General features: G+C 36.7%; 1 protein-coding gene across 1 annotated transcript; it reads right to left on the bottom strand.

Annotated features, from left to right (window-relative positions):
* Positions 1-16,332: 16,332 nt before the first annotated feature.
* On the bottom strand, positions 16,333-67,172 carry CCDC102B (coiled-coil domain containing 102B; the record flags this gene model as incomplete). Its single annotated transcript, XM_081996609.1, is given in 7 exon segments — positions 16,333-16,556; positions 21,394-21,456; positions 21,458-21,466; positions 29,370-29,474; positions 58,985-59,093; positions 64,566-64,780; positions 66,579-67,172. Coding segments are annotated over 7 exon segments (1,185 nt in total). The 3' UTR covers positions 16,333-16,466.
* Between the last annotated feature and the right edge of the window lie 4,917 nt (positions 67,173-72,089).

Below are 72,089 nucleotides of genomic sequence, written 5' to 3'. Positions count from 1 at the left end.
TGGATGAACTTCCTGAATTAATACCACCACCATATGCAGCTCCTAAGTTCAGGTTATCCTCATTATGAAATCTTTTTTTTTCTGTTTTCTTTCTTTGTCTTATTCTGATACAACTACCACTCCACAACATTCATCAATCACTCCAAAAGAAACAGAAATAAATTAGGGACAAGTTCAAAATTCATTATGTGCAAAATAACACCAACAAACTGTGATTTACTCACAATACTGAAGTCCAAATCTTAAACAGAGTAACAATTAATTTTCACTGAATATAACATATTATTTAATTAATTGTTTCTTCACTAGTGTCTGTGCCACTACACCAGTAAAACAAAAACCAAATAAACAAAAAAAAAAGGAGCAGCATTCTGAAGAGACTACATTTTTTTTTTCTTGGATTTTTTTATTTCCTCTAACAGGACAAGTATTCTCTAGATCCTGGAGCACCTGAATGTTATCTAGACACATACTAATAATTGTTAGTACCTAATCTATTGCTTACTGACAGAATTAAAAGTAAAAAACCACCAGCAGTAACATTCTTTACTTTGTTTCTACTCCCTCAGTAACAGAGAAAAAACAGAGAAGCTAGAAGGATTCCTATGCAACAGTTATTGCTGTGGATCAAGAAGCAAATGGAGTTTAAAAATAAGTGTCCTTATTGGTTTTAATAAAAATGTCCATTTATAGTGCACAAGAAAAAAACTTTTTTTTTTTTTTACTTTGGATGGATATTCTGTTTATTAAGCTAGTAATCTGACAAACTGACAGACATGGCAGACCTACTCAGATGTTTTCTGCTTTATTCCAGTCGTCTTATTTTGGTGTGAAGGAGAACTTTGCACACCTATAGAAAAAGTGCGTTGCATGACAACTGCATGTCCCTCAGAGAACAGAAAGAGATGGGATTTAATGCCTTTCCAGAGATCAACTGGTAAAAAAACCCAAGCTGCTAAGTATTCTGAATGCTGTTGATACATAATGAAGTAGCAACTGAAATAACAGAGCTGAACTCTAATCACTGCTATTTTATATGATCTTTTTATATTGATGGTACACAGGCAAAGAAGTAAAAAGATTTTAAAGAACAGTCTAAAACACTGCAAGGGGACGGTAATTGGCAGTGGTTTTCTTTTTCTGTCCTTAATCCTGCCAACAGAAGAGACAGTCTTAAGAAGTAGGTGCCTGTAATGAAATGCTGACATTGCAGCTAAGATTGAACTATGGCAAACAAAAAAGGAATTATCTTGTAAAAGTGAATCTTCAAATATGGTGAGGTAGAGACAATAATTATTTTAAAAAGATAAATTTTATGACAGAAGCATTGCTAAATAGGAAAGGACGCCAATTCAGATCTAAACAAGCAGCTCATTTTAACTTGTATTTTAAACTCCATCTTTACCACTCCAAGGCTGTTTTGTTAGACTTTCAAAAAACAAATTTAGAGAGAAAAATTTTTACTGATAGTCAAGTAAAATTCCAGCTATGGTGTCCCTCCCCCCATAGGCTCATTTCATCAATATTTTAGACTTTTATTATGCCAGATTCTAAACATAAAATTTATTTAAACTGAAATGACAACTGAGATGCTCCATTTCTTGCATGCTGGAAAAAGGCTTTTGGGTGAATCAGGAGCCATGTGATAGGATTATTATTTAAATAGATTAAACAAAAATATATCAAATAAAGTTTCATATGCATTTTACTATTTAAATTGTTACATATGAATTTACTGGTCTCTGTTTCCTTTAGCTTGGCTTTGTTAACACTGAATTAGCTAGAATTATTATAGCAGCCATATTCTAATACAATAATGTCCAAACCACAAAACTTCTCATGGTACTACATTACCATCACGTTACCACAAATATCATAGATTTGGATTTTTTGCCTCTAATACATTGTAATGGAATAATAATAATAGAAATCCACACTACTATGCAGTCATCCTTAATTACACAGAGATGGTACTTTTTTTTCCTAGGTATTATTACTTTGCTATTGCCACCATATATTATGTAAAAAAAAGAGGGCAGATGGATCATTTATTTCTGAATAAAGATGAATACAGGGATCCTGGTCCACCTCCAGATCACAACTAAAAGCTGTTGTTCTAAAGCCTGTGAATCTATATCTGACAAAAATGTACTATTAGAAGCAAATATCTGATTAGGAATGCATAATGATAGTTTTTCCATAAACATAATTACATAAGTATGTGCTGTTCATGTTGTTTAGTTTCATCCGCTCTCTCTGTTCATTGCCTAGAGTCTATCAGCGTAAAGAAGTAAAATAAGTTATTGAAGTAGATGCTTTAAACAGACACGTAAGATCTCATTTTAAGCAATGTAATACTGCTTCAACATGTCTTTGACAAAAAGAAAAATGTAAACTGAAAGAATCTTTCATAGATGTACTTGTTTTGATTGGTATAGAGTCAATTTTCTTCATAGCAGCTCATATGGCACTGTGGTTTGGATTTGTGACCCAAGCGGTGTTGATAACACACCAGCTTTAGCTATTGCTGAGCAGTGCTTGCACAGCGTCACAACCTTTTCTGTTTCTCATGTTGCCCTGCCAGCGAGGAGGCTGGGCATGGGAAAGAAGCTGTTGAGGGGGCACAGCTGGGACCCTAACTGACCAAAGGGGTATCCCATACCATATGACATCGTGCTCAGAAGTAAAAGCTGGGGGAAGAAGAAGGAAGGGAGGGCATTTAGAGTTATGGTGTTTGTCTTCCCAAGTAACTGTTACACGTGATGGAGCCCTGCTTTCCTGGAGATGGCTGAACACCTGCCTGCCCATGGGAAGCAGTGAATTAATGTCTTATTTTGCTTTGCTTGTATATGCAACTTTACTTTACTTATTAAACTGTCTTTATCTCAGTCCACGAGTTTTCTCCCTTTTACCCTTCTGATTCTCTCCCCCATCACACCAGGTGGGAGCGGGAGTGAGCGGCTCAGTGGGTGTGAGCTGCCTATCCGGGTTAAACCACAATAGACGACATGAACTGTAATTAGATTACTAAGGCAATTTTTAGGTTCTAACCATAGTATCAAGATGTAAGAGTGCACAGAAAATGAAGGAAAATAAGTCATAAGCTCAATGCACACCATGAAAAGAAAGGGAGAAAAAAATGCAAAACTGCTTTAACAAACATCCACACACCACATCATTGTAAATATTTCTTGGGCATGTCATGAGATCAACTGCATTTTGTTCGTTCCTCAAACTCTGTTCCTTGAAGCATGATTTGGTGCCATTAACAGAGAGCTACACATATTTAAGGTAACAGAATCATGCTAGGGGAATAATTCAAATCATCCATTGTATCACACCTTGAATATGAAGGAAAGCTACATGTGAAACTTTTGGTTTTATCACCATTTACCTTTCTCAGGTAGTCACACTGCTCTAGCGTTCAGTAACATGTACATGTGTCCTATTTAGCACATCAGTACAGTGAATCAACATTTCCAGGAGTCAGATCTATTGGGTATGATGTGCACAGATGGTGTGAGCACATTCAGGAAAGCCAACACATTTTTCTCATGCCAGATTTACAATGTGTAGTCAGACCAATGATGCAGAGCATATGCAATACAACTTCTGCATTTCCCCAATTCAGGGCGGCACTGCATAGGTCTTATGAAGCTGATCTGCAAAATGGACATGTCCATGATCCCTAGATTTTCAGTTATGAAATTTTGTAATCCATTCAAGACTCGTACTTCGAACAAGACCACTCCTAAACATCTATAAACAAAGATTTTGAATGCCACTAGAATAAAAATTCTGGGGGTGGGGAGAAGAGATATGAATGCCTTAGCTTAAAAAAACAACAACGTTTTTGTTTGCTTGTTTTTTAATGAAAACTTGTGTTACATCTTGAGCTGGATGGTATCACACTGACAAAATTATTAGTTTTTCAGTGTGTCTTTATAATTACAGTCCTTTTGTATGTACAGTCCTTCTGTAGTATACATTATCTTACATATCTAATCCCTTAGTCAAGTTCAATTTACTAATTCCACACAGCTGCTGCATATTTAACACACATGAAAAAGTTAAAAGCAACCTTCCCATCTAGATTATCTTACTGACTTGTGTAGGCAATATCATACAGTTGTCCTCAACATATTAGCACAATATATGATTTTATTCATACTTCCTAGTTAAACTTTTCTGTCTTACTGATCAACTGTATTTGACTGTATTAGTAAATGGAGGGCTGCCCACCTCACAGCAATATAATAAACTTGGTGGGGTGGTTGTTTGTTTGTTTTGGGTTGTTTTGGTTTTTTTGTGAACAACAGATCTCTGCAGTAACGAGACACAAATGCTACCTGGCTCAAAGGATAAAAAACAAACAAACAAACAAACAAAACCAAAAAACCCCACCACTGTACAATTTTCATATATTCCTAGAAGCCACTGAGTTAGTATAGTGTGGTGGAAAGAATTCACAATAAGCAATTTTCAGACCACATCTAAGGCCTTCTTGCAGGAGAATGTTGTTATTTCTGATCTTGAAAAAGAATATATGTAACATTATTCTTCCCTCAGAACACCCAGAAACTATCTGGCTGTAGTGTGTGTGCTATGCAACCAGTAAAGCGCTTCTGACAGCTCTCGAGCAGTCTACCTGAAGGCTATGCTAAAGCAGCATAATTTTCCTGTCAACTTTTGCTGGTGTCATGAAGGGTATTATGTATAGTTTGACAGCAAGCTAAGGTAAAAGGGTAAGAGGACACAATACACAGAAAAGTAAAAAAAGTTTAAAGATGGAAGGCTTATGGCATTCCTCTTGGTTTCTGAAGGCTATGCATAGAAAGATAGCACTGTTTTAGAAAAGACTCTAGTTGGTATGTATGCTTTCCCACCATTTCCCATATCAGTTTCTCATACCAATATTTCCTCTCTGCCCAGTCTAATAAGGTCCATTTTTCCCCTTCCAAGTGGGAATTCTTTGTCAACCATTCAACTCCTGCTCAACCATTTCCTACCACACTAATGACATGCTTTCTACCATACATGTAAATAGTGGAAGTCAGTGATCTTGAGAGTCAAAAAGATATAAATGTGTTTAAAGTCTGGATAAAGTGACTGACAAAATGTTATGGTAATGACTGGCCCAAAAATAAGTGAATATGCTAATTCAATGAGAACCATAATAGACATAGAAAAGTAGAAATTTTTTAAAATTTGAATGAATAATCAACAATGCATTATGCTTGTGTAAATGAGATTTTAAAAAATATGCAGGACACTGGATATGCTTCAATTTGACACTCAGCATCAAAAATTTGTGGCTGTTTCAGATCATGCAAGACAGCAGACTACTCTGTATTCTTTGTTTCTTGAGAAGACCCTGTGGCTAGGTAATAAATACATTTATAAAAATGGAGTATTCTCCATTCTCTGTATTCTCTAGACTACCCTAAAACCAAACCACTAGCAACAATTAAGGTGTTGCTAAAAACTTGTTCAGTGGGCATGTTGAAAGGTCACTTTTATTTTAGAAAAAGAATAATTTTAATGATGTTTCTTACATTTTAAGTAGGGAAAACAGACAAATTTTTTGTCTGAAATGAAGTGTAATCATAGCACACTGATGCTGATGACCTTAACACAAAGCATCATGAAACTAACACTGACAAATCAGTTTTTCTTTCTCCGGAGACTGTTTACAGCATATTTATATTCAAATACTTCATATTACCCATTATTATCTGGCATAATGAAAGATAATTCATGGGTAACTACTGCATAAAATGTCTCTCAAAAGGTAAATCTGCTTGCAGATCCAATTATTTTTTTAATGTCATTTAAATAATAAAGTCTCTAAATAAGAAACAGGCTATACAACTGCAGAATTTCAACAACAATTTTGAGTGAAAGGTTATATTTACCTTGGGATATATTAGAAAATGCCACTATATCGTGGGTGACATTTCTAAATATCCATTTAGCTGATTTTATGAAACACAGTTCCTATTTCTCTAGAGCCAAACTGAACAAACACTGTAGCGCACGAGAAATTCCTTAGCCCAGCAGCACTGTTTAAAAATAAGAAAAATACAAAGCCTTATAATTTTGTCCACAGTTCAAAGATGGATATGAAATACTCCAGTTTGCACACACATCCAAGCTGGACTGTATCAGCCTACCCTCACTAGTCCAAAACCAGTTTACTAGTCTAGACAGAGAGCACTCGTTTTATTTCTGATAGCGAGTACCAGAACTTCTAAAAATTCATGTGTTAAAACAAATATACATCATGTAGAATAAGAGAATGCATAGTATCTATTTCAGAGTTCATACACAGTATCTGTCAAGCATTTCTGATTATTAATTCTACTATTATGCTGATTTACTGCTTGGAGCTGTAAGAAAATGAATTTACATCAATGTACCTGAGTTTTGGAACATAACATGAATTGGATGATTCACACTTCTCCTATGATTTTCCATGACTACAAAATATGCTTGTTTATATTTATTTTAAGATACATATATTTATATAAAACCAATATATATACTACTTAGGAGTAAGTAATAGGGCTATACTTTATCAATTGCTTTTTCTGTCATTCATATCAAGTGTTTTAGGTTAAAAAAAATCACAAAGTTTTGTACTTCCCATGTCTCACCCATGTTCAGAAAAGCTGTTTAGTTGGTTTTTACCATATGTTCAGGAACAAACCTAACAAAAAAAAATATATTTGAAATACAACGTACATTTCCAACACACCGGCTAACAACGCTTTCATTTTCATAAAACAGCCCAGCTGCAGTTTGGAGTATGCTTTCAAGCCAAACAGGTTTACAAGGTTTACAGTTTGTTTGGTTTTTTTTTTTAGGTATCGTGATTTTAAGGCATCATTCCATTTTCCTACTCTTGGATCAAAGCAAGAAGCCCCAAGTAAATCAAACTTGATTTTTACTGTGTCTAGCTATGTATGACCATTTATAGAAGTTTTATAATTACAAGTGATCTTAACATAATTTATTTTTTTATATATATCCTTTTCAAGGTAAAGAAAACCCATTAATGTACGTTTAATAATTTAGAGAACATAAAGAACAAGTTAAGTCTTAGCTTACACTATTGAAAATCAATATTTTTAAAACTCTTTTTCATATACTTTAGTGTTGCATTGTTCTGATTATAGATGTGTTGTTTTTTTCCATCAAATGATTTTATTTTATTACTTCAGTATGTGAACACATCTTTATAATGGACAAAACATAAATGCATGGGATGAAAAGAACTTTTCAGAAAATTACAGAAGATGATACAGAACATATTTTAATATTCCACAGTACTATATGCAAGTTAGGTAATCATATCCAAAGTTTAGAGACAAGTCTTGTTTTCATTTAGGAGAAAAACAATCTTTTTCTTTGCAGGAGGAATGAATATGATTTGAAACATTGGTAGTCATTGCGTCTCATAAACTCCAGTTTTCACAACTTGTGTTTGATTGGCATACAACCTTCAGTATTCCAGAGTGCAAAACTTCTGCTTCACACACGTAAGCCTGATTTGTTCTTATGAAATTTAATATAGGAATATCCTGGAGCATTTAATTTAACATTTTTGTGTGAGTTTTGTCCACTGTTCAGTGAAATTAACCTATCTGTATTTAGAAGCTAGTAAGTACCACACACTCTGAAAGGTCTCCTTGAAAACCTCTTGTGAATTGTCATCATACATTTGGGTCACTAGTAATAAATTCCTTATAAATAAATTATAAGCTGAATGTCATTACCTGTAACATTTCAGAAAAATAAGCACTTGGAAAAAAAAAAAATTGTTCTTGGTTAAGAATTAACTAGTATAGTCAAAAATGGGCTTCAAAATTCAAAAAATGTGATTTTTAATTCTTTGTTACCTAATCAATTAGTAACAGATTAGTAAATTGTAGTTACAATAGTGTCAGGGCATATCACTTAACATTTATTTCTTCCTATCTCAGAGAATGCATAAATTCACCAAAAAACCTATAAGTATTAAAAACTTTTAATTATCTTCAATATACTTCATATCTTAGTGTTAACACCAACATTTCTCGACATTGAAGCATTCATTCCATTTCTTGATGGAAACAAACTTAACAGTTTATAAGGTACAAGTTTTTTGTGTAAAGTTTTGAAAACAGAAAAGATGAATACGGTTAAATTAAGTTCTGTTGAGAATTGTGGGATTTTTCCCACATTTAAAAAATGTAGTGTCTTTTCTTCAACTTGCTTTTTTTCTAACTTAAAGCATCCTGTTCCAAAACCAACTGTTTCCAAAGCACAATGGTTACCAGTTCAGATTTTCACCACTCTTAAGAAAAGTAGTAACAGATTCACAAAGGTCCTTACAAAATTATAGTTCCTTGCTAAATTATTTCTAGTACCACAGACTAATTACTGCTGTTTGCCTTACATCTGGACCGTACTTATTTATTCCCTCATTATAATGACAATAAATATTCATTCTTTAGAATACCTTCTTTCTTAAGCAATGGAAGGCTACATGAAAGTGTTATGCACTGCTATAAAGTAACTGAGGTTAATGTAGTTATAGAAATACTATAAAAGCTAACTTTTTGGTATTGAAAAATATTAAATTATTTTTCATTAACTAACAGTAATTGGAAGAGCATTGAACCTAACATCCATTGGGTTTGCATATGGCAGATTTGATTTATGAGTTTGTTGTCTCATACTTTTTAATTTTTATACAGAATGAGTGGCACTAGATTATTTTGGGATATACAATTCCTTTGAAATTTATTGATGGCTGGACTTGATGATCTTAGAGGTCTTTTCCAACTTTAATGATTCTATGATTAATAATGATTCGATGATTTGTTTAAACAAACAAATAAACCCCCCCAAAAAACCTCAAAAACACATACCTCCTTCCTTAGATTAACATCTCGAGTTCTGTTATAGTCTAGTGATTTTGGGGTGTCTCCAATGGAGTGAGAGTATAGTGGTTTATTAGCTTCTTGAATATCATCACCATCACTTCAATTGAATTTGAATAAGTTCTGATGTAAAGTATTGCTTTTTTTTTTCCCTCTACGATACTTATGAATATACATGACAGAAGTGATTTCATATACATATAGGGGTACAAATGCATTTGTCTTAACTAGGAAGAAAGCAATGCAGAAATACTGGGGTTTATTATTTTAGGACAAAAAAGCAGCCACCTGCAGCCCTAAATGTAGAAATGACACAAGGACACTGCTACATAAGCCCATAACTGTGGTATTTCCTCATAGACAATCATGGACAAATTGCTTTCTCCTCATTTTTCTACAAGAGTTTCCACAACATTATGACAAATACCTTGAGGTTACAGTAAGCCACATTATACAAAACCAGTTACCATCCATTATCTACTAGGAACCAACAGCGATACCATAAGAAACTTCGTATGTCTGCAAGAGAGATACATCATAAACACTGTACATATAGCTACTCACACTTTATTGTATGGTTTTCTCTTTGTTGTATCAAAATAACACACTTTATTTTTACTGAATAAAACACATGTGAAGTAGAAAGAATTTGTAACTTACAATTACTGCATTTGTCCAGAATCACATTACAGATGTGGCAAAGGAGTCCTCTTAAATTAATCCTTCATAGATCTTTTTTAATTTACTCTTCATAAAAATACACAAAAACATTTATATTACCTAGAGTTCTTCCTAAATTAAACCTTATTACCCAGGTATGAAAAAAGACATTTAGATGAAGGAAGTTTAAATATTTAATAAAATTGAACATGCATCTCAAAGAATGTTAATTCACAGTCATATTTTAGTCCTTCCTATGGCAAAATTTGAGGACTGTTCTATACTATAGTATTCATCTCTCCACAGATTGTAACATGAATGGAATATATTACAATATTTTTCAATATAGTAATTTACATCATGTCTTTTGTCAGAGTACTCTTCAAGAGTACACATTTTTTATTTTTTAACACATCTGCCCTCTTCTCTCATGTATTGGACCAACACATGTACAAACATGCTAAAATATCTGATTTATTTCTACTTTATGAAAGTTACCCTAGTTACTTTTTACCTAAATAATTTTTACCTAATCATTTTATTGTTTCAGATACACAGTAAAACACTAGAAGGACACCAGCTATCAGAACAGTCATGCACACAGTTGTTAAGGATTTATCTCTGAATTAAATTTATTAATGAAAAGGAAATTAATCACGTAACCATCTAAATAAAACATTCAGCTGAGTTACCTCAGAAGATAATATTGAATAAGGATGAGGAAAAAGATGCTAAGGCAAGTTTAAATGCTGCAGCTGTATGAAACAACGATAAAAAAAATATTTTTAATCCCAATTTAAATTGTAAATTTCTGTGGTGAAAGAACACTTATTTTTGACAATATGATTCTTTTTCTTTTATTAAACAGCAAGAGCTCAATTTTCAGTTTCAAGTGTAAATAGTTTGCTTGCTTTCTTTAAAAAGTACCTGCAGTACAATTTTTTTGTACACCAGTGGATTTTGCTCACATATGATGAACTATTTCTGATAAAGTTTATTTGAGGTATTTTATTCCACAGCACAGCATCTCAGTTGTGTTACATCAGTCATATCACTGTAGCATAGTAAGACTGAAGTGGAAATTTCATGGTGTTGCTTCTGAAAAAATACGTAATTCAAAGAATCTGCCTTGCTACCTCCTTCATAGCTGAAAATGAAGAAAAAAGACTGTCCACAATACAAGGTGAGATTAAGATGTGTTATAACCCTATAAACTTTTAAACACAATATGTCTGAGTGTTGCCTCTGATTATTTTATTTTATTTTATTTTATTTTATTTTATTTTATTTTATTTTATTTTATTTTATTTATTTCTGAGATCTGCATTCACTGCATTCATGTGGTAATGAAAATGAGAAATTCTTTCCATATGAACAATGTATAAAATGCCAAACTATATTCCCTCCCTTCCAAGAAAAAAGAGAGCTACTTATAAATTATGGTTAAAAGGAAAATGATAATATATGGCCCATAGTTTTATATTAATATACAGATAAACAGAAACACACAGTATGTATAGAAAATTATACATATCTACATCTTGCCATTTAAAGCATGTAATGCTAAGGTTTGTATTTGAAAGTGGGATTATACTAACACACACACTTGAAGAAATGGAGACAGCATAGGTGTTGAGACATACGAAAAATGTATAAGAAAATACAGCCTTCTTCCAGCCCATTGTTACAGCTTGTATCAACAAAAAGAGTAATACTGAGAATTCCAGGAGAGTTTCAGAGTATCCACAGAAATCCTCAAATAATCCACACCTTATTTCAAATAAAGGGAATCATGGAATGATCATGGATGATCTCACCATCAAAAACAAAGTGTTCAGGTTGGTTTTATGCTCTGTACAGTCCTAGAGTGTATGTTTATTCTTTGTATCCTTTGCTACAGAACACTGTAATTTTTTAGTAGCTTGCTATAGGAACAACAAATCTGTTTGTACAGACTTTTTTGTATACAGTTTAGCACTCAAACTCTAGTGACGCACAGAGGCAGCAGCTATGATAGAAATCTGGTGGGTTAGATCTTATTCAAAGACTTGATATGATCAAGTCTTCATCTAACAGAGCTGACTATAATAGTATTGTTGTAATTATTTGTATCCATATGAACCCACACCAATTTTTCAAATACATAAATCTTGCAGATAAAAAGAGGAGGTACACTGCCTATTATACAAAGGTTGCTAGTCTAAGACACAGTTAGCAAAGATGATCTTATTTTCTTCACCTTGAAGAACCTGATAACCAAATAATTTCCAATAATAACCAAGTAATTTTTTTAGTAACTGAGCTCAGAGGCCATACTGGTGGATTCAGGTATGTTAATATGATACAAGTTTTGAAGCCATTTCTGTTAAGACAAAGTATGAACGTTGGGGTACCTTGGCAGTATGTTCTATTATGCACCCGTATAACTAGTAACTAGTACAACCAAGACACAACAGTTGTGCAAACTTACAAAATCTCAGTGAGATGAACAATAATCCTCTAATTAAGTCTTGTTGTGACAAACAAATTTAAAAGTGCTCCACTGTTACACACATCAACATCAGAACAAAACTGAAATAAAGCACTGAAGTGTCTTCATGCAGTATAAAATAGCGAAAAGACCTGCATGAATTGAACTGTAACACTAAGCTTATGTTCCAAGTATTGATAAGAAAATTATACAATTGCCTATCTTCTACCAGTAACACTTGAGACAGTCCAGCTATTGACCTTAACAGCCCAGATTTTGGAATTAACAATCACTTTATCTTCTTTAATAAAAAAAAAATCTAAATGTGGAAGTCAAAAGTCCATCATTACCACTACAAATTAATTTACACCTCAGTCCAGTTCCAACCCATTACTGTCAAAACTTTAAAGTACATCTTTAAAGGCAAAAAACTAATCTTCAAGTTGGAATGTAATTTCCATCAAGAATCTAAACTCTTATTTTCTGAAGAATTCAAAGTAGGAAAAAGAGAGTCCAGTTAAATGAAGTAAGCATAAAGGATGGAAATAAAACTCCTTGATTTCAAACATTGACTGCTCCTTTCCACAAATTATTTATTATGTTTCAGGCTAATTTTTTTTTCATATCTATAGTATTAAACTATTTCTTTGAGGGACCTGGCAATGTTGGAATTAAACATCAACAACCCTTCTACCCATGAAACTGAAAGATGAAAAATTGCCAGCTTATGTTGGAATAAGCCCAAGGACTTGAGTGGGATGTTGTTTATGTGTCTTTCAGTGTGAAAAGTGAAATGAAAGACAAACAAAAATAAGATACACAGGGTCTTCATAGTAGCTCGGCTGTTAGACTATTCAGGCTGCATAGGAACTGAACACTTCGATCACATCTGCAGTGATTTATTACATGTAGAAGAACAGCGCTGAAATAGTCTTCAGAGGATCTACCCTAGACTAACTAATAGCTTAGATTTCCTATTTCTCAAGCTATTTACTTCTAGGACCTTATGTTCTCTTTCTCTTCATAACATATTCTCCTCAAAACTTTGGATTTATGGAATTGATATTATCTAAATCATAAAGATTTTTCTTGTATGTAAAAACAAGAAAACTTCTTTATTAGATTTAAGAAGTCCCAATAAGGCCAATAGGAAAAAAAAAATTATTCTCAACATAACCATCAGTTTCTGAAGAAAAGAGAATCATCAGTAGATTTCTTTACCTAATCACTGCAACTAGATTGATTTTTCAAAAGGCAGAATATTATGTATGTGTGAGTACATGACCTTTCAGATTTTATCAACAATATTCTTCATGTAAATTGATCCATCTTATAGCACTGGAGTCAGGGATGCAGAACTGCCAAAAGCATTCAATTCCACTTAGTTAGCTGGAAATATAACTTCTTACAAAAAAGCAGCTTCTTCAATCATGGTATGTGACTTCTGTATGTCATGTGACGAGATGTAAATGTCTAAGACAATTCAGAACTGCAGATACCTTTACAGCTGGTAATCATAAAACCATAGGAGTGTGAATGTAGAGTAACTGATTTAAACTTAATCAGTTCTAGACCATTAGACTTGGTAAAGGTATTTCCACTCAACTATACAGGAGCCTGTTACAGTCGTTTCCATTTGAAGGTCAGCAATCGCCAGTGTTGACCTTCAACGGGACATAAAATTTCTTAATAGATGAGTTTATCGGAACAACCAACAATCACAAAACAATACTAAAAATGAGATCATATTTAATCAATCTGAAGACAAAAGGAACTTAAAGTTTTAGACGAGACTGGGTTTAACCTCTCCCTGTTCTACTGTTTCGTAGGCTCTTAGACATGCTCTAATGCTGACACAGTTGTTAGATACCAAGTGAGGAATATCAGGGCTCTACAGATGTCCTCCCCTTCCTGAGATTTGGCTGCCTGGGCTCAGGACCAATTTAGAAATAGTGCAGCTGAGGGTATGCCCCTGCTCTCCTTTAAGAAAGGACCTTAAGTAAAGCTCTTCCAAAGCTCCTCCTTGCCTTTGGAGCTTTTACACTGAGGTTCTCCCATGAGCCTTGCCTGAGCTGCAACCTCAGCTGCATCGGAGTCACTATGAACCTGCTTGACAGTCTGGACTTTCAGCTGACCCTGGATGCCACCACCAGACCTACTCTGCTTTGCTTCCTCAGGTGGTGTGGGACTGCGCAGGATCTCCGCCTCTCTTGGTCTTGGTCCCATGCTCAGCTCCTGGCTCCTTTTCCCTTAGGGAACAAGCTCCACTCTGGCATATTGGGGTAGAGGTCAACTGATTTTGACACTGATACCAAAATTACAGTAGCAAAATGTAAGAGGAATTCTGGATTCCAGATACTTATAACCACAACATATCTATACAACACTGGCAAAAAAAAAAAAAAAAAGCAGTCTCAGACTAATCACCTGCTGGGTTACAAAAACCTCTTGCAAACACTATAATGACAGAGAAATATTTTCTATACAGCTTTCAGAAAGGTTTCTACAACTATGCTCAGTCAGGTTATACAATAGTGTATTAAATATAGTACACTATTTAGTACTAAAGAAATTAAATCTCCTTCCAACATGGTTGCCACTCATTTATGTAATTGGTAATTCACATTTGGTAATATGAAAATAAATCTCTATGGTAAGATGCCTGGCTGGAAGAAAGTAACCAGGCAATGTCAACTATCTGAAAGAAGCACAGAAAAAAGATGCAAAACGGAAAGTGAAAGCAAAATGGAATGAATCAGTGAGTGAGAAAATGTGTGTAACACAAGCTGAGAGCTATACAACAATCACCCCAAATATCCCAGTTAGAAACTGGATAAGCCAGTGCTTATTTTGGTATCTAAGCGTTCCTGCTAAATGACTTCTTGACTGATATTTCTGACTGTAGACAGAAGGAAAAATAACAATGAAGATTATTTATTTTCCTTTGCAATTATGTTAAATGACAACACAGAATAAAAATGTCTTGAAATTGTTTTTTTAACATACCCACTTTTTAATATAATTAAAAAAACCTTATAAATAGTAAACATTCTTCACTTACAAAAAAAAAAAAAAGAATAATTTTTTCCACAATGCTTCAATGCTTCTGCATTAAGAGGGGCAGATGTAGGGAACAACACTGTCTTTTAAGGAACCACCTTTATCATCATCAAGTATTAAATAAAATACTGGTCAAAGCATCTTAAAAAAAAGATCTAAAAAAAGTGATTTTAACTTCAGATAGAGAAATAACTTTTGTTATCTTGTATCAACTATTATTTTTCTTCCTCACAAATTTTCTGAAACAGATTAAGACAGAGATGTCAATATCCCTAAACTGAGAAAAGCGAAGCATACACGGAGTGATGGGGTCAAACAAGAGGTGTTCAGCTCTATAAATCAATATTTATGCCATTTGGGGACTATCTGGCTCCAATGTATGCAAATGAAAAGTGTTGTTTTTACACAATCTCTTGACAAAATGACTTTAATAACAAAATAAAAGCTGTTATTTCTGTTATCTCCTTTGACACAAAACTTTTTTTTTTTAACGCAGTTCTGTGTTGTGGTTTGGGTTTTTGTGGTTTTTGGTTTTTTTTTAAATAAGGATTCAGTGAAGAAGTATATCCTCTGAAACGCATGGAAATAAAAATGGCAGTATAATGAAAATACAAGCCTCTGTATCTAACAGGTTAACCAGAATTACACGGACTAGGTGACTCCAACACTAACCTCAAAGGAGCACAAAAGGCAAGTGTTGGACCAAAATCAGACTACTTCCAATTAGATTATTCTTCCCATATACTGGGATAAATTTTAAAAAAAATTAAAAAAATATAAAAAAAGGAATAAGAAACATTATGAGGCCTTACACAGAGACATGTCTTCTACACAAACTTGGTTAAAAGGGTTAGAAAGTGAGAGGGCATTTCAGGGAGAACTGAGCCCATGGTCTCCTCAATGAACATCATAACCCAAGACAGCTGTCCTGAAAGCAATGAGGACATTAGCACAAGAAGACAAAGCACAAGATATTCCAAGCATCTACTGTTGTCTGTTTAAAGAACTGAAATTTCCAAAGTTGATAAGAAATATCACAAAATACAGTTCAAATCCATGAGTATGCATGAACAATTCCTTCCTCTCTTTTCCCAAGACTGTTAAAAGATGCCAAAACCTGAAGACTGAATTAGCCTCTCTTTGCTTGCTTTATTTATTTTATTTTTCTTAAAAAGGAATTTGTCAACAAGTGAATTTGAAAGTCTGCTAGTTCAAAGAAGTCACAAATCAGAAGTTAATCAGAACTCATTTCAAATATTCAGTAACTGTAAGAAACTGAGACAAGCTTACAGATATTCCACATAGGGACAGAGTTTCTGCTTAAATGAAAAGATTAGTTACTGAAACTGTCAGATTTGACAGGCTGAATTTAAAACAATGAAACTTGAACTGAGTGTCAACACACTTTGACGCACACATCCCCATTTACCGACTGACAACTTAATCACGAGACAAAAAAAAAAATTAATTCCTCTATACACAGCAATAATGTAAAGAACATATTTCAGGAATGAATAAATATTTAGGAGAAAAAAGAGAATAAGAGAAGAACTGAATTTTATTTTTATTACGGATTTAGAGGAATAGTCTGAAAACACATTCCAGTCTGAGAATAGGGCAGAAAAAAGTTAAATCAATTTCTCATATGTGTATTCTGGGGTGGAGTCTACTGTATTTATTTCATAAAGGGAACCATATAAAATATTGTATCACATGATATATTATAACTACGTATTTACAAAGGGGAGAAATAGAAAATATCTTAAAATCTGTCAGTCTTTTTGTAAAGATATAATAAGGCAGGCCAAATAGGATGAGAGGAACAATTTGCAGAAGTTATAAAAACTATTATTAATCCTTTTTCTAACAAATCAACAGCAAGAATCCTGATGGTTTGTTGACCATTACATAACCAATATGAAAAATGAAGGAAACAAGAGGGCTGCTTGAATTTCCTCTAGATTCACATAGGAGAACCATGGAAATAATCCTGTGTCCATATTTTATATATGGGCTACATCACAAGATCTGTCTCAAATTGAAATTATCATGAAACAAACAGACAAAATGGGTAGTTAATAAACCCTGGAACCAGATACCAGTCATTAAAGAATTCAAAAGGCCTAGAAAACAACTAGCATATTAACAACTTTTAAAACTCTTCAAGAGGGGATCAAAAAAAAAAGACAGACCTAATACCTGTAACAGGAAAACTGACATTCTTAATTACAAATAATAATGAACATGAACACGTGAACAAATATATATTGAAAAAGAACCAAAAAAATTTTTATGCAAGAAAACATAGGGCTTACAAATCTATTTCTGTTTTCTGAATGAGTCAATAAATAAACTGCTGGGTCAGAGATCAAGGCAGGCCTTCAAAAGGCATTTAACAAAGGCCTTCCACAATGCTTCTTATAGAAACTTAGCTGACTTGGAAAAAGAAAAGGCCCTCACATGCTGGAATAACTACTTATTAAATTAGGAAAAAATAAGAGAAAAGGGACAAGAAGAGAGGAATAAATAACCAGTTTCCATGTTGTAGGAAGATCATAAGACACCCAAAAGCAACCATACTTGGCTTTTGCCACAGAAAAAAGGTCAGTATTATTTAGGAAGCTAGGTGAATACAAACAGGAGCAAAGATAATAGGAGATTAAAAGTAATAAAGACTTTCAAAGACAAAAAATATGAAGTAATGAAAATAAAAACACAGTTATGATTATACTGACAGATGTGCAGCTCTGAGTTTACTGAGCGGTACCTTTATTTTAAAATACCAGGTTTTTCTTTTTTAAACATATTATGCAAGAGCAGTAAAAAAGTAAACAGAAGATTAAGACTTATTAAGAAAAGCATATTAAGCATAACAGAAAATATAATTTATCCAGTCATACATTAACTTTTTCAATAGTGCATTTCTGTTTACTATTGTGTCTACCCCACACCCCAATTATATAAGTTTGGAGCTGGAAAGACAGAGAAATAATAATGAGTGATTGATGGTAATTAACTGTTATTATATGATACTTTTGTCAGGGGGGGAAAAAACAAACTGAATTGGCTTGTAGGATCCTGGAGTGGATGGAATGAAGCAAGAGGGAAATGAATTAATTTTTTATTTCAGTATCATGAAAATGCAGATGTAGAATTAAAGCCAGTTGGAAACAGTTGTGTCTGGCACAGGGCAGCTACTGGTCTCTTCTAACAGAGGCCACCTCTGCAGCTCCCCTACTACCAAAACCTGGTCATGTAAATGCAATACAGACAATTTTTCAAATTATTTGCATAAAAAGTGGAGTGTTGATCCATGACAGTTTGTAATCCAGTAATTTTTTCCCTTGTTATTATCAAACATCAGCATTACTTGCTAGAGGAAATGAACACATCTGTAAAACTCTCTTTATTTGTTTTTAGCTCTACACTTTAGTGTGTTTTCTAAGCAATTGAAATGAGAATTTCACCAGAAAAGTAATTAGAAAAAATATCATATAAAACCAACTGTTTCCCAAGTGGTAATTCTGACAAAACATACTGTGTTTTAAAAATCTTCTAAAGGAGCAAATTGTGCAGCCAGTGCTGCTTTACCATCACAATAACCAGCCCCAGAGGTTTGTATTGAAACAAAGGTAGTTCTCCACTGGATGAACAGTGCTAGATGAAGTATCAAAGTCCTTAACAATAAAACCATAATTATGTCTTCTTTCGAGATTTGTTCTGATGAAGAGCAAAATATATATTAAAAACTCAGTCCAAGCCATCTGTGACACAAAACCAAGAATGAAACGCATGGCAATTAGTATAAGCCCTTGCTATTCACCATCCAGGCAAATTATAAAATCCCTCCTCTGTACTGTGGTGGCTCCTCAAAGTACTTCTGGCAGATTGCACGCATTCAGAAGAAGGTAGACAGATCACTATGTACTGTGATCACTGTTGACAAGGAAGCAATTTGCATTTTGTTTTGTGTTTGGCTGTATTCTCACCAGTAAGTCAGCATAGCAGAAGTGGGTAAGTAGACTACAGCAGCAGGCGCTGAGGCCCATGCACAAACACAAGATGCCAGGTTCTGCCTGCTCCTAATGGCCCTTAATCCACGTGCAGTAGGAGGCCATCCCCAAAACTGTAATTGGTCCAGCCTGGGGGTTTGGAGCAAGGACCATGAATATCTGAAGCAGAGCTTCCCACATAGTTTCCTTCAGAAAGAATTAAGTGTTCACAAAATCACCCTGAACTAAAGCAATACCAATTCAAGGGCCAATGATGAGGGGATCTGCCTTAAAGCCATATTACTTCTTTAAACAAAAATGTTAAGGTATGTTAATGCAGAGGCAGCATTTGTCACCTTCCCTCGTTCCATTTATTTTCTCAACCATTTCTTAAATTTTATTTTACAACTGTACTTGCAAATACCATTCTAGTTAATAATTTGTGATAAGTTTTTGTGGAGCTTTAAGCAATAAGACTGTCTCTCATTAAAAGTGTTCTACTGTGGTAGGTTAACCTTGGCTGGCTGCCAGGTGCCCACCAAGCTGCTCTCACTCCCCCACCTCAGCAGGACAGGGGGAGAAAATAACATGAGGAACCTCATGGGTCAAGATAAAAGCTATTTAATGAAAAAAACAAAGGCCACATGTGGAAGCAAAGCAAAAAAACCCACCATAAACCAAAAAACCTCCACCCATAAGCAGAGATACATTCTTCCACTGGGAAGCAGGGCCTCAGTACACACAGAAGTTGCTTCAGAAGACAAGCACCTTGACAACAAATTTCCCCTAGCCCCAGTTCTCTTAGTTTTATTTCTGAGCACAACATCATATAGTATGGAATATCCATTTGATCAGTTTGTGTCAGTTGTCCTGGTTGTTTCCTATCCAAACCTCTTGCCCACCCCTAGCCTTCTCCAGGCCTTTGCGCAGGAAGTTGAAGGGACAGCGTTGATGCTGTGCACGCACTGCTCAGCAATAGCCAAAGCATTGGTGCCTTATCAACCCCTTTCTATCCACAAGTGCAAAGCACAGCACTGCATGGGCTGCTATGGGGAAAGTTAGTGTCATCCCAGGGAGAACCATTACATCTACATTCAAATAAATAGTAAACAGTTGGAACAAATAAAAATTAATAAATTTTAAAATGATCCAAATATTTCTGGGAATAATAAAATACAGTATGAACAATCTTTTTAGCTGCCTGTATTGAATATTTTGTATTATTTTTCTTAGCAAAAGAGAAAATCATTTAATACTTCAGTTGCCATAACTGTAACTGAGATTTCGGTTTCATAAAATAAATGTAATATATGTGTTTCATATACCATATAAAATGTATGTTACTAAGATCTGATCTCATCCAACAGCTTCTCATCCAAAGGGTTTACATGTAAGTAGTGGTAATCCATTAAAACACAGCAGACGATAGAAACAAAGAGGTCTGATATATAGAGAGATCTTTAAAAAACAGCCTGTTCCTAAGTAGAGATAAAAAATAGCTGGTAATATTTTTCCTTGAATCCTGAAGAAACAGAACCTTATGATGCTGCAAGTTTAACAACTGTGGTATTTGCAGTTTCCTTTCCTGGAAATCCAGTATGTAGTCATTATTTCTATAAATTTAGTGTTTTTTCCTTTCAGTTAATATACCCAATACTTCAATCACTTTGAAATCTTTGTAATACAACCGCATACCAAGACAGATGGCAGTATGTGTACTTTGGTAGTCTGTTTCAAACAGTTGCTTAATCTATAGAGAAAGGAAGAAAAAGATACTATCTTGATAATAAATCTGGAAGTGAGTACAAGTGTGTTATAACATCTTCCTTAGACAAGTACAGAAACAGAGAATTTGTGGTTTGAAATTTCTGTTGATTTGATTTTTCTAGATCTTAAAAAAGAATGCTTGAACTTTGCTTTCTTATTCAACTAAAAAATAGATTTAGGGAGCAGTAGTTTAGTCTCACAGCCCTTACCGGTGTTTTTTAGTTAAAGTTAGGAAGCATTCACATTCTAACTATTCCCATATAAAAAATCTGTATCCATAAAAATTAGAGGTTATACAGTGACACTGTGAAATTACAAAGACTTTATAACTACAGCAGGGTAATTATTTTCTACCATGTAAGAAAACCATCATCAAATATCTCATTTTGTAACTAGGAGGAAGAAAAACCCATTTCACAACTTTTGTCTTTTTTAAAAATATGAACAAAACCATTCTCATTGAAGTGGCTGCTGTAAAAATTAATTTCTGCCTATGAAATGTGAGGAACACACCCACCTCTGATATTCTAATGAGATGACCTTGGCTGGATTCCAGATGCTGACCCAGCTGCTCTCTCACCCGCTTTCCTCTACAGGATAGGAGGAGAATATAAGATGAAAGGGCTCATGGGTTGAGATAAATCACCCTCACAAGAAAAATAGACTTGACTGAGGGAAAGTTAAATTTATTGCCAATTAAAAATAGAGTAGGAAGGTGAGAAACAAAGATGAAACTAAAAATCCTTCCCTCTCACCCTTCTTCCCAGGCTCAACTTCACTCCTTTACTCCTGACTCCTCTACATCCTCCCTCTATGCACAGGTGGGGAATGGCAGATTATGGGTCAGTCCATAACAGCTCCTCTCTGCTTCTCCTTCCTCCTCACACTGTTCTCCTGCTCCTGCGGGGCGTCCCTCCCACAAGATACAGTCCTCCATGAACTGCTATGGCATGGGTCCTTCCCATAGGCCCCAGTTCTTCAAGAACTGGTCCAGAATAGGTCCTTTCCACAGGGCAAGTCTTTCAGGAACTGACTGCTCCAGCATGCCCTCCCCCAGGCTGCAACTCCTGCCAGGAGCCTGCTCCTGTATGTGTTCACCATGGGCTGCACCTTCCTTCACGACATGTCCATTGGCTCTGTTGTGGGGTCATGCATGGATGACCATATCCATATTGGTATTTGCTCCACCATGGTCCTCCATGGGCTGCAGGGAGCAACTTGCTTCACCATGGTCTTCTCCACTGGCTGCAGGGGAATCTCTGCTCCATTACCTGGAGAACCTCCTCCCCTTCTTCTCTGGCCTTGGTATAAGCAGAGCTATTTCACACTTTTTCCTCACTCCTTACCACACACTGCTGCTCAGCATTTATACTGTATCTCAAATGTGTTTCCACAGACGTGACACCAGCACCACTGATAGGCTCAGTTTTGGCCAGTGGTGGGTTCCTTTTTGAGCCAGTTGGAAACAGTTGTGTCTGGCACAGGGCAGCTACCGGTCCCTTCTAACAGAGGCCATCCCTGCAGCTCCCCTACTACCAAAGCCTTGTCATGTAAATGCAATACAGACAATTTTTCAAATTATTTGCATAAAAAAATGAGTGCTTCTTACTTTTCAAAAATCAGACCTTAAATGGTGATGATTTTAAAACCATCTTGCTAGGTAATGTTAAGCTAAAATGTTTTCATCTTAAAAATACATGTTGTCCATCATTCTATTTTTAAAATCAATGGATTTTTTTCCTAAGAACATTATAACCTCATCATATTAAAGATGGAAATTAAAACTAAAAAAAAATTAGTCTATGGATCCACAAGCTCCACAGTTCAGCATTCTTCACTTAGTTTCTGTACAAGTCCACTACAAAATATATTAAATGAATCAAATCTTTAATAACCAAATATTTACCATAATAATTAGAGAACGAACAGTTATTAGTCCCCCAAATCAATTTATAATTTTGTTTCAAGGTCATATTCACAGATGAAATAGAAAATATCTTTCCATAAAATGCATGTTTTGTGTATTGATCTATATCATCAACAAAGGCCTTTTTTCTTCATTTTACTCCTTCCTAGAATGAACCAGTTAGATCCATTTAGCATTTGTTGCCATGCTACTTGTCAAATAATACAGCTATTAATTTAAATTGTAGTCTCCATTCCAAGAAGTGCAGTCGATAAAACTATGTAGTAACAATGTTTGATCTCAATTGTTTCATCAATTCTGCTCATCTTGTACAACAGAAGTTAACCTTTCAGAAACTGCGTATGGAAACATTTTAAACGAACATGCTGCCAGCTAACAATAATATCAGACTCACATTTGTACAAAATATAATTAATACTAAATTTTATGTTCTGAACTTCAATCTGTATGATTTTCTACCATAACTGGCAAGAGATTGCACAAATTCTGTATTCTATAATATATGTATATATTTAATAAACATATTAAAAAGCAAGATAATTAAGCATCAGCATAGAATTATTCAGACAAGGACATAAGGACTTCACTTCTGTATTTTCATGTTTAATCTTACTAGAACTGTTATTAAAGAAAAAACATTGCCATTGTTTGTTTATACCCTTAAAAAGTATGAATCAGCCATACATCAATTAATAACACTGTATATTGTTCTAAACTACAATGGATCTCCAAAATCATCTCACAAATACATGTTTAGGAGAAGCTCAGGTGTTAGGCAACTATGTTTTGCTCTGGAATTCATTCCATAACACATTACCCATATCCCTTGTGTCTATTTGATCAATAAAGCCCTAATCATTCAGATTAAGATGCACAAAGATCTTCAGACAGCTGTGGTTTCAATCTTGCCTATGATCCCCTTTACTAACCTAATCACCCATATTTTACAGATCTCATCAACATACATATACCATCATATAACATGTTATTTTATTTGAACTCAAGCTACCATCCCAGGAAAAAAGGCTCCTGAATCAGAAGTCAAAGACATTCTTTCAGGTTATTGATAGTATCAAAGCAAATTAGACAGAAATTAGAAAGGTTCAATAGTGACATTAGGTTGTCTCTACATAGGAATAGGCAGGTTCCATCTAAGATACAAATTCAGTTAGGCTGGAATCCTTGAAAAAATCACTCTCTCCTTCCTTAACTCCTGTTTTTCATTTAATGGCAGCAGCCAGGTTAAAAAATATGCTAACTGACTCTACAAACCACTGTCTTCTCCACATATGGCTGGCCAGGTCTCCATTGCCATGGCTGATTTGGACATGAACTCATTGCTAGATTAATTTTCCTCATAAGGCTGTTTCTAACTTACTAACTTTTTGCTGTTTTGAATAAAGTTCATTGTGGCATTAAGGGTTCACCACAGTCCTTCTTTCCTCTGATATTGTTGACCTTTTATTTTACTCATGTTGTCAATGGGTGTTTGGTGTCACAGAAATCTGTTTATGGTGGTACCACTTGCTCTGCGTGCAGCCGGAGGCCAGAGCCCTGGAGACAGTGAGCTCAGGATTCTATGGCAGGCCCTGGCAAGGAGTCCTGGCTGAAAACCCTGCTGAGACTACAACAATGCTCAGCCTTGGTGATGATGCACCACAGGGCACGGTTACCAGCCCAAAATAGAGAAACTACTCCTGGCACAGCAGATGCCTCAATTCACAGCTTCTGGAGGGAAAATGCTCCCATCAAGTTTGTGCTATCTCCCCCTGAGGATGGGGCAGGCAGAGGTAATATCCGTGCCTGTAGATGGTATGCTCCAAGGTCTGTCACCAAGCTGAAGGAAAGGGACAACAGGAACCTTGTGAAATTCATCAACGACAAAGTCCTGCACCTGGGAAGAAAGAGTCCTTGCACCAACAGAGAGGTGGTCATTTTTCCAAAGTAGCTCTTGCTTGGAGACTGGCTGGGCATCAGTCTGCTAGTGGTGTGTGATTGTTTTTGCATCACCTTTTTTTTTTTCTTCACTTACTAAACTGTCTTTATCTCAACTGTCTTTATCTCAACCTATGACTTTTTTCTTAATTTTGCCCTCCTAATTCTCTCTCCCATCCTGCTGCTGGGGAGCGAGTGAGAATTGGTTGGGAGCTTAACTGACAGCTGGGGTCAAGCCATCACAAACACTCTGCCCAGAGAGTTTGTGCTGTCCTGGAAGTTTTTGAGCATGATGCCATACAGTATGGAATATCTCTTTGGTCAGCCTGGGTCAGCTGTCCCATTTGTGTCCCCTCCCAGCTTCCTGTGCACTCAAAGCCTTCTTGCTAGCAGGTCATCACAAGAAGCTGGACTGTCCTTGACTACTTAGCAACAGCTCAAAACATCAGCACATTATCAACATATTCTCACACCAAATCCAAAACACAGCCTCACACGAGCTGCTGTGAAGAAAATGAACTGTACCCTGGCTGAAACCAAGACAGGCTGGAAAAGACCTTTAAGATCATCAAGTCCAATCATCAACACAACACCAATAAACCATGTCCCAAACTGCCATGTCCACACGTTTTTTGAACACTTCCGGTGACGGTGACTCCACCACTGCCCTGGGCAGCCTGTTCCAATGTTTGCCCACTCTCTCAGGAAATAATTTTTTCCTAGTATCCAGCCTAAACCTCCCCTGGAGCAACCTGAGGCCATTTCCTCTCACCCAATCACTAACTACTTGAGAGAAGAGACCAACACCCACCTCACCACAACCCCCTTTCAGGAAGTTGTAGAGAGCGATAAGGTCTCCCCTCAGCCTCCTCTTCTCCAGGCTGAACAACCCCAGTTCCCTCAGCCGCTCCTCATAAGACTTGTGCTCCAGATCCCTCACCAGCTTCGTTGCCCTTCTCTGGACACGCTTCAGCACCTCAGCATCCTTCTTGTAGTGAGGGGCCCAAAACTGAACACAGTATTCAAGGTGCGGCCTCACCAGGGCTGGGTGCAGGGCCACAGTCACTTCCCTACTCCTGCTGCCCACATGATTTCTGATAGAGACCAGGATGCCGTTGGCCTTCTTGGCCACCTGGGCACACTGCCGGCTCATATTCAGCCGGCTGTCAACCAGCACCCCCAGGTCCCTTTCCACGAGGCAGCTCTCCAGCCACTCCTCCCCAAGCCTGTAGCGTTGCATGGGGTTGTTGTGGCTGAAGTGCAGGACCTGGCACTTGGCCTTATTAAACTTCATACAGTTGGCCTCTGCCCATCGATCCAGCCTATCCAGATCCCTCTGCAGAGCCCTCCTACCCTCCAGCACATCAACACTCCCACCCAGCTTGGTGTCATCTGCAAACTTACTGAGGGAGCACTCAATTCCCTCATCCAGATCATCAATAAAGATATTGAACAAGACTGGCCCCAGAACCGAGCCCTGGGGAACACCGCTTGTGACCGGCCACCAGCCGGATTTAACGCCGTTCACCACAACTCTCTGGGCTCGGCCATCCAGCCAGTTCTTTAGCCAGCAAAGAGGACACCTGTCTAATCCTCGAGCCACCAATTTCTCCAGGAGAATGCTGTGGGAGACGCTGTCAAAGGCTTTACTAAAGTCCAGGGAGACAACATCCACAGCCCTCTCCTCATCCACTAGGCGGGTCACCTGGTCATAGAAGGAGATCAGGTTGGTCAAGCAGGACCTGCCTTTCATGAACCCATGCTGGCTGGGCCTGATCCCTTGGTTGTCCTACACATGCCCTGTGAGCACCCTCAAGATGAACGGCTCCATGATCTTCCCCGGTACAGAGGTAGGCTGACAGGCCTGTAGTTCCCAGGATCCTCCTTCCGGCCTTTCTTGTAGATGGGTGTCACATTGGCAAGCCTCCAGCCATCTGGGACCTCCCCTGTTAACCAGGACTGCTGATAAATGATGGAGAGTGGCTTGGCAAGCTCCTCCACCAGCTGCCTCAGCACTCTTGGGTGGATCCCATCAGGGCCCATAGACTTGTGGGTGTCCAGGTGGCGGAGCAGGTCCTTAACTGCTTCCTCCTGAATTATGGGTGGGTTATTGTGCTCTTCATCCCTGTCTTCCAGCTCAGGGAGCTGAATACCCTGAGGATATCTGGCCTGGTTATTAAAGACTGAGGCAAAGGAGGCATTAAGTACCTCAGTCTTTTCCTCATCCTTGCTGACAATGTGTCCCCCTGCATCCAATAAAGGGTGGAGATTCTCCTTGACTCTCTTTTTGTTGTTAATATATTTGTAAAAACTTTTTTTGTTATCCTTTATGACTGTAGCCAGATTGAGCTCTAGTTGGGCTTTTGCTTTTCTAATTGTCTCTCTGCATGACCTAACGAGATCCTTGCACCCTTCTTGGGTTGCCTGCCCTTTCTTCCAGAGTTGATAAACTTTTTTCCTGAGTCCCAGCAAAAGCTCCCTGTTCAGCCAGGCCAATCGCCTTCCCCGCCAGCTCATCATCTGGCAACATGGGGACCGCCTGCTCCTGTGCCTTTAAGATTTCCTTCTTGAAGACTGCCCAGCCTTCCTGGACCCCTTTGCCCCTCGGGACTGTCTCCCAAGGGACTCTCTCGGCCAGTGACCTGAACAGGCCAAAGTCTGCCCCCTGCAAGTCCATGGTAGCAGTTTTGCTGACCCACCTCCTTACTTCACCAAGAATTGAGAATTCTATCATGTCATGGTTGCTAAGCCCAAGATGGCCTCCGACCATCACATGTCCCACCAGTTCTTCTCTGTTTGTAAACAGCAGGTCAAGCAGGTCACCTCCCCTGGTGGGTTCACTTACCAGTTGTGTCAGGAAGTTATCTTCCACACATTCCAGGAACCTCCTAGACTGTTTCCTCTCTGCTGTGTTATACTTCCAGCAGAAGTCCCCCACAAGAACAAGGGCTAGCGATTGTGAGACTTCTGCCAGTCGCTCGTAGAATGCTTCATGTGCCTCTTCATCCTCATTGGGTGGTCTATAACAGACTCCCAGCAGGATATCTGCCTCATTGGCCTTCCCCCTCATCCTTACCCATAAGCACTTGACTTTGTCATCACAGTCGTTGAGCTCTATACAATCAAAACATACAAACTCCCTAACATACAGAGCCACCTCACTGCCTCTCCTTCCATGCCTATCCCTTCTGAAGAGCTTATAGCCATCCATTGCAGCACTCCAGTCATATGAGTCATCCCACCATGTCTCTGTGATGGTGACTAAGTCATAGCTGTCCCGCTGCACAATGGCTTCCAGCTCCTCCTGTTTGGTGCCCATGCTGCGTGCATTCATGTAGATGCACCAGAGCTGGGCTATCGATTTCACCCCCAACACCAGCATGGCACCCCCAGGGTCATCTCTAGTGAGCCTGGTTTTATCCCCTTCCCCCTTCGAATCTAGTTTAAAGCCCTCTCAATGAGGTCTGCCAGCTCATAAGCGAGAATACTTTTCCCCCCTGGAGACAGTTGAACCCCATCTGTGCTATGATATGATGTGATATGATATGATAAATTAAGTACTAGTAACGGGAAATTCAAAATAGGTGTTTGTTACGTAAGATATTTCATAAAGGTAAGCTATATGCATGAACTGCAGTTTGCTGTTCCTGAGCCATCACAGAAATACAGAGAAATCATATAATTACATTTAAAAGCAGACCTCAAGTACAGAAACTCTCACTTAATCTTTCCCAAGAGAAAAAAATACCCATTGTAACTGTATCCCAGATCTGGTCCTAGTTAATCAGACTGCTATTATTCAACAGTAAATGCACATATATTACATTATATTATTTCTTATTTAGGCAACTAAGAATGTTATTATTTCTCACTGCCCAACTTGTAACATCAAGTATATACATTTAATGATTGGCTGGGTTGGGGTTTTTTTTGCTTTCTCTTACACAGCTTTCAGTCTCAATGAAAGTGCGAGTCTTCCAGATTACTGCCTAATTATTGTCATAGAAAAAACAAAAAATAAACACAGTTAAGTGTCTCTGAATAATTTATCACATAATTTTTATCAGTACAATGAGGTTTAAAAGTCAACAGATCTTTAAAGGAATGAAAAATAAGAAAGAAGGCTCTTCCTTCAGTTCCCTTTTCCCTAAAAAGAGATTCAATATTCAGTAAGACGAGAGAAATTATTTGTCTCACAGGTTTTTTTGCTTTGACCTTCATCAGAACTCTGTAGCTACCAAAGCTTACTTAATCTCTTCTGTTCCTCCCAGTCTTCACTTCTGCTCCCTAGTCTTGTCCGACATGTCATTTCCCCCTGCTAATTTTAAAAATGAAAAGATATTTCTGTCTGAATTTCTGTAGGGTACAGAAACAAAGTCACTGAGTTCTAATTGTCCAGGTCTGAAATGCAGATATGGCTGTTCTGTCTTGCACAACCCTTGTTTTAGGGACACATTTTGATGTTATGAAATAGTAATTCTTTTTGGGAGTGCTCCCCAAGTAATCAAACTAAGCCGTGCACATACCTTATCTTTAACCAGCAGCTTACTTTGTGCATTTTCGTGATCACAACTAGGTTTAGTTAGTGTTGTTTTATTTTTCATCTCCAGAAGTCCCTGAATTTCTTTTACCTGCAACTTCAATCTTCTGTTCTCTTCTTTCAAACTTTGCTTTTCTGCTTCAACTCTCTCTCTCTTTCCCCATTCAGAGGTATTCTCAAACTGCAGTCTTTCCAGCTGGGAGGGTGTGGGGTTGAAGGAAGAACAATGAAAAGAGAAAAAAAGAGAGAGGAATAATGTGATTTAAAAAAAACTGTTCTTTACCAGGTGAGGCTAATGACCTTACCTCAGGGTAAGGTAAGCATCTTATAAATCAGTCTAAGACATAAGTTTTCCATGTTTCATAAAGTTAGGTACTTGAATTTTTAATAAAAATACCCAAGAGAGTAAATCTTAATTAATTGTACCTTTACAGAAGTAAAGCTCAGGTAATGTTTTAATACAGTAACTGGTAACCAAATCTTATTTCTTTCCCTGTTATTTATGGAAAAACAGTATTTAAGAAAAAATAATAGAAGACTTTGTTTTACATAACATTGAGACTGATTTTGTTCTGACATTGTCAAAGTTCACTTTTTATTCCCCAAAAGATGAAAAATCACCATGTTTTTAGTTATAGTCTGTTCCAACTTTAGAAGGACGATAAAGAATATTGATTAAGCTGAAGAAGTTATAAGGTATGTCTTCAGTACTAGAAACCACTATCCTAATAACAAGAGAAAGGATTTTTGAGTTTTCACACTACTCTGTTTCTTGAGGTCACAATTGGTAGTCTTAAGGGAAATATTATCTTTTATGGCCAAAGCTGTAACCTTAATTTAGGATAACCAAGCTTTCTGAATTCATTTATCTAATCCACATATAGGAGGAATTAAATATATTCTGCTGGTTTCATCTGGGACAGAGTTAATTTTCTTCATAGAAACTAGTGTGAAGCGATGTTTTGGATTTGGGAAGAGAAAATGTTGATAATATACTGATGGTTTGGGTTGTTGATAAGCAGTCAAGGACAGTCTGGCTTTTCATGCTGGCCTGCCAGCAAGGAGGCTGGGGGTGCATGGGAAGCTGGGAGGGGACACAGCCAGGACAGCTGACCCAGGCTGGCCAAAGGGATATTCCATACCATATAACGTCATGCTCGGTATATAAAGCTGGGGGGAAGAAGAAGGAAGGGGTGGAGGGACGTTTGGAGTGATGGCGTCTGTCTTCCCAAGTAACCATTATGTGTGATGGAGCCCTTCTTCCCTGGAGATGGCTGAACCCCTGCCTGCCCATGGGGAGTGGTGAATGAATCCCTTGTTTTGCTTTGCTTGTGTGTGCGGCTTTTGCTTTCCCTGTTAAACTGTCTTTATCCCAACCCACGAGTTTTCTCAATTTTAGTCTTGTGATTCTTTCCCCCATCCCACCGTGGGGGAGAGAGTGACTGAGCAGCTGTGTGGTGCTTAGTTGCTGTCTGGGGTTAAACCACGACATATATCAACAAAAAGCCATACTATTAAGCTCTGTAAAGTAATTATCTAACAACTGATTTTATTTACTCCTTAGAGGCAACTAGACAAAGGTTTTGTCAAAAATATATGAAATGTTCCTCAGATTTCAAAAGAAAAATTGGTAAAATGAAATTATTTTTATAGCACAAAACAGATCCTTATCAGGTACTAATATATTTATCAGAATATTATTATTGATAAGTACTTACTATTAACACGTTATTGTTAACTGGTACTTATGAGAAGATTAAAATAACTAAGATAGATTAAAAAGTGTGAAAATGAAAGATTCCAGTTCTTTCACCTGAGATAAAAAAAGAAGAGAAATGCTAATACATAAAAGTTAAAATTTTAAGAACTTTACAATTTTCATTTCTGTGAGAACTAAAATTGCTAATTTGATAAAGTAAGGACTGACAACAGTGCAAGGCACTTCATCAAAGAAACAATATATCTGTGCCAAAAAGTCTTTCGAAACAGCCAGAGACATGTACTTTTTCAGGTATTGGTTACTTTTAATTTAAGATCAATTTCTGGCAAATAATGAAAAGCTACTGAAGATGAAGCAAAGAGAATGAGGTGTTACAGTATCAGAGAAACATAATTCATACCCTGTGAATTGTAACAATGTGACCATCTAGCTAAATCAAAGACTAAACTTGTCCCCATCTTATTTCTGAGCAAATAAAAACAATTAGAAACCCTATAAAGTCCAAGAGGCTCATTCAGATTTTCAGATTTTTGGATTTCCCAGAAGACTGAGTAAAGCGGAGGTGGGGGAAGACAACGTGCTTTTTTTCTCCACAAGCTTCGTCTTCTCATGATGAAGAACAATAAAAGACAAACAGCAGGGCCAATGTTTCAAACAGTTTCCATGTATGAATCAGATGCCGACCATAAACTTAACCATTTGAAAATGAGGTCCAAATGTCCATCTTTATGAACTTTATGAACAAAAGCTGCATCTAAATACTAAAGTATAAACCTTGGAATAAACAGGAAATCAAAGACAAAAGGACTAAGACATTACAAGAAAATACTTCATTAGCAAATTAATTAGATCCATCTCCAAATACCAAATTTCTAAGCCAATTCACATACCATATGACAATCATCAACTGCATGAAATTTAACAAGACCAAGTGCCAGATTGTCCACCTGGGATGGAGGTAATCCTGGTTGTATGTACAAATTGGGGGATGAGAAGCTGGAGAGCAGCCCCCATGAAAGACATCTGGGGGTTTGTGTTGATGGCAAGTTGAATATGAGACAACAATGTGTCCTGGCAATTGTGTCCTGGGGTGCATCAAGCACAGTATAGCTGGTTGGTTAAGGGAGGTAATTGTCCCACTCTACACCGTACTGGTGTGGCCCCACCTCAAGTACTGTGTGCAGTTTTGGGCACTTCAATATAAGAAGGACATCAAACTATTAGAGAGAGTCAAGAGGAGGGCAACTGAGATGGTGAAAGGTCTCAAGGGCAAGACTTATGAGGAGCAGGTAAGGTCACTTGGTTTGTTCAGCTTGGAGAAGAGAAGGTTGAGGGGTGACCTCATCACAGTCTACAACTTCCTCAAGGGGGGCAGTGGAGGTGGGGTGTGATGATCTCCTCTCTCTGGTGACCATTGACAGGACACAAGGAAATGGAATACAGCTGTGTCAGGGGAAGTTCAGACTGGGCATTAGGAAAAGGTTTTTCACTAAGAAGGTTTTTGGTCACTGGAACAGGCTCCCCAGGTCATGGCACCAAGCCTGCCAGAGTTCAAGGAGTGTCTGGACAATGCTCTTAGTCACATGCTCCTCAATGCAAGGAGCAGGGAGTTGGACTCGATGATCCTTATGAGTCCCCTGCAACTTGAGATATTCTGCGATTCTAAACACAGAGGATGAGAACTAACTACTTCACTTAGAAAAGTCAAATGTCAAAGAGTTAAAAACTGGATGGACAAAAAATGGATTATGTTTAAAGGCATAAAGGCATTTTATTCTACCAGCAAAAGACACTTCCTCGGGCTGTTCCTTCTCATCATGGATTATTCGCTCCCTGTAACTAAGAAAACAAGAACAAGAACAACAAATGAACAACATTCCCCACACACACCCCAACAGAATTCCTAAAACCTTGGCCAGTCTTAACATTATGATACGCTGTTGGAGGGTATTATTTGGAGAGAACTCTGAAACAGTTCTTAAAACTAAAACAGGCCTTTGATCTAAGATTAGGCAAACTAGCAAGTAAGAAAGGAAGGAATATATTCCTTTCATACCTGTCATCACATTGGCAGACTAACTGGGAATGCATTTTAACTTTTTAAACAATTATGCTATTCAGCAATTGTCTCTATACTAGAGATTTGCTCTTGTATGAAATGCCTTTACACAGGTACAAAACTACTAGTTTTGGGAGGTGGTCTATCTGGGTGAAATACAACAGAGTGAAAGGCCTATGTATTTTACATTTACAGTCTTTAGAGGTTATTTACCAAGCTAAATTCCTTAGAATGTGATAAACATCTGCAGTGACATTAAACAGGGAATCAGGGAAGGATAGTTTTGTACCCTTGTTTTAGGTTGGGGTTTTTTTGGCACAGTCTACCCACTGGTGGTACAGTACAAGATGTTAACTCCAATGCACAAGACAATGTTAGATGCTCATATGTTTATAATGAGGTCTTTAAACTCTATCCACTTAATTTCTGTACAATAATTTGAAACGAAGGGATCTCATATCTCGGTTTAGCACCAAATCTTTTTTCTGCCCCCCTCCTCAAATTGTGCAGATTTATAGTTATTCAAATACTATCTACTGGACTACAGTCATGAAAACCGTATCTTTTCTAAGTAGATATGCATGCATGGTGTCTTACAAGTACCTGTCACAGATCTAGAACATGAGAAAGCCCTATGTTCTTGCAAAGTATCTGCCAAAAGACACAACTCAAATTCTAATCCTGAAAGTTCACCTTTTCATGTGATGACACTAATCAATACCATCTTTTTTGGCAGACTTCAAGTAGAGATAAATCACAACGCCATCCAAGGCTGAATTTCAGTGAGGCTATTAAGCACTAAATATTACCAAACCAAGATCTGATGTCAAAGATAAATTTACTTATCTCCATGTCTGTAAAATTTCTATTCATTGCACCCAAGATCTCTACAAGCTAAAGATAAATTTAAATATTTAATATACAATATACATAAAGAACTCCATAATAAAGTCAGGAAAAAATACTAACTTGTATAAAATCATGAATAGACAATTTTGGTATATTGATATATTGTCTCCCACACCTGTGCAATGATTTCCTAATCCCCCCAACACCCCAAAACCCCTGTCAGGGCCCTTCCAGCTCTAGGAGTTCAGCTGGCAGCACTCAAGGCCAAATAGTTGATGTGAGCTGTTGTAAAGAAGAAAGAAGAAGAAGGAAGAAGACTCAGAAGAAGAAGAAGAAGAAGGAAGAAGACTCAGAAGAGGGAAGTCTCTCTGTTTCAGGGCTGCTTTTAATCTGCATACTTCAGACCCTTGACAGAGCTATGTTGCAAATATTTACATATTTGTATTTAAAACAGACAGGAGAGGTTCATGTGAATGCAATATAGATTGCAGAAAAGAGCTTTGATGCCTCTGTGAGGAACACAGGTGTTCCTGAACTGACTAATCTCATCTTTCTATATGAACTTTTCAACATATTTTATCTTGATTCAAATAGACTTAATTATGTCTGAAATTATGTACTGTAACTCATACAGAGGAAAACTGAAGTATTGCTAATAAAAGGGTCATAAAAGAAAATTTTAATTTTTTAAAGTATGAAAATAACTGAAAATTACTGACCAAGTATTTGTGGGTAATACCTTTGCTATTTAATCTTCCTACAGTACAGAAGAATGTGCACATTTATTTTCATTGAGACTCTAAAGAATATTATTTTACATTAACATTTCTGAATTTTTATGTTCTATATTAATAGGTAAGCTAGTCAAGTCATTACAATCTTCTAGCAGGATACTTCTGGCATGCAGAATAACGAGCATTAATTAATGCTAATAAATGAGCAGAATAATAAATATATGTGTTGATATTTGCAGAACAAAAATTCTTTTGTTTTGTTTTTGCTGCTTACAATATTTTTCCCATTACACACATACATCTAATTGTACTTATCATTTGTTACTCAGTCATATTTTCACAACAGTTTAAGCAACTGTTAATTTTTTAAACAGTATGGGTACAGCATTCATCAGGTGTGAGAAATATTTCCTGTGGAAGTTCAACTACTTGTTCCATGAATTAGCTTCACTCTCTTCACTTAATTAGGAACTAAAACATTTTACTGGCTTACTGATTGCTTGTGATAGAAGCAACAGCATGTTCACTACAAAGGCCTCAGAAAACCTGTGAATGTACAGTATTTGAATATTTGAACATTTGAATCCATAAAAAAAGAAAGTTTGGTCAGTTATACATATTGATTTTTTATAAGTGAGCTAGAAGTTAGAATCTTATATTCTCTTGCTGTTCACCTTCAAAAATGAAATACAGATATTCACAGCAGTAATGTCTCATTCCAGAATCGCACTACTGTTTTTCTAATCAAAACACAGCTTCTAAGAATTGTATTTTTAAGTAACAGGTGAAGATACATTCATATGAAATATACAAACTGAAACAGTTTGGGAAGTTGCTTCTCTGTCATTCATGTCATTCTTCCCAAATGAGTAGGGAGACTAAATCAAAGCAAAAAATCAGGTCTGGAATTAAGTTATGAAGAACAAGCAAAATTGCTTCCTGATCTCTTTAATGTAATTTTGTGTGAAAAATCTTGCAGGGTTATGGTCTTTCAGAATGCACCCAAGTGTGCTCAGCCCTCTTTGATATATGTAAGAAGGGTCTTTTTATAACTTCGTGCTTTAGTTTCCAGAAAAGATTAAATGCAATGACCAAAGGCAGTGCTAGGTGTTAACTCAGATTTTTGAGAACACATTCCTCTCATTAAAACAAAACAAAACAAGCTTGAGGGATCTGTTTCCCTCTAGAAATAAGATTTGGAATTTTGTTTGGTTTTCAATTGAAAAAACTCACCAATCTTATTTTCTAATTATAAGCTCCCTGCCTTCAGAAGAAGTAAGTTTTTCACTTAAAAAAAAAAAAAAAGAAAGAGTAGTTACATATGCTGATGGGTTCCATAGGCTTTTCATAACTGTACATAGGTCTGCTCTGTGATGGACCTATTCCCCTCACTGAGCTTGAATGAACCCCTGGGATCTTTTGATCTACTCCATGCTACACAGTTTCAAACAGTTGAAAAACATCTCATCCATTGTGCAAGTAACTTGTGCGGACCTCTTTTCTTTCTACTGAGCAGCCAGAGAAAACAAGCATTGTGAGACCTTACACAGCAAGGTAAAGAAAGCAGCCAGAGGAACTTCTCTGAGTAAGGAAGTTGAACCAGATGTTATTGAAAATGAAAAACAAGGCAAACATTCAAAAGGTGTTAGCTATTTTGAAATGACCTAATGAAATTTTTGTGGGTATATGTATGTGTATAAAACAAATACATCTATGTATATTTGTGTACACATAGACATGTTCCTGTGTTTCTTTAAAGGGAACCTGGCTTTTTTTTTTTTATTCCCCACCCCTTCATTACATAAAGAGAATAAAAAGATACATCCTTTACATTAATCTGATGCTGCCTTAAAGTTTACTATCTCCTTTCACTTTTCACACAAAAGTATTTCACAGGAATAGTAATACTTATTTTTCATTTTGAAATGTATTACTGAAACTTCAATTAAGAAATGCAAATTGACTGAATAGCAGTGATACCTATCTCACATCTACAGTGAAAAGAAATTCAGGGGTTTTTTTTCACGTAAAAAATACATTGTCATATCTGTACATAAAATAAATATTTTAGATGCTCTTGGTTGGAACTACAGATTCTGATTTATAAAGGAATCGAAAGCCTAAGAAACAATTTGCAACTCAATGTTACATGTGGAAAAAACATGGGGTGTTTCGGTTTTCCTTCAAATGTGAGTGTTTTCTCTCCAGAAAATGTCTCCACAAACTTGAACTGAATTTTACTTTTCAATAGGAAGACTGGAATAATCGTGGAAGCATAGAGTGAGGTCAAGGTACTGTCAGTGAAGTGGGTAATTGCTAAGGTGAATGGTGGAAATGAAGTACAGTGTACTGACCTTCTGAAACTGGATAATTACATCTTAGAGACAACCTACACCATTTTATGACTAATATAAAAGACAGAGGCTCTGAGAAAAACAGACACAAAAAAAGAAATTCCTCAGTTCATGGTACAGTTCATTAGTGGGAAAATCTTAATGCTGTAGTTCAGTTTAAGGCAAAATAACAGTGATAGAGGCTCAAAAAGTTTTATCGAAACAAGATTTTTCTCCTTCCCTTCAGTCAAGGGAAGATGGAGTAGGATGTAGGACAACAATTAAGGTGCCTACCCATTTTTAATGGGAGTAATGACAGAAAAAAAAAAGGATGATGAAGAACAGATGTAACAATCAATATGATTTCAGACAGAAAATGGAAAATTTTCCACACACCCCTCAGGAGCAAAGAAGGTTAAGAAAGCAGCAGTTTTTGTTGGGTTTTGGCACAAAGTTTTGTTAGCTTTTTATAAAACTTGCGAAAAGTTAGGAAAGTGTACTTAGGGAGTTATTATCTCCAGAGAGAAGATAAGCATTATGGTTAAAAGCTGTGTAGTTTTGGTTTGATCTAACTGACAATGATATCAGAAAAAAAAAAAAAATGCCAATTCAACCAGAAATTTTCTCTGCGAAAGGTTTTTCTTTTACAAAACTGGCACTTTTTAACAACAGCGTTTTCTGAGAAAGATTCTCCAAACATCTTAAATAAGACATCCATACAATATACTTCACATTATATGCAAAGCCTTTTTTGCAGCAAAACTGGCTAAAACCAGAAGATTTTAACTTATTTATTTACAATCTGAACCTTACTCAGCCACATCATAACATTAACTTCTAATGCTATTTGTCTTCACAATAATAATCTACAGGTAAGTCAGATACGGCCTACAGACTTGTGACCCAGAGAGGTAAGAATTCCTGTTTAAACTAATAAAAAGAAACCTCTGGCAGACTCACTCAAATACGTGTAAAACATCTGTTTCATCTTGCACAAATCAAAAATGAAAATTTAAAATCAGTATGCTTTTTGTGCTTTAAATGACTGCACAGATTTTTTCAGGTTTTGGAGGTGCATGAAGGTCATTTCCACTCATCTATGCTACAAATTATTCTACAAACTTAAAGAAGAGAGATTGAACTGAAAGTTAAATGAGCCACAGGTTGATTATGAATTAGGGATCATGTCACCTTCCTAAAAAAGAAAACCTATTGAAATAAGTATACAGCTTCGTAAAGAAATTAGTGAATTTGACTCTACAGATTTTGTCCCCACAGTTACTTACAAAAATTCAGCAGAAGAAAGCTCTTTGTTTCTGAAGCAAATATTCCTTTTCTGTAAATCAGACAGGAATACTATCTTTCAAAAAAGTCATGTCCAGTGACCTTTTCAAAGCCAGAGCCAAAAACCTAACCATTGTGCAGTTTTGCTAACCATCTTCCAAGTCCTTGCACATTGACAAGAAATGCAAGGACAGAGAATCTGCCATATCACAGTGGTAGTTCTGTTTATTTATGAGATGTCATCAACTTCTAAAGTATTGAATTTGTTGCAGCTGCTAGAAGGAATGGCAAAAGTGTAATTTCCTTGAATCTGGCACCTAGGTAGAGCAGATCAAATGAATTAAAAAACAAGCTCTGCCTGAGGAGTCTACCATCCAGCGGAAGCTTCATGTTTCTTCATTAAGGGAGCACTGTGAAACACCATTACAATTTGTAACATAGTTATAATACTGAATCTGAAGCTTTTTTATCAATGGTCTAAAAGAAATGGTATCAAACTATTAAAGATACTCTCTCAGTACAACCGGGAGAAAAAAAAGTTGTCTGTACTGGAAGATCAGGAAAAACCTGATAAAGGCAGAAGCATCTTCAAAGAGATATTATAGACAAGCAGAAGAGATCAGTTAGATTGATGAATCTGATTCTCTGAAATCCTGTTTGGTTTTAGCTCAGAATTGCCTACAGAACTTGGAAGATGACAATGGTTCTGTCCCACTGCATACATCCCTTTGGGAAAGATATAAGAGGAAGACAGACTTCATGTAAGCAAGACACCCGTATCCAGGTAGATAGGTAATACTTTCAAGAATCTTCATTACCTGCAATATACCCTTTATTTTGATGGGGGGGTGTGTGTTTATTTATTTTATTTGTTTTGAGATTTCTATTGCTAGAAGTCTGTAAGAGCTTGGTGACAATTGCAAAAGCTCCTAGATCTGAAAGGAAACCCACCTGCTTGCCTGCTTCCAAGCCCAGCACTGCTGTGCACAGGTGTGATGTTTGCTGGCAGGCAAAACTATTACTCATCATGTGTGACACTAGGCAGTTTTGCAATGATTATTTATAGTGTATGTGACACTTTCTAGAATTCTTTTCCTTTCTCATCTAAAAGAAGTAATCAAAGACTACGAGATCCATAGCACTCCTTCCACAGGAAAGGGAAGACAAATGTTTGCTACCTTTTTATTTGACAAGTACTTCAATATGTAATATAGGAAAAAATAAACTTACTGTGCTTTTTTTTTTATTGTGAGTAAGTCTGCCAAAAACATCATTTAGTCCATCAGAAAATATACTGAAAGCATGATAAATGTTATTGTGCCTGACAATATCTGGAGACTCCAAGCTCTGCAACAAATTGAACTTTTTAATGAATGCTTATATTCATAACAATGCATGTATCTGAGCACCAGCATGTTTAGAAATCAAATATTTCTTCCTTCTGGTACTACTCAAATGTGTAAGTCTGCTGCAAGCTGATATCATTGCACTATGTTGACATTAAAAGAAAATTTGTTGATTTACTGCCATTTATTTTCCTCATCCCCACCTGCACACAGAGGAAATTCTCTTGTGTGTATGACTAATTTACCACAAGTGATTTTATGCAGGAATATAATTGTCCATAGATACATAACAAACTTAAAAGGCTGAAACTTTACAACAATTAGGAATAGCATATGCAGAGTGGCACAAATAAATTGAAGAAAAGGAAAATGTTTGAAATGCTTGGTGGGAAAAATTACCCTTGATCTCAGAGATCTTTCTTTCCATATTGATTCTGGCACTGCTTTTATCAGTTTCTTTTAAGTTCAAATTCACAGAATCACAGAATCATTAAGGTTGGAAAAGACCTTTCAGACCATCAAGTCCAACTATCAACGCAACACCACCATGCCCACTAAACCATGTCCTGAAGTGACATATCTACATGATTTTTGAACACTTCCAGTGATGGTCACTCCATCATTTCCCTCGGCAGCCTGTTCCAGTGCTTGACCACTCTCTCAGTAAAGAAATTTTTCCTAATATCCAATCTAAACCTCCCCTGGTGCAACTTGAGGCCATTTCCTCTCGTTCGATTGTTAGTTACTTGGGAGAAGAGACCAACACCCACCTCACCACAACCCCCTTTCAGGTAGTTGTAGAGGGTGATAAGGTCTCCCCTCATCCTCCTCTTCTCCAGGCTGAACAACCCCAGTTCCCTCAGCCACTCCTCATAAGACTTGTGCTCCAGACGCCTCACCAGTTTCATTGCCCTTCTTCGGACACGCTCCAGCAACTCAAGTTGACACAGGTTATGTATTACATTCAACTAAATAAACATTAACAACTTCACTGAAAAACTAGGAACGGTGTCCATCTTAAAAATCCTTAATGCAGCTTGCTGCATTCATGTCTCCTTTAGCATGTGTATGGATCATAATGTATTTGGTGGAGCCCCATTTAAAACAATTAATTCACATGAAGAATTGTTTAACACCAGCCACGTGCTGCTCAGGAGAATCTACTATGCATTCAAGGAAAAAAGTTCTTCTGCCAGTGAGTATCAGAGAGAATTATCCATAATGCCTGTCCAAAATTCTACTTTCACCAATTATCTGAAAGTAATTAAAAATTTCAGAGTAACTACTTTTACCTATCTAAACTGCTAAGATCAGTAAAGAGAATTCCAACACATCATGCACTCATTTTTACTGTGAAATTATGAAGTGCTTCTGTTTCATCTTATGTTAAAAGAGATATTTACATTTTTCAGGTGGAAAAAAATAAATAAGATGACTAAACAAATACTGAAAGTTTCTTGCTGTATGCTAGCCTTCTTCACTGTAATCACAGTTCATAAAAAGTTTGAGGCTAGAGGAATATCCAAACTGTCAGTGCCTACCAAGTTGTACAGTACTGCTCACTTATTTCACATTTTCATACGTGAATAACAAGCTATTGCAAAAAATATCTAGGAAACTAGTTAGAACTAGAAAGGACTGTTAGAATAAAGATACATGAACACATGCCATAAATAAAATATCTGCTAGCCATAAGATGTAAGGACAATTCTGACACTTGTCAGAAAGACATTCCTGTAGGCTTGCCAGAAAAGCATGAATGTGTGAATGAAAATTTGAAAATAAATAAGAGTATTATTTTTTTTCTTACACGTCATGCTATTTTAGAGGTCTATTCTCCCACATAATGTCTATTTTCATATTTACATAATTACATGATCGCCCTTAGAGCCCTACTAGCTCAGATTCCCCCTGATTTAGTATAACATTAAGTAAATAAAAAAATGTTGTATCCCCACTGTCCCCCAAAATAGATTTTACTGTTGATGGAGACGAACAGTAAATCTGTCAGGTAAACTATGACCTAGCTGATAATTGGAGTTAGGATTTAAAACTGAAGGGAAGTAGTTTGTTTCCTTCTCAAATCTAGATCCACCAAATTAAATTAAAATACAAAAAATCTGCCTGTTACAGCTGCAGGAGAAAGAAGCCGGCACTTCTACTATCTTCGGGCTGAAAAAGGGTCTACAGTAGTAATACTTGCCAGTGCCCAAAACTTGGTGGTAACCAGACTGACTGAAACGTCTCCTGTCAGAAACTGAAAATACATCTTATATAGGCAATACACTGCAGTGTTTAAATAATTACAATTAAAGATTAAGAGGCTTACTACCAGTATATTCCATTTTACAGCTGATATCAGTGAGCTTTAACAAAACTAGATCCACTGAAAAGCATCTACAATCTCTTCAAGATATAGTATCCCCATAAAACTGTGTTCCTTAATTCTACAGCCCTACTTGTAAGAGTCTGAAAGAGAGTATCCTGAAGTATATTACTCCTTTTTAGCAACAAATAAATAAATAAATAAATAAATAGATAAATAAATAAATAAATCCTGTCACAGGGATTCAGGGCCCTTGTAATTCTGATTGTATCTCTTTAGTCTTTCTTTAATATCTGGTGATCAGTATAGCAATACACTGCACGTGAAACTGTGTTATCACAGAAGGCATTTTTCAAATGTAACAATAATATCCTTTTTTTTGTGAAATAAATAAGCTTTATGAAGTGCTGCTGCCAATCCATTAGTGCACATAATCAGAAACTACAGACTAACAAATAATTTATACAAAACACCTTTGTACTTACCCCTAAACTAATACGAAAATCAGCTTTCCAGAAAACCAAGTGGTATCAAAAGGACCTATCAATCATCGATTAAATTCAAGACAAAACAAACAAAGAAACAAAAAAAGATCACCAAACAACAAAGGTTCCTATTCAATAGTTTTGGTTTGTTTGCTTTCTCATATATTTTTTAAAAAAAGCAATCTGATATAAAACATATATATTGAAATACTGACATTAATATTCACACTCACAGTATGTGCAAAAATCACACATTTCATGTCCTTTATTTTAGCGAATGTATCCAGGGGAACGGGATGATGACACGTGTTCCAATAGCTATATAACATTAAAGAATTTTTCCAGAGAAGAATACTGAAGAATGAAGTCTTCTTACACAAAAAAAGAGGTCTACTGAGATGTATGCCAAATGGTAAACTATTTGTATGCTGTCTTGGAAACTGAGGGGCTTTCACCCATGGTCTAAAGAGAACAAATACATAAATGCTTTATTCATTTTTATAGCCAGGCAATATATCAAACGTGTCCACATGTCCTGATTAACTAAGTTACTAGTGCACATGAAAAATGCACAGTGTACTTTATTATCTTTCAGAACAGAACTCAGCAATCTGTAGTTCAAGATGCAAACCTCATACATTACCAGCCCACACAAACACCTGTCATTTTCTCGTCAGTAAAGTGTGTTTCAGCTGAGAGAAGTTGGAGACAAAACAGATTCCTTGGTCAAATATATATTAAAAAGTACACTTGATTATTTTAAGCATTAATGCATCTTTGGTCTACAAATTTAATTAATTAATATAATAAAAATATTAAAAACTAAACATGACCATCTTCATCCACCTTGCAAAATAAACCAATATCAGTCTCATGTCAGTGGTCATTCTCAGAGCAATTTTGTCTCATATTCGCAAATATAAACATTTCTATATTTTATCACTATTCCTGGTTGGGGAGCTCTCATATTGTGTGCCTGTTTGTAGTCAAAAAGGTAGCAGGCCATATATTTGCATACCTCAAAATAAAATATTTGTATAAGAACCGTTCCTGAATTTTATCATCAACATTGACATTGACTGAATTTCTAAAGTAGCCTAAATGAAATAATCCCTGTGAGTACATTATCCAGGCTGAAGTTGGAAGTATTCTTTCAGTTTCTGGGCACTTTGCCAGAATTGTTGGGGGACTCATGGGAACCCCCTGAGGAACTCGTGGGTACCTGCTGGTGCCACGTGCCACTGAAGTAACTGTTGCTTCACTATCAGGCTCTTGGACCCAGACAGAGCTTCAGAAGGTGGATGCAAGCCAGCTCTGCAAGCGTCAGGCTTCAGGGAGCCCCCTGAGCCTCTCACTGGGCACATGGTCTCCAAGCCAGCAGGAGGTGTGCCATTGTCAAGGGGCTGTGCTTCCTTGTGAAAGACCTCTGGGAAGAGGTCACCAGGCTGCATAGCATCAGAGGATAAGTAACAGATGGTCCAGATCTTCTCTGAGGCCTTGCAGCTTCAAGAGCCTGAACCTTCAACCGTAAGCGAGGGCAGGAAAAGACTATGCCTATAATGAAGCTGGAGAGTGGAAATTCCCATGATGATGAAGGCTGGTGAATTCTCACAGTAGGAAGAAGGTTCATGCCCCACCAGATAACTTGCACTTCTAGAACAGGTTCACTGCCCTTGAGGTTGATGAGAATCCTCTCTGGTGAGTGAGCTTGAGCCACTCAGGGTCACTAGAAGGAAGCAGTGAATAATAGAAGTCTTCCTACTATAGGGAATGGGGACACCCATCTGCTGATGTAACTTGTCAGAGGGAGGTTTGCTGCTTGTTGTTAGCCGTTTCTTAGATAGAATGAATACCTCCACAAGAAAAATTAAAATCTAGCTTTCTAAATCAGAAAAAAATCTCTACAGGATGTCTGAGTTCTGTTTCTGCTACATTTTGACAAATTTGCCATGATTTTTTTTTTAAAGCTAGTTTAATAATATCTTTCAATTACAAATGTCCTATCTCTTAAGACACCAGGAAATATCCTGAGATTTTCCTCCTTTCCCCCATAAGATGAATGTGATAATTAAGACCTATTTACTTACTAAAAAAAATTAATTATAATTAAATCACCAATAATAAATGGTCCACCAAGTCATTTACTCCTTTAAAATTTATACTGCTGTTTTTAGAAGAAAATACTCATATTGTCTCCTTTTATGCATACCCAACCCATGTATACATAAATAATTTTATGTAGACACACCAGCTGGCCTTACAGCTATATTACATTATGGGCAACAGTAGATGTACTGAAAGGTTTTGTTCCTTGAAGAAAAACTAGAGGATATCTTACCAATAGCGATTCTCCACCTCCTCTTTTTCATTCTGTAAATAGCATTCCATAATCACAGAATGGTTGAGGTTGGAAGAGACCTCCAGAGGTCATCTGGTCCAAACCCCCTGGGTCAGTTAGCATCAGAGCTGGTTGCCCAGGACCATGTCCGGATAGCTTTTGAGTATCTCCAATGTGTGAGACTCAGCAACTTCTCTGGGGAACCTGTGCCAGTGCTTGGTCACCCTCACAGTATTAAAAGTGCTTCTTGATGTTCAGAGGCAATCTCCTGTGTTTCAGTTTGTGCCCATTGTCTCATCCTGCCACTGGGCACCACTGAAAAAAGCCTGACTTCATTTTCTCTATACCTTCCCTTCAGGTGTTTACAAACATTTATAAGATCCCCCCTGGAGCCTTGTCTTCTCCAAGCTAAACAGTCCCATCAGCTTTTCATCATATGAGAGATGCTCCAGTCCCTTCATCATCTTTGTGGCCTTCTGCTGGACTCTGCCCTGAACTGGACCCAGGACTCCAGGTGTGGTCTCACCAGTGCTGAGGGGAAGGATCACTTCCCTCAACCTGCTGGCAACTGTCCTCTTAATGTATCCCAGGATGCTAACTCACATGCAAATTTTATTTAATATTCTGTTTTTTTCTTCACCCCATCCCCAACAATATTAGAAGGCTTTCTTTTTTGGTCATCCTAACCTTATTTGCCGGCTCTGACTGGGACTAAGACCCGACCCCTGGCCCACACCACAAAGGCAATACAGATCTCTTGGTTGTCCTAACGCTCCTTGGGATGCCCAATTTCAACCCCACTCCAACAGCACCTCTAAGCTTTCTCTTTTGCTTAACCCTGACCCAAGGTTCTGGCTCAGGCTAGGACAAAGAACGTCACCTCCAGAACTCTGTCAGTACCACTCGCAACCTCACGTGCTCTGTGTTTCTCAGTTTAGACACTGTTCAGATATATTGCCCTCCTACTTATATGGCTTTGCTGCATTTTAAAAGTAATCCTCATGCTACAGAATATATCAAGAACTACATTAAAGGTCATATTGGCATTACTTGGTTGTGCCAAAAGGATGCTACACTAGTTTATTTCAGTAACCTCACTGCAAATTTACTACATGGCTTAAGAATGTCCCCTTTTGCTATGGTCTTTCAGGCTATCCAATATTAACTTTCTATTTGGGATACGTTCTAGCCTACTTCTGCTAGCCACTTATTAGAGTTTACCAGTTCCTTGAAATTGTAAAACACTTTTTATTCCATCTTGTACAAATCTGAAGAGAGTGACCCTCAGACTAATTCCTAGCTACAGAAACGAAAGTTGAAGCCTTTGTTCTCATGACAGAAAAGAGTACCCATTCAAGATAATACTTACCTATATGCACGAATAGAAAACACTTCCAACAGAATTCAGTAACTACATACTAATAACCTTAATATTAGGCATCCTTTAAGTATAATTTGATTTGGAGGTTGGTTTTTTTTTTTAATAATGACAAAGAAACTCAAATTCAAGTACTTCCCATAATTAGAAACAGAGACTGAATCTAAACTCCTTTGGATGTACTGGGCATCTTTTTGCAGCATCTTTTTTAATGCAAGCTCTTCAAATTGCCAATTTTTTATATGGTTAGCAGAATACTGGTGCTTAGATAAGCATGATAATCATGACCTTACATAAAAATGGTATGTACAACATGCCCATTTGTTATATTCTTACATGCAAGTCATATTTAATATGGGATTATTACGAATTAATTCTCAAACTGCATTTCATTTTTCGCCTAAAGCTGAACATAATAATTATAGTTCCAACCAAGACTAAGCTAAATGAACATTTGTCATGGTTTAGGTGAATTTAAAGTGTTCTCTAATCTCAGTCAAGAAAAGGATTCACATTTCAGCTAATCCCTTTGAGGATACCGCTTGAAATTTATAAAGGACACACATCAAACAAAACTCAAAACTTGACAAGCCATCACTCACCTGGAGAATCAGAGCTCCAATGTGCTAACAAGTGCATAGTTGCTTTTGTTACTATGCATGGAGAGGTTGAATTTTTAATCTGGGGAATAAAAAAGTATTAACTAACATATTAACTAACAACATATTAACCATATTAACTAACAATCAACTGATCTAGGAAATGTGTTTGGAATTAATTTCTTAAAAAAAAAAAAAAATCACACCTTAATCTTTATGTTTCACTACAGACCAGGAGAAAACTGGAGCTCTTGACATTCACACCAAAAGCGTGCGTTTGTTTTACAAACAGCAGCATGATTTTCTTGCAGTTGATTGGAATATGACAGAACACAGCAGGGGTGACAGTGGTAATAGATTAAGCAAACTGTGTTAAAAAACCTAAGTAAATGGCAAAGATTGTTTTAGGCATAAGGATTATAGAAATTATTTCTTCTAATTCAATTTTAAATCTCAAAGGGCAGCTGGTTTGGAGCATTGTAAACAAAAAGATCTAAAGCAAAGCATGAGCTTTCATCCCTTAATTTGCTTCAGTGGCATCTTAGCTTTATGGAAAAAAAAAACCCCAAAAAAACTGTTCACTAGTTCCCCAGTGTGCTTAAAAGTTCAGTATTACACTTTTTGGTTTATATTTCAAAGGAAGGTATAATAAACCTCTGCTGAAAACCTTTTTTTTTTTTTATGACACTTGAAACCTTTTATTAAACTCTGCTTACTTCCCTTTTCATCTAAGTATTGTTGCAATAGCAAGCTGAAGTTACCCAGTTTAAATTTTTTTATGATCTGAAGTTAGTTCACTTCTGTTACTAGTGTTGTTATCAGGGGGAGGGGAGCGGGGTGAGGAGGGTGGCTTTTTGGTTTTTTTCCTCCACAAACCAAACACAACAAACTTCTTCCCAAATTAAGGAATACAGACTACCCCCTTAGACAGCTGACATCAAGATAAAGAACAGATTTGTTAGTTTGTATGCCTATAAGTAAAAATACATATACAGACTGTAATTGGAAGCAAAAATAAGCTTCTGTTCTATGCAAAAGGATGGCTGATCAAATTGTTAGTCTCACCTCTCAGAACAATGATAATTTACCTATAATATATCCAAGATAATTTAAAAATGTGTGATTTTTACAGATAAACAGCACACAAAATTAATTGTAGTCCAGACTATAACAGCCTGCCTCACTTTGCTTCAAGTAGTTATCTATTCCTGTGTGTTTAGTAATGCTATTAGTTATTATTAGTAACTAGTTCAGGGACTACAGCAAGCCATAAGCCATGCTAATAAGGACTGTAAAGGGAAGTTGATAACCCTTATTCAAAAAATGCAAAGATTTGTCACAAGATGATGAATGTATGCATGCAGAAAATCACTGGAAAACAAAAGCGAACAATGCAATGGGTAATCTCTCTCTTTATTTTTATTTTTCAAATTTTATTTGCCATACAGAAGGTCAACACCTCTCTATTTTCAACTGATTTCTAAGCCAACCTTCCGTCTTGACTTATTGCTCTACTGAGACAAATATATATAGATAAATAAGGAACTGTAAGAAAACAGTAAATCAACAGTGGTCTACATGATTGTAAGCACTAAAAGCAAGTCCAGATTGTCATCAGTCTCAAGAATTTCCTAGACTGTATTGGTATGATGTACTGCAGATCAGAACACTGTTCAGCCCAACTGACTAGAAAATATTAAATTAATGATATTAAAGATGTAACAAGCATACTAATTGATAGAAAGCAAAAGAAAATACTAGGTAAAATTATCTCAGTTTACGGTACATTTTGTGATGTAAGTGCTAATGAATCATACTAACAATACACCAAACCCGACAGCAACAGTTAAAGCACTCTACATTCTCTACTCAGGAACCATGCAAGATCACTTATTTTACAGATGAAGATTGTTGACTTTTCAGATTATAGTTAAGTGGTGCTGGGAATAGGAAGTTTGCTGTAATTGTAGATGTCTAAAAATAAATACAGCTTAGATTACTAGAATACTAAATAGTGTGAAACCACACTAGAATCTGTAATCATTACTTTCTTGTAGGCAAAACAATCCGTACGAACATACTTAATAAAAATTTGCAAGTCTGATTAATATTAGATTTTCAGGAAAATCAAGATTGCACTAAAGTTTCTTGTTGAATACGAGACTATTATACTGGGGATTTTTACAGATAAACAGCATACAAATTTAATTGTAGTCCAGGCTATAACAGCCTGTCTCACGTGTACTATGTTAACTAAAGTGCAGGTAATTTGTGTTATAAACCAGGTTCCAAAAGTTACTGTGGTCTAGTTCAGTGAGCATTCTCCTTAAACAACAGCCTATGCTGAAAGGGACAGGTTATTTTCTCTTCTGAACCAAAAGTTTAACAGGATTCAAGAACTGTAGGAGCTGACTTTTTTCAAAGAAATTTTAAAATGTTGTGTTCCTTAGACATCAAATAAATATGGTATAGAAGACTGCATCCACACAGGTCTCCTTTCAGAATATGAACCTGAAATACACAGCTTTAGTCACTTGATCTAGGTAAGTAGTTACATAAAAATGATTTCTGTAGTTTAATGATCTGCTGGCAAGTACCTATAGAAATAGTTCTGCTGTTTTCAGTCCAGTTTACACAACACCTCTTCTGTTTTATCTGAATCATACTTGCAATAATATATTATATAGGTATTTTGAAGATACAAAGGTCCCTGAAGAATCTTCTGGCACAATTTTTAATCACTTGTTACTACACAATATAAATTAGGAACTGATTCAAAGTTCATTGACAACAGCAAATTTCTCACTGACTTGAGGATATCACTCATGTTGTTGCTCAGAGAAATAAGCAGTACTCCACCGATGTAAACAAGGAAAGTTTTTATCCAAAGAAAACACTCATTAATTTTTCCTAAGATTCAATCCTTTGTTTGAAAATAACCTGAAAAGGTAATGCTACAGTGCAAAGGCACTTACTTCGGTGCCAGACAGTTCTCTTTAAGCACAAAGAAGAAAGAGGAACATTCCTATTACACATTAAATAGAAAAAAGAAAGGGGGGGGGGGGGAAGGGAAAAAATAAACATGGTTGGTTCTCTTCCTTCCCTACCTCGCATTAAAATACTACTACTTTGTTCCAGAATCAATAAAAATTCTAGAATCAATACAACTCTCTTGTATATGCTATAGTTGAGTCAAAAAGAAAATTCTATTTCAACAGCCATAATGGAACAATAAATCTGACTTTTTATGCCACACATATAAATTAGGAAATACATTACTTAACCGTCCTGAAAGTTGTATGAATATAATGGTATCCTAGATGGTAGGCATGAAGCCACATTAATTATAACACTAAATATTTAGGAACCTTCTTTATTTCATAGAACATGACAAGATCCTTTAAAACCAAGAAACTTTATTTCCATTCCTCATGTATTTTCCCCTCAAAGGTATGCAAAAAAATTACTCAATCTATTTACCATATAGTAAAACTGAAACTCTAGATTACCACCCAACAATGGATTTCACAAACGTTCATGGCTTGCACAGACGTATGACTCAACATAGGGAGTGATTCCTAATAGTCCTGCTGAGTCCACAATGGAAAGTACAAGAGTGTTAAATCCTGGATAAATAAAGTACCACTTATGCATTTCTTATTAGCATTATGACAAGAGCTTGCAAGGTGACAGGATTAGTTTCCATGAAAAAAAAAAACAACAACAACAAACCACCAAACCAAAAAACATGAGAGAGAAATTTGCTGGTTTTTGGGGGTTTGGGTTTTTTCCCCAGGAAGATAAAGGCTTTATTGTTTAGTAGGAAGATCAAATATTTGTCATGCCTAAAAAAAAGCATTTTACTTTCAAAAGTTAAGACAGAGAAAGATCTAAGGCTATTTTTCTGATCAAATCTCCCCCCAAATTAACTTTTTTTTTTAAAAAACAACACATTACTATCCTTATCCAGATAAGGATAGATGAAAAACAAATACATCACTAAGTACAAAATACTTATATCTTTAATTCAATGTCTTTAACATGTCAGACATTAAATTCAGTTATATACATTCTACCAGTTGTTACATTTAATTCATTAGTGTGTTGTGTTTTTTTAAAAAAAGAAACTGCTTATTTTAGCCCCAGGTAGTTTTATGTGAATAAGTAACAAGTAAGCCTAATAGCAGAAATATTTACTTAAGCAAGAAACTAAATTAATACTAGAATGTAGTCCTGAAAAACAAATTTGGGATATTTAAACATATTTTATAAAACATTTTTAGGGGTGATTTTTTCTTTAAGTATACACTGCAAAAAATTCATTTCTAATATAGAACTACATTGTGAACTGACCACACTAATACATTATTAAGAAGTAACTTTGTCATCATTTTGGACTTCCCAGTCTAATCTATGAAAAAAAGGTTTTGATAAAAATGCAATTCTAACCTCTAAGACAAAGACTGCTTCATGTTTATGAACACACAAACACATGAATACATACACATATATACAAGTGTGCATGTGTGCATATTTCTCCTTCGTCTTCAAAACATTCCCTTGCCAGGTTATACTTTCTGCTACTGGCAAACCAACAGGCAAAACAAACTGTCCAGATGATGCAGCTTTGGCATCTCTCACAGACAATCAGTATGCACAGATATGTATCAGTATGCACACATAAGTTTCTTCTAAACACATTTCATCACAGAAATAATTATGAGTTTTCATTTTTCAGTTGTAACAGAATGCCTTTAAATAAAAAAAAATCCTGGTCTTGGTCTGTATATTCATTGCCAAACATCTAATGAAGGCCCAGGAAATATTGTCAGGTACAACTCAATAAAGTTTAAATATCTTGTTAGAAGCCAGTATGGGGGGAAAAAAGCCAATGAAACAGTAAATTTTTTGAGCACGTTCCAAATTACAGTTGTAGGAAAATAGGCAATCAAATGGAACCTTGACATTATGCACCATCACAAATTATACTTCATGTTTGCTAGGAAAACCATTCACATTAAGTACATGATTTCTAGAGATAACACTAAATATGAACTGGTACCCAGTTTACAAAAATAGAGGAAAGAATATTAAGGCTCTACAGGAGTTCTTGTTTAAGCAATGCTCCAGAATTCTTTCCTTACTCTCAAACTACCTGTAAGCTATTGTAATTCAGACAGGAAAAACAAATGTAAATCGAATTTTTTAAGTACTTTTATCAAACTACAAGTCAGGTGTGTGGTAACGTCATCATTCCATTTCACTTAGTCTGAAAGCCACACCAAGTGCACCAGCCTCTCAAACAAATGAAGGATTGAGTCCAGTAAGGAACATTCCAAACTCCAGATCTAGTCTAAAAATAATGAGATTTTACCACAGGAAAACTAACTGCACTGAGTTTCCACTCTATAAAGTCATTTCAGTTCTCAAATAATTCAGACATTGAGACATTATTTTCAGAAAATTGCCTAATGATATTTTAAGCCTCAGCCTTGAGGATTCTAATATCAAACCTTATAAAGATTCCTTTAGCTCACTCAGACTACTGGCTATTCTGTAGTATATAAAAGAATCACAAGTTTAATTTTTGGGACATAATTTTATTCCTACGATAGCTACACATAGTATGCAATATTTCTGTGCATCTTAGATGAGAATTAAACAGAACAATTCACAGTGGCTAGTATAGCCATTAAGGCTACTGTTTTGTGTCTGATAATAATTATGTTTTCTGCAGGATTCAGGGGACAATGAGGAGGCATTTTCGGGGTCAGGCAAAGAGTCTGGGACAGAACAGATGGTCCTACTACATGTATCTGAACTTCCTGTAAGATTACCAGAGTATCACTGTTTCTAGTTCATGTATATACTAAGTGAATGAAAACAGGACGTGTACATAAGCAGCTCTGCAGCATCTTGACACTATGAGGTAATTTCAGAATAAAGATTTCTGGAAAAGGTGGAAATAATGCAGATTCTTTAACAAGAACTAGCTGGTAACAGCCTGAGTCTCCAAAAAGGCTGTTCCATTTTAAACAGCATTTAAATGTCTACAGTGAGAGTAGAATAATTGATATATCCAGAAGCCTCACTTGCCTCAGTGGAGTTTCTTCCACTTGGGGAACAACAGGTAGGGAACTGTTACCGTTCTCTTAAAGAAAGTAATGAACCTAAGTAACAATACATAGATTTCCATAAAATACAGTGCAGAACAACTATATACTGAAAAAGAACAGAAAACTTTTGTTTTAAAATACGTTTAAAGATATTTATTTGGCTCTAGTGCAAAATCAACAAGCGCTGGTGACTTAGCTTCAACTCTCTCCGCAAAAAAAGGAGGAATAGAAATGTCCCTGACTAAAGATACAAAACGATAATTTAGCCTGTGTTCCTTTTCACCTGAAGATACTTCTTTTGGTATTGATGTTCCAATAGGTTTTAAGTACCAATTAGTGTAAGTTTTGCCTCTTATTCCACAAACTGGGCTATGAATTTCCCTCATTTACCAACACACTAGGCAATGTAGAGTAAGGGCACATTCTGTACTTCAGCTAGCAGAAAATTATTTTAAACAACACAGAAGTCACTGCCTATAGTGGCATTTGTAAGTCTACAGTGCACACCAGTGGAATATAGCAGTATATACATTTTCTGACTCTTTTTAGTATAATGTAAAACTGCTTTGTAAATATTCCATCTTATTTAACTTTTAAACCAGAAGAAAACCACGTCCTTCAGAAATTATAGAGACAGATACAAAATGCTCAGGAAGATTTGCAAAGAGTGTAAACAAGAATGATTTGTTGTGCATGTTATTAAAACCTAAAACTTTAACAGTCTTGCCAGCTATAATTCTGTGTTTACAAACATCAGAGCAGCACACCGATGATTTGCTCTGTTTTATGAAGGAACCAAAGACCTAACTAATTGGACTCAGATACATTTTTTGTGTCTTTCAGACTGTAAAGTTATTTAACTGATCTGTAAACTAAGCTGTATCTGACAAAACTGGATAGCCCATTTCTGTGGACATTAAGCTAGCAATGTCATTGACATCAAAATTTTCATGTTCTTCAGAGAACTTAAAGATTCCTAGTTTTTCCTACAAATATTACTTTAAAAACAATTGCATCTAATGTCAACACCCTTTATTTATTCAATGGTTTCACAGACTTAATCTTTGCCCTGTGGCTTTTCATGCAAACACAACAATAATGCAGGTATAAAATTATACCGAGCAATTGCTTCCCCCTTTTTAAGAATAAAAAAAAGTTATACAGTTGTTAATAGGATATTTGTAATATATGTGGAAAGCAAGGCACAGGAAATATTAATTGATTTAGTAACGCATTAAGAGCTACAAGCTCTTCTAGAAGTAGAGGTGAAGCTTATTAACTAGACAATACATACAAAATGGTTTGACAGATAAGAAATGTAGACACATAAATCTTCATTTAAGATGTGATCTTATGGACTGAATATAGCATAACAAGTTCATAAATAGGTTTCTCCAAAGGCCTCAAATGTATGTAACAATCTCTTATACTGACAGCATTGTTAGGCCACAAATTCACAATAATTTGTAAAATAGGCTCCAGATAATACAATGTATTTTTCCTGCAATAAACACAAAATGTAATGAAGGGACACTCCACTTCCATTCCTCCTTTCTCACTGGGTAAATATTTGGTGGATATAAAGTTTTAATTCCCTAGCTCTCTGAAGAAAGTCGAGACACAATTTTCACTGTGCAGTCAGCCAAGGTAAAATTTAAGCCCTATCTGTAGTGAGGAGGCAATGTTTAAGAAGAACAACCAGTTAGGACTTGGTTTGAAACTGTTATAATGAAAGAATACTTGAAATTAGGGAAAGGACAGAGAAAGTTAAATGAATGAGGACTTCTGAGTGTCCTTAGAGAAACAGACAAAACTGTGTGCAGTAAAAACTGAAGACATTTAACTGCTTGTAAATGAAGGAACAGAGTGCTGTCAAACGTCAGTCAAGATTTGAACAATAAGCTTCCTAACCTTAACTTCTTATTTCACTATTTAGTGGGAGAGCAGAATTTTTATAAAGGGAAAAGAAATTATCAATTTGACTAAATGCAGCTTCCTGTTGTATCTGTTAAAATGGTCTAATTTATGACCCCAAACAGGACAAGTTTAATGCTAGTATCACACAAAGCTTACTATAATGCTCATGGTTACTACAAACATAAATTGTCACTTCACTACTTTTTTTAGTTAACTCAATACATTGAAAACTTATTTACAATTTCCAAATTGATGCAGAATGCATTTCTAAAAAAGATGATTATCAAGGTCACCAAGGCTTTCCATATTTAGTTTGTTCCAAGCTGAGTGAATACTCGTCTTTTACCAGGAAATAATTAGTTACTGGGAGCACTAATACTCAAATCTTGGCAGCTGTGAAGCTTCTAATACAACAAAAAATCTCTTAAACTTCCAAAAAACTAGCAGAGCTCACCATTGCTAAAAATTATTTGATCTACAGTGGTGAAACTCTTAGTTAAGGACATGAAAATAATCTAGTGGTAATGATTAATCTGTTATTAATCTAGAAATTGCTTTGTAATTTAATATTGCAAGTGTGTACACAAATCAGATTCCATGCTTAGCCTAGTACATGTCTGCACTTTCCTTTATTTAACTTTCAAATTTTTCACTGTCAAAAACCTTGTATGGTGTTCCAGCAACCACTTCTCAACAGTAATATATAGTAAGTGACATTCACGCACCCATTGCCAACACACAAGATTTATTTTTTTTCAATAAGAAAGAATTTTCACTTCCAAAAAACCCACACATGTAAGTAATTTCATTCACATTAGTCAGATTCATCAAGACCAATGTGTTCCTGTAATTTAAAAACTAGATGGATAAGTACTCTAAATCTCAGAAGACAAACAGAATGCTCAAAATATCACTTCCTGTTAGTAATTAAAGCAATTCAGCACATTCCCAAGAAAAAAGCAGCAACACATATGTATGTATATATGCATGCACATGTATAAAAATTGGAATCTATCAATGTCCAACCTCTTTTCAGAGAGGTTGTTCTTTTCCTGCTGACAGTGCCATAAAGCATAAAGACTACATTTCTTATGCAAAACAATTAACTAAGTCTAGACTTCCTCTGTCATGCAGAAATATCATAAGCTAAAATCCCACTTAATGAGCAAGCAGATGATAAAGAACTAAAACCTGAAGGAACTCAAATATGACAGATAGATGTTCATTTGTTGCTGTGAATGTTCATCTATGAAGGTAAATTCCATTTACATATGCACCACCTTGTAACTACAACTTGGAATTTAATAGACTGCTTGCAATCTTTTCCAAAATGTGAAAAGGAAGCTAAGTAATTTTCCTGGATTATTCCAAATCTGAGATTTTAAATTTATAGGAAATTTTAAATTTTATATCTATATTTAGTTATATAGAGACATATTTTGAGGTTTGTTTTTTTTAATCTGAAATGTCCTCAATCCATTGTTCTGAAAGCAAAATCCTGAAAGCTGCAACGTAAGTATTTCTTAGTATTCTACTCATGAACTTGGATTGAAATGAACACTACATAACCGGGCAATGTTCCTAAATTACTCCTTTGTAGGCTTATCTCCTTTATAAAAGTATATTGCTTTCTGGCATCAGATCTCCACCAAGACTTCCCCACTAAGCTAAATCAATCTCCTGACATATCTATCTGTTTCCCTGAATATTAGGACAGATCTTTGTTGTACTTGGAAGATGCTTTACTTCAAGACCCACCAGCTTTGTGAACTCCTTTGTTTACCAGTCAGAGCTGCCTTCCATGGGATCCTACCCAACAGTTCCCTGACTAAGCCAATATCCTCTTTTCCTTACGTACAGGGTCTGCACTCTGCTGCTTGAAACTTCCTTCAGGATGACAAACTCCACTACTTCAAAGTTGCTATCGACAAGGACTTTATTCCTCATCACATCCCCAAGTGATTTCCTTCATATTATTCAACAGCAGATCCAGCTATGCATCACCACTGGTTGGTCCATTTAACAGCAAGAAAGTACAGCAAGAAATTATTTCTGAAGCCCTTCAGAAACCTCTTTGATTGCAGCAGCCATGTTGCCTTTCTAGTAGCTGTGCAGTCAGTCCCCCATGAGAACCAGGGTCTACAATTCAGAGACTTGAGTTCTTTAAAGACTTACTTGGTTCTTCATCAGGTGATCTGTAACAAAATCCTACCATGATGTCACTCTTACTGGCCTTTCCTCTGTTCCTGAGACACAAGATTATCACCCATCCTTCAGGAGAGCTCAAAAGATCTGAACTGCTTCACAGTTAGCTAGATAGATCTGAGGGCAATTTCCATCTCCTTAGACCCTCCTTCCTAGTCTTTTCTGAAGTCCTTCACAGTACTCCAGCTGTGTGAACTTAGTACAGTATCTTACTTCCTCCAGCAATATTGTAGTTCTGTAACAACACACGGCTCTAATTCTTCCTGCTTGTTACCCCGGATGCATGCATTTTTGTACCAACACTTGAGGTAGGTGTCCCTTCACCTTGTTTTGTCATTCATGAAGTCTTTCTTGCTCCTATCAACCTACACCCTGAATTTTCCACCCACTTCTTCTTCACTTTATTGTGGTCTGTAATTTCCCACCCTCGCTATTCCTACTTCAAAGCCTTCTCACTAGGTTGATCAGCTTGTTGGATCAAGAAGGCAATAACTGGGCCCCTATGACCTCAACCCCATAGCTGTGTGGTCCTTCCCAATATGCCCCCAGAAGTATTGTTGGTGCTTATGTGGATGCAGTCTAAAGACCAAGAAAAAGTCTAAGACCTTGGCAATCTCTCTGCAACATTCTGTATCCAAGCCCAAAGGAAGCCACATAACCCCCCAAAAGGGAAGTGGGGCACACAGGGGTTTGTGTACCCATAGGAAGAAGTCTCCTACTACTGGCACTCACTGCTTCCTCCTGAATGCATAGTTCAGGTTAAAGCTGGTTCTGATACCTGTCCAATCGTGGCCTTCTTCTACTCTGCTGCTAGGCTTTTGAACTTGTTCTGCAACTGGAGATCTGGATGTGGAAAAAGAGCCATCCTCCAGTTGCTGGAGATCATACATTTTCAGGCTTCCTACTACAGGACTCTATTTACCTCGCAACTGATCACAGTCTCTGGCTGCCCTTCCTGTGTGGTTCAGACTCTCGTACCTCTGGAGACCCTGTGAAGATCCTGTTGATCTCCCCTTTGTCTTCCCTGAGCCTGCCCAGCCTGCTCACATCCTCCTGCAGCTCAAAAGGGGCAACACATTTCCTCAACTAGTGTACACCTGCTGTAGGCATGGACAGCCCTTACCCCTGCCCCAGCCTCAAGGGAAGGTATTAGGCACTGCCTGAGGCTGCGGCACCTGCATCCTCCCTCAGCATCTCTGAGCTGAGGTCTCTAGTGTGCCAGCAGCAGCAGCCCAAACTGGTGCTGGAGTCCATGCCCCAGGGTGTGCCACTACTGTTGCTGACGTGTCTTATGTTGACATCAGCACATTTCCAGCCCCCTCACACATGCAAACTGCTGGACAAGCCCCCGGCCCCCCCAGACACAGCCTGGGACCTGTGCACTGGGCATGGCCATTACACAGCTCTCCCTCAGCACCACCTGAACGGGCACTCGGCTCTCCCTAACCAGGAGTCACCTCTCTTGGCCACAGTCTAGATCCCAGGATGCCCCCACAACCTCTGAGGACACCACCCCCCTCCTTACCAGGCTGCCACCGCCCCCATGCTCACTCAGTAGCCCAGGGGCAACTTTCTCATGGAGGTAGAGCTTCCCTACACACCCCCTTGCTCCAGATGGGCCCCTTCTACCCGAACACAAGCCCAGCTGAACCCCAACCATGTCTTGCTGCACATCAGGGGCCACCGCCCTCACCACACACGGGGACAGGGTACCAGCACCTGCATCCTCCAACCGGTCCCCTCCTGTGAGACGACAGAGCCACGCTGGTGCCACTCTTGCAGCTCACGGGCACCCGTGCTGCCACGGCAGCACATGGCAGCTGTGCCGGGGCTGGGTTTCTCCACACACCCTGGGCAGGTCCCTCCCCTCAGGATATGGCGATAAATAGTTGATAGATGGTTGATTTTTAACTTTCATAAATCCTAGATATGATTTTACCCTTAGTTACAACACAGGAAATCAGAAATCTCAGTTTTGTTTCTTACTCCCTGTGACAACAATGTGCTGATAACATACCTGTTTCAGGCTTCCCAGCCTGGTTTGTCTCAGTTCTTCATATTTCCATTTCCAGAGAAATAATTCATTTTCTATCTTTTCCATTTCTTTTTCCAGAAATACATTCATTCTGAAAAAATATTTTAAAAGTCAGCATTAGATCTTTTTGAAGTTTACAACAGACAAATTACTTTGAATTTCCTGTTCATAGCTTGAATTATATTTTGCTGCCTTTGTCAACTGTACATCTGTTTTGTATTAAAAAAATATTTTATCATCATACAATTATTCCAAGAGATTTACAAAAAAAAATAGCTAAAGACAACAAAGAAATGTAGTAGTATAGACTTAAAATTTTAAATGAAATAAAATTTTGGGATAAACTGAAGAAAATTTGGAAATGGACTTCTGTTAGGAATTTGAGTCACCTCATATATGACGAGTTAGTGAAGATCCTCAGTGAAAAGGTACTGCATCACTTCTATTTGCGTACAGACAGAAGATTATTTTAAACACACATATACAGGGAAATATATACAGTATGTAGACAGTACTGAAACCAAAGATTATTTACTTTAGATGTTAAAAGAAAGATTAAAATATGTATATTTCATGTTTAAAAAAAAAATTGCTCTTGAAAGAAAATGCTAGGAGAATTTTAGGAAAAGGGATTTTTTAGCTCAGAGGTGCTACACCCTCATTAAACATCTGCCTCTGGAATTTTATTCGAGTACAAAATCCATTACTACATTCAGGAAAATTATTTAAGATACTCAATTCACAAAGAACGAATGATGATTCCTTGGAGAAAGGTACTTTATTACTGAAACAATGAATTTTAATATTTACTTTTACCCCTCTTCTAACCAATTAAAATATTTTCAGTCATTCAGGAAACAATGAAAGGAATATGAAGAAGCAGAGTCACTACAGATGTTCTTGTCTTTGAGAACAATCAAAAAAACTCATTTATGTGTTCACAGGAAACACTATTAGCCAAGTTCCAAAGACAAGAATGAACTTCTCATAATTTAATTTTATGAAATTCCTTCATAATTTCATTTTATGTTGGTGTAATATGTATGCATAATTTTGTAATTTTGCAACAAAATAGAATTTGGAACTTAATTAAAAGTGAAAGAAAAAATCTTAATTACAAATAAAAGCTTTCAAGTTATATTTCTAACTGTTCTATGAAATTAAATCACAGTTTAAAATTCTGGAATATTCCATCATCTATAAACATCAATATAGGAATAAAGCCTGTAAAGTCAGGACACTGAAGAAATCTAAAATCTGAAAAAGAGTTAAACTGCATAACTACTGCATAAGTATTATTATGTTGGGAGATGAAAATTTTACATTATATAAATTCTGTGAAAATAGAAGGATGAAGGGCTACTATACCAGAAAAGAGAAAAATATTGAAATAGTTGAAAATTCTTTTCATACTAGCAATTAATGGATCTGTTGTATGCCACAGTAGGTTTTTTCTATTCTAGAGACTAATGTAATCTGTCAACCTTTTTACTAAAGATATTGTTGCCGGGCTGACTATAACTACATTCTGAGAATATTTGTTTTAAAATTCATCTTCCACAACAGCATTGTTAACTTGGAATTAAAGCAAAGTGTATTGATGAGATTTGTTTGGGGCATTTCTATGCAAGATACTGCACTGACTGGTCTGGCTCAGGTCCTGGAAGCTACATTAATGAAGCAATCCACTTGATTGAAGTATTTTCTTGTTCTCTCTTCTTTTACAACTAAACTTAATGCGCTTCAACCAGGGATCTCTTTTTTTCTGCATATATGTTGCACATCGCACAGCTTATCTTATTAAACACCTATGGCCCCTGAAACATTATAGTAATAAAATAAACACCATCACTCACAAAGTGGAGCAAGATTACTTCTGTCATATGCAAGTAACTAAGATACGCAGTTCAACTGAGTAGTTTTTCTTCTGAAGTAATGGGATAAATCAATGGAACGGTATCAGCTTCACTGGGGAACTAAAAGAATTATTGAGGGATGTTTAATACAGTAAAAAGTGAAGGCATGAAAGATGATAGTTTAATACTTTGAATAATAGTCTATTGACTGTACTGAATGCATTGAAAGTCCTTAGAAATGGTCTCATCTGAAAAGTAAAAGAGGAATGTCCAGTATGTAGTGCTTACTTAGAAGACACTACTTTTATTTTGTGTTACAGCATCTCAAGTAAGATCAGGTCCCTTTGATGCTACTACATGAAAAAGATTATGCTGACTACATAGAGTTTACTATTTAAATAAAGAAAACAAAGAGTAGAAGAACAAAAATAGCAGAGATTGATGAAGCAGCTTACTATTAAAAAAAAGACTGAAATCGGAGCATATTTAATGGATCTTGTAACCACCTATTTTAACTCCTTATTACCTAATTAAATCACAGAATTACACAGAATGGTTGAGGTTGGAAGGGACCTCTGGAGGTTGTCTGGTCCAACCCCCCTGCTCAAGCAGGGTCACCTTAGAGCTGGTTGCTCAGGACCATGTCCAGATGGCTTTTGGATGTCTCCATGGATGCAGACTTAGCAAACTCTCTGGGCAACGTGTGCCAATGTTTGGTCACCCTCACAGAAAAAAAGTGTTTCTTGATGCTTAGACAAGAGCCTCCTGTGTCCCACTGCCTAAGTCTACCCATCCAGCCCTACACAATTTCTCTTTGATGTTATCAGCTACCCATGTAGTTGGTGGGCTTTTGGTTTTAGACCAAAGAAACTCTTTTAAGTTCAAAATGGAACAAATTTAGATCTTGAAAATGGAAGACATTTAGATGAGAACAATGATCTAAAAGATGAATAAAGATAGCTATTTTAGGAAAATGAGTCTTTAAAGTGCTGAACAACTTATAAGGTCTTTAATTCCCATTCATGTCAATGGGACCTTACACGTGTATTTGATAGAAGCCACAGTGCCTAGTAGTGGGGTTTTGTGTGTGATTTTACATATAAACCTGAAGTTCTTTGAAAGACAAAACATAAACTTTGAGCTCTTTATTTCTTTTAATTTTTTTTTAAGAGTTCATTTCTTTTTATATTTTGCAAAGCCTGCTCCATCACTTAAAGGCATACTTGGCATTACTGAAGGTAACTCTAAACAGAATGCAAGAGGCATAGGACCTCTCAGGACGAAGCAGCAAAACATCATATGGAGAGATTAGTCAGGTAACTTAGGGCCAAGTCCAAACACTGGATCTTGCATGAGCTGACTTGACTTTGGAAAGAATACAGCCACAGTTCAGGAGTACAGCATGTAAACCATAAAACTCTGCTGAGAAATCCTGTGTTGTATGAGTAAGATCACACTGACTGCCAAGGTAACCTTTGGCCTTGGGGTTCAAGCTGTCTGTGATCCAAGCTTGCTTTTGATGTAGCACAGCTGTATGTCCTTGGCTCAAGTTTACTGAGAAAATTGCTAAGTTTTGAGGAAGAAGCTGTGAGAAAGTACTTAAGCTAGAGCCATGCAAGATAAGAAAAGTAAAAATGCAAACAGGGGTAAGATTGTTGAGATAGTCATTATTAGCAGTTCTAGGATCTAGGAGTAAAAATACTGACATGAACAATTCTAAAACTCTAAGAGGAAAAAACAGGAATCTGAAGAGGGAGACTCAGCAAAATAAACCCATTTCAGAAAGCAGTGCAGACCAACCCTTTCTGAGCTGGGAGATGATAGCCTGTCCAACAAAAACTCATAGGGTGTCTCAAGAGACTGGTGACTATATTAATGCTTATCCTAGTAACATTATTCCTAGCTATGTATTGTATGCATTGCCAAAAAATAATTGCTTCATACTTTTAAGTTGCAGATATTCTGCTTGCAGAACATTTTTGCACACGGGAAATGTTGCCCAAAGTGACCTAGAGAGGGAGTCGTTATACCAATGCCCACTGTTATCTGGTAGTCACTGCTCTGTGAGTATTTGCTGCCTGAGGTTGGAACTGCTGTATGTTGCATGGTGTAGACATGCCCCAGTTCCTACTATGTGCCAATAAATTTATTACCATATGCCACAGTCAGTGTATATCTAGGGATAAATGGCAAAATCTCTCTCTGAAGTACAGTTACAAATTGGCTAGAGAGGCACATGAACAAAAAAACCAAACCAAAACCAGGAGATAGAACCAGGGTTTATTAAATTTTTGCCTAAGAAGTAATTAAAAAATAAGATTTGGAAAATTATCCCCTTTCTAAAAGGAAAGTTTTATACATGCATGTAGGTATACTGTGACTGCTGTTGAAAAGCGAAGTAGCTAGGACCCTAAATATTTCAACCAGAGGAAAATGGATATGTGAGGCATCAGTCTCTTAACTCACATATACAAGTACCATGACAAGCTGGAAAATTTACACATTCTGTTTCCACAAAAAACTAGATGCTTTTTGAAGACATAAAACATACTTCTGGTTGTCTGCTGCAAGATGAGTCAAATAAAGAATTATTGTATGTTCTCTACAGCTAATTCAGCTATCTAATTCATATAACAGAACAGAGTAAATATTAGCTAGGAATTTAAAGGATTTTTGATTTTTATTTTTTTAATTTTTACTCAGAATTGTACTATCTAGAGGACAATTTTGAAAAAAGAATGACAGGAAATAAATTCTTCATCATAGCTTACCATTACAGACTCTCTGAACTGATACTGTTGAATGTACTTGCAATAGAGGGGATATTTTCATGCTTTCCATTTTCTAATTAACTTTCAGCTGATTCTGAAGTTACAGTCACATATTGCCTGAAGTCTCCTCCTACATCCTTCACACATCACATACTGCATGTTTCCTTGGAAAGCCTTTTTGATACGATTCAATCTCGCTCAGTACTGATTGTCTGTATGAAACATCAAGGAATTCCTACCAAAACAGAGACTCACATGCCAGCATATAGTGTGTAAGCAACATATGAATTCTTTTAGGCCACCAAAATGCACATTTACTATTTATGTGAGGTAAATTTTATGATACGGTAAGTGTGTTTTTCTCTCTCCGTTATCTGTTTTTGACATAGACCTTACTACTGGTGAAGAGGTTAAGATTAACAGCACTTTGCAGCTGTGTTCTTGTACGTTTAATTCAAAAATAGCCTTAGTCATTCTGCAGTTAGACTCTTTCAAAGTCTGCTGACAGAGTACATTTGTTACTATGCACAAAGCCTTCCAATAGCTAAGCGTAATATACATTAGATACCATAGCATTGATACCAAATTGCTAGTAAGGATAATTTTTTAATTAACTGTACATTCTCAAGAGTTCTGTGTGGAGCACTCATTATTTAAATGACAGACAAGCCAAAGAAAACAATACACAGTATTCTGCAATGTTTACAAAACATGGAAACTCTGATTTTCAATACTATGAAGGAAAAAAAAAGATTCCTTATGCTGCATTTGCTCTGTAAATTCTTATCAAAGCCTTGTAAATAGCAATTAATAAAGCTTAGAAATGAGAACATGTGAGATACAAGCAGCAAATATCACTGCATCTATTTTAGAAAGTATCTTAAAAACCTTTATTCTTAATAGAGATTTCTCTGAGTAGGATATATTTGCACTTACTCTCTTTCCTTCTGTAAGATTTTCTGCATCTCAGCCAAATGCAAATGCAAGACAGAAACATGTATTAAGTCATTCTCTGTTGTCTTAGCTGTATTGTCCAAACTTTTTTTAGGTTCCTCCACATACATGCTGGGAACTCCATTGGGAAAGGAATCAGGAGGCTTTGGAGTGATTTTTTTATTGTGATTGCTTTGGTCTTTGATTACCTCTGCATCCTGAGAAAATAGAAAAATATGACACCCCACAAAAACATAAATTAAAGGAAAAGTCTAACATAACTTCTGCAGGGCCTACTAAGGCTCTTCTAGACAATTCAATCATGTAGGAGAAAAAAGAGAGTAAGTAACATCTTGTGCAGTTGCACTGTATGTGGACAGAATTTGCAAAGAAGTAATTTCAGTTGGATCACTGTCATTTTGTACCATATCTCACTTTCTGTTACAATGAGCTTCATATCCAAAATATTTCTAATGTATCTTTACTAAAGAAATAGATTCCAATTATCACATAGTTAGATATAACTACAGTGAAGACAGAATCCTAGAACTAACAAAACCAGGAATGCAATTTATGCACACAAATAATATATTGAGACACTTTACATTAAGAAACTTCTAATGTGAATCATGCTGAAGCAGGTGATGGACTTATAAAAGTTTTGTATAAGGACCAAAGTTACCTGCATAGCATAATAATTTGGATCCCATTCAGAAACTAAAGCACTATAACACCCATTTTGAAGATACATGTTTTACATAAAAAACCTAAGCAAAACTAATAACAATTAGAAAAAAAAATAAAATACATATTTATTAAGGAGACTGAACATCTCTTATAAACAACAGCTTCCTTTAGAAATGTATTCAAGTTTTATCACTTACAACAAATTGTGTTTAAAATCTAATCTCATTTTAGCACATTACCAACAGTAATACCACTTCATGCCCCTCTGTAGTTTTGAGTTTTTCTAAGAATGCCTGAAAACATCAGAAAATACTAGAAGCTGCTGAAAAGTTAAGACTGTTTTCTATTCACATACAAAGTTTCAATTTTCAAGTAGGGCATTGTTTTATACTAAGGAGAAACATTGAAAATATAGTTCTTATTTCCTTCCTATGTCACATTTGTCTGCCCAAAAATGTGAAAGGCATGCATTTTTTGGCCAAACTGATTCTCAGTACTAACATTATGGTGTGTTTTTTTCAGAATTCAGAGGAATATAATGTAATTTTCGATGCATTACAGAGTGAGTGAAAATTCTGAACATAACACATTCAGGCCCAAGATCCTGACAATTTTCATTGAACTGAAGTAAAAAATTTCCTCCATCCTACAATGTGGGACAAAATTTCCTACATATACAATCACTGCTATCTATCAGACAAAAAATAAGTATAGTTTTTACATGGTGTTGTCTATGAAGACTATATAGTACATGCCAAGGCACAGAATTAAAACTGGTAAAAGATGAATGAATGATTCCATTTTGAAGAACATGACTGGTTCTTTTGTATAGAACTAGGAGTTGTATTAAACCATGTCCATACTTGATTGTTTAATTATGCGTAACAACTTAATTGCTCTCCTTACCAAACAAAAAATCTTGTGACTTTGCAGAAGAATTTGCCTCACCTCCTCCCACATTTTAGAAGTTGCATTAATGGAGAATTAAGCAATTTTATTTTAGAAGCCAAGAACGTACACAAAACATGGAAAATTCAGATAACAGAGGTAATCTGTTACCTTAAAGCATGAGAGAGAGGCAGAAAAATACTCCAAGATATTGGATAGAATAGTCTTCCTCTGTTACTTGATTGTTTAGCCAAAGTTGAGGGGTATGAATTTTTTTCTGTATTTCTCTATATTAGGAATATTTGATGGGTTAAAAAAGTGGTTTTGCTATTGAATGGATGTGGTAGTATTTTGGTCAAAATCCTTGAAAAATCCCACTTCTAGATATACACCCGTAATCTCCTGCTTCTTCATGAACTAAAAAAAATCCCCCATTCTTACCTTCCTTGTGTCTTCTGCCCCAGGAATCTTCCTGGTTTTGCTCAGTTCTTTCACAGGTTCTCGTTCCAGAAATGTTGACTGGCTTAGGTCTTTTTTAATGTAAGATATTTCTGAGCAACTGAATTCTGTTTTCCAAGCAGTTACACTTTCTAAGTGTTCATTCTCACTTACTAAATCTTGGGGTTTTTTTTTAAGCATACTCATTTCTTTTACAACACTGTCTAATTTGATTCTTAATTGTCTTGCTTCATCTTGAGCTTTATTCCTTTCTGCTCTAACTTTGCTCCATTTCTCTCTCCAGTTAGCAGTACAGTCTGACCACCAGCGCATGGTTTTCTCCATTTGGGCAGCTCTGGCTTTGACTTCATCCAGCTCCTGAATTCTTACTGCTTCAAAGATTTCCCAATCACTGTTGTAATTTGTATGCATATATGGACAATGAGATGAAAATGGGTAGAAACTTTGAGATGGCAGATTTGAATTACACAGACGGCCACCTGGTTGGCAACTTCCAGCTAATTTATAAAGTTGTCTTGGTTGGGTCCCAAAAACCTGTGTCTCTTCCATAAGTTTCGGAAAGGAGCCTAAATTCATGTTTGGATTCAGAATATAATTTCACTCCTAAAAAAGATAAAGAAAGACAAAGATTTATCTTCCCTTAATTAAATGAACTGAATAAACAGTAGTTTATTTTACTATTATAATAATGAGATAATCTTAAAAATACTGTTGATGTTTTAGAAATGTGCTTCATCAAAAAGAAATGTAATACTTTTTGAGGACAGCATAAACAGACATACCTATTACTTGATTAGGAATTGCTAGCGAAGGAAGTATCATTAAATAATCATAGTGCTCTTGAAAATTTTTGAGTCTAGGGAAAAAAGGTAAAAGCTTTCTTCCTTCAAGTCAAGATGAAACTGAATCAATATATATTTAAAACGTCTAGTAAGAGGAACATATTTGTTTAGAACCACAATTCTAGAGTGACCTGCCTTCTTTCCCGAAGTGTGGAACTTCATACAGGTAAATTTTACCTTATAATTTGCCTACCTAGGGGAAAAAAAAATAAATGAAAAATAAAATAAAAGAAAACCCTGACCTTTGGATTTTCTTTGTTTCATGAGAAAAGTAAACTATTTTTATAGGGGGTTTTATTTAGCTGTCTACATTCCAGAAGCTGTCCAGGAAATATATTCTTATATTATTCTTGAAAGTGTAGCACTATCCTACTGTACCGTAGAACCTACCTCATGATGATACGACTCTGTTAATAAATCTTGTTGCGTTCCTTTTCGTTATTTACCTGCTATTACTCATGCAGCCCAGAGGAAAACCAATGTCTCAGAAATTGCTTTTCTACCTCAGTGCTGAGAAAATGTTCATGTGGACAGTCACATATACCTTCTTGTTTTTTCCTCTTGAATATCTTAAAAAAAACCCCAAAACTAAAACTTTGCTGCACCAGTAGAAGACTAAGTTGTTTAAAGTAAAAAAATGCTCCTATATTCTAACATCCATTTTTTAAAGTCATGTTGATATGTTACAGCAATTAGTGTTAACACCTGTAGTTGAAATGTAGAAGGCCAACACAGTAAGCAGAATACTGAAGCATAGATGGTCTTAGCATTATGATTCAGTTGTGTTTCATTTCAGTTGAATAGAAGTTTTTGCAGTTTTTGGTTCCAGTTTCCCAGAGGTTTTCAACCTTTCAGTGCTTTCCAGATATTTATTTGCCATTTGTCATAAGTGTCTGGAGAACTGCTGTAGTCAAGTGTGGATATGAGAGAAGAGAAGGAAAAAGACAGTAAAGGATTCCAACTCCTTTTGTTATCACTGTCTGGTGTAGCACCAACCCCCACAACAACACGACACAGACACAGAACAGCTGCTGCCAAAGCTTGGTCAAGGTCAAGCCTTTTTCTTATTGCCTGATGCACTCCCAGAAATTCTTGAGGAAAAAAAATTAACCCTGTTACCCCATTCCAAATAAGATACATCTCTACATACTGTTTACTATATAAAGATGAACATGATGTAAAAAGACTTCCCCACAGAATGGATTCATAGTGTATAGCTAAAACGTATTTATGAATTCATTTATAAAGCCAAAATGATCCAACTAAATAAATAAAACATGGAGCAGCCTGGAAAATAGGACTACATTCATCATCTCTATTTTAATTGATTTCTCAACTTTTAGAATACAAAGCACATTAAGCTTCTTTGTTCACCATTTCTTAGAGATAAGCAGTCTTGATGCTGCTGATGTAAAGCTCAGACACATACACACTTGTTTCAACAAAGTACTACAGATGCCACCTAATAACACACATTATGCTTGCCCAAGATTTTGATTTCTCCACAAACTTCTAAATTAATCTTATCGCAGGTGAAAAGAAGACATTTCTTAACTGGAAGATAGTCAGAGGAGATTTCTTACTATAGAAGAATTATTTGCTCTTTAATCTCGAAGCAAGGTCCTCAGAATAGAGGATTTTTTTATATATATAATTGCTTAATGTGGAAAGAAAAAAAACCCCAAACATCAAGTTGCAAAGTGATAAAAACCTGTAAAACCATTCAAGATCTAGTGGTTTTATAGAATCATCCCTCTAATTTTTCTTATTAGTACTTAAAATTTACTTTAAATAAAAGAGAGACTTGTAGAACAGGTTAACTAAACTGAAGAATGTTCTTGTCAGTTTGTAGGCAGAGGGGGGAAGAGAAAAAAGTTAGAACTGCACCATGGGGCCATTCTTTTGTTACAGTAGAGTAACTTACTGAAGAAAAACTCTGATGCCTATGAAGGCACATGATATTTATATTGGTATAAACTATCATTTAACTGATATCTAACCATGAATAATCTTAAACATTGATGAAGTAGATACAGTATGTTAATGACTAGAACAATAGACCTTGTCTTTGGCCTCCCTTTTGACAGCAGTAAGTCAAATAGCAAATCATCAATACATGTTTAAATTTCCCTACTTGTAAAATGAGGATACTTTACTGTTTGAAACAATTATTGAAAATCACTTCCTAAAGAATTATGCATTGTTATTTCTAGGTGCACAAATATTCTTTTTCTTTTCAAATAGAAGGCCAGCACTGAAGGACCTACACCTGAATCCATAAGTGTTGTATTAGAAATATAGATGTAAAATATCTTGGTGTTTCATTATGTAGAAACACATGCAAACTTTCTTTGGTCAGGTAGTCTGTTTTCACCCTGCTATATGCACAAATAATTAGTAGCTACTAATTGCTTGCAGACAGATTGTCTCATTCTGTCCCCTTTGCACACAATGTGGACAATCATAGAACCATAGAATCTTTAGGTTGGAAGGGACCTTTAAAGGTCACCGAGTCCAACCCCCCTGCAATGAGCAGGGACATCTTCAACTAGAGCAGGTTGCTCAGAGCCCCGTCCAACCTGACCTTGAATGATTCCAGGGATGGGGCATCCACCACATCTCTGAGCAACCTGTGCCAGTGTTTCACCACCCTCATTGTCAAAAATTTCTTCCTTCTATCTAATCTAAACCTACCTTCTTTTAGTTTAAAACCATTACCCCTTGTCCTATTGCTACAGGCACTGCTCAATGTTTATCCCCATCTTCCTTATAAGGCCCCTTTAAGTACTGCAAGGCTGCAATCAGGTCTCCTCAGAGACTTCTCTTCTCCAGGCTGAACAACCCCAACTCTCTCAGCCTTTTTTCATAGGAGATGTGTTCCATCCCTGGGATCATTTTTGTGGCCCTCCTCTGGACCTGCTCCAACAGCTCCATGTCTTTCTTGTGCTGAGGGCTCCAGTGTAGAGGGGCAGAATCACCTCCCTCAACCTGCTGGCCATGCTTCTTTGGATGCAATCCAGGGTATGGTTGGCCTTGAGGGCTGTGAGTGCACATTGCTGGCTCATGCTCAGATTTTCATCCACCAGCACCCCGAAGCCCTTCTCGGCAGGACTGCTTTCAATCCTGTCATCCCTCAGCCTGTATTGACACCAGGGGTTGCCTTGACCCAGGTGCAGGACCCTGCACTTGACCTTGTTGAACCTCATGAGGTTCACACAGACCCATTTCTCGAGCTTGTTCATCTGAATGGCATCCCATCTCTCAGGCATGTCTACCGCACCACTCAGCTTGGTGTCATCTGCAAATTTCTTGAGGGTGCACTCAATCCCACTGTCTATGTCATTGATGAAGATATTAAAGACTACTGGTCCCAGTACAGACCCTTTAAGGATGATCTACATGATGGGCTTAAAGGAGGATTCAGGAAATTATAGGCCTATCAGTCTTACTTCAGTCACTGGGAAAGTTATGGTACAAATGCTCCTGGGGGCTATCACAAGTCAAATGAAGCACATTATTGGGAAAAGCCAGCACAGATTCACCAAGATTAAGTTGTGCTTGACAAGCCTGATTGCCTTCTACAACAAAGTAACCTGCTCAATTGATGTTGGGCGAGTAGTAGATGTTGCCTACCTGGATTTCTCCAAGGTTTTCGATAAGGTTTCCCACAGCCATCTCCTAGAGAAACTGATGTGTTAAGGTCTAGACAAGCAGTCTGTGCTGTGGGTGAGGACTGTCTGCACCCAGATCATGGTGGTAAATAGCTCCTTTTCAAACTGGCAGTCTGTCACAAATGGGGTCCCTTAGGGATCAGTACTGGGCACAACATTGTTTAGTATCTTCATAAGTGGTCTGGATGATGGGACCAAGTGTACCCTGATAAAGTTTTCCTATAATACCAAAGTGAGTGGGGAAGTGAACACTTCAGAAGGGAGAGCCACGCTGCAGAAAGACCTGGATAGGCTGGAAACATGGACTACACGGGCAAGTGTAGGTCTTGCACCTGGGAGAACACAATCCAGGAGTGCAGAACAGGCTGGCACCTACCTGTGGAAAGGCACCTGGGGGTCCTGGTGGACAACAAGCTCAATATGAGTGAACAGTGTGCTGCTGTGGCAACGCAAACCAATAGATGCTGGGTTGCACCAACAAGGGCATCACCAGCACAGACAAAAGAAGTCATTATCCCACTCTACCCAGCACTTGTCAGGCCACACCTGGAATACCATGTTCTGTTTTGGTCCCTGCTATGCAAAAATTATGTGGACAGGTTGAGGAGGGTCCAGAGAAAGGCCACAGAGATGATCAAAGGACTGGGAAGGCTGCCATATGAGGAAAGGCTGAGAGAACTGGGTTTCTTCAGCCGTGAGAAAAGAAGGCTTAGGAGAGACCTTAGCACCATGTTGCAGTATTTAAAGGGTGGCTACAAAGAAGACGGAGACTCCCTTTTTACAGGATTCACATGGGAAAGATGAGGGGTAATGGGTACAAGTTACTCCTTGGGGAGACTCCAATTGGACACAAGAAGAAAATTTTTCATAATGAGAACAGTCAGCCATTGGAATAATCTCCCTAGGGAAGTGGTGGATTCCCCAACATTGGACAATTAAGATTCAGCTGGACAGGGTGCTGGGCCGTCTTGTCTAGACCA

This window comes from Phaethon aethereus (assembly GCF_964289735.1).
Source record: "Phaethon aethereus genome assembly, chromosome: 2".
NCBI lineage: Eukaryota > Metazoa > Chordata > Aves > Phaethontiformes > Phaethontidae > Phaethon > Phaethon aethereus.
The sequence above is the reverse complement of the archived record's forward strand: the minus strand, read 5'-3'. Positions and strand labels throughout refer to the sequence as shown.